This window comes from Oppia nitens, unplaced genomic scaffold (assembly GCF_028296485.1).
Source record: "Oppia nitens isolate AA-2021 unplaced genomic scaffold, nextdenovo-longstitch-racon4-pilon3 scaffold10_pilon_pilon_pilon, whole genome shotgun sequence".
Classification (NCBI taxonomy): domain Eukaryota; kingdom Metazoa; phylum Arthropoda; class Arachnida; order Sarcoptiformes; family Oppiidae; genus Oppia; species Oppia nitens.
In genome coordinates this window covers 2,249,604-2,321,692 of record NW_026533189.1, presented here as the reverse complement: position 1 = coordinate 2,321,692, position 72,089 = coordinate 2,249,604, and the positions used below count along the sequence as shown (strand labels likewise).

General features: G+C 21.8%; 4 protein-coding genes across 4 annotated transcripts in view; 1 reads left to right on the top strand and 3 right to left on the bottom strand.

The window, feature by feature from the left end:
* The first annotated feature begins 13,141 nt into the window (after positions 1-13,141).
* On the top strand, positions 13,142-23,218 carry LOC128965479 (leucine-rich repeat-containing protein 4C-like). The gene is made up of 3 exons (XM_054312189.1): positions 13,142-13,595; positions 15,299-15,757; positions 21,804-23,218. Exons 1-3 carry the CDS (start codon positions 13,163-13,165, stop codon positions 23,216-23,218), a joined length of 2,307 nt encoding a protein of 768 aa, XP_054168164.1. The 5' UTR covers positions 13,142-13,162.
* A 1,932-nt stretch (positions 23,219-25,150) lies between these two features.
* Positions 25,151-30,498, bottom strand: LOC128966257 (uncharacterized). Its single transcript, XM_054313109.1, has 7 exons — positions 30,128-30,498; positions 29,553-29,632; positions 29,152-29,334; positions 28,920-28,959; positions 28,423-28,805; positions 25,922-26,546; positions 25,151-25,821 (listed from the first exon to the last, which is right to left on the bottom strand). The coding sequence occupies exons 1-7, from the start codon at positions 30,261-30,263 to the stop codon at positions 25,529-25,531; spliced, it is 1,740 nt and encodes a 579-aa protein (XP_054169084.1). The 5' UTR covers positions 30,264-30,498; the 3' UTR covers positions 25,151-25,528.
* A 2,868-nt stretch (positions 30,499-33,366) lies between these two features.
* Positions 33,367-36,726, bottom strand: LOC128954125 (uncharacterized). The gene is made up of 2 exons (XM_054299726.1): positions 35,682-36,726; positions 33,367-34,029 (listed from the first exon to the last, which is right to left on the bottom strand). The coding sequence occupies exons 1-2, from the start codon at positions 36,716-36,718 to the stop codon at positions 33,621-33,623; spliced, it is 1,446 nt and encodes a 481-aa protein (XP_054155701.1). The 5' UTR covers positions 36,719-36,726; the 3' UTR covers positions 33,367-33,620.
* Positions 36,727-70,284: 33,558 nt separating this feature from the next.
* Positions 70,285-72,089, bottom strand: part of LOC128965469 (protein lifeguard 1-like) — a 5,459-nt gene continuing 3,654 nt past the window's right edge. The window contains exons 9-15 of the mRNA XM_054312177.1: positions 71,650-71,779; positions 71,289-71,559; positions 71,151-71,204; positions 70,967-71,057; positions 70,764-70,889; positions 70,549-70,686; positions 70,285-70,474 (exon numbers count right to left, since the gene is read on the bottom strand). Of these exons, the coding sequence (XP_054168152.1) occupies positions 70,322-70,474; positions 70,549-70,686; positions 70,764-70,889; positions 70,967-71,057; positions 71,151-71,204; positions 71,289-71,559; positions 71,650-71,779 (963 nt within the window). The 3' untranslated portion in view covers positions 70,285-70,321. The remainder of the gene's footprint in view (positions 70,475-70,548; positions 70,687-70,763; positions 70,890-70,966; positions 71,058-71,150; positions 71,205-71,288; positions 71,560-71,649; positions 71,780-72,089) is intronic.

The following is a 72,089-nucleotide window of genomic DNA, read 5'->3' as shown; positions in this document are numbered from 1 at the left end:
AATATAACAAATGATATCAATATTAATAGTCTAACAATATATGAGAATACTATAAAATATGTTTTGTGTATATACTGTATAAATAAAAACCATTGATTTATATTTACTGTATATTATTGTTCATATGATTTACAATTGCAAAATGTGTTAACTCAACAACAATAATAATAATATTGTACTTACAATTGCAATTCAATAATTTATACTATTGTTATTTACTTTGCAATAAACTAATAAGTAAAATGTTTTTTAGTATTAATAAAAGTAGCATGCTCATTATTTATAATATATCCTAATTTATTTTCTATACGCTATAGCTTATTTTTTAAATTTGTTTGTTTGTTTATTTGTTAGCTTTAATAAATAACTCAACATTGAGTTCAATTGTAACTTATGTTTGAATATAACATTTATTTAATATATATAATATTATATATAGTATTGTATATGACATATACTGTATTAATTTTAATATTTTAATCTAATATACAGATTATTTATACGCCTGGAATGACTCTATCCATACAGACATCAAAGCATAAAGTAATTATATTTTTTAAAAATATATAATTATAATACTTTATAATAGCAAACAAAACAAAAAAAAAGATTACTGAAAACAACTAATATAACTTATACATATAGTTATATTCACAAAAAAATAAATAATACTAAATGAAAAAATCTGTACCGCATATAGATAGATATATTATAAGATACTTATAAAATCATAACATTTATTTTTGAATTATCTCAATACAGAATATAATGTAGTTTTTTTTCTATATCTCAAAGAAACAATAAAATATATTTTTTTTTGTCTCCAAGAGAGAGAGAGAGAGAGAGAGAGAGAGAGAGAGAGATTTTATTTGACTCACATTTTTTGGCATATATCTTATGTTAAGTATAACAACAAAAAATTGTGTGCGAGAGAGAAAAAAGGTATATATTGTGTAAGTAAAATATAATGTGTTTCAAGTGTATGTGTGTAGCGGTATATATACTGTATTGTAGTTTATCTATAATATACAATATATATATATTATATGTGAAGTTCATACATATAGAAAAATGATTTATTGCCAGTCATATAAATGGCTCAATATATTTATATTCACTACTTATAGACAGTAGCATTATATACAGTTGCAAGTATAATACAGTACTTTATATAATGTTATAATATTTTTAACTGTATATAAATTTATATATATTCAAGTTTTTATACGAGATTTATTATTATTATTATTATTACTATTACTATTAAACTACTATACATTTATATTATAAATCTATTGCAGTATATATTCAATAGGCTTAACAGTATTATATTTGTTATTATACACGTGTTATATAGTGAATGACAAATCTTTAATTAGAAATACATTTCAGATGACATAATAAAAAATTTTACTTAAGATTTTTTTTATTGTATATATATATATATATCTAATACATATAAACTTAGATATTAGTTTTAGTAGTGTTAACATAAAAAGAAGGGTCACATTGACGGATAAAAAATACTAAATTTAAATTAATGTTTTTATATCTATTTTTAAAAAATTTTGTGGATTTTTTCTTCAAATAGCAAACACTCAATATTAAGATATATTAAATAATAGCTTATTTAGAGATATACATAGTTTCCATACTCTTTATAAATATGTATTACATTATACAGTATATACTATATTTATATCTTTTTTATTTTTTATATTTAGTTGAAATTTTTATAAATAAAAAAATTTAATAAAAAATTATTTAATTTAAAGATTTAAATTTTTCTATGAAAAAAATCTATTAAATTGTTTAGGAAAACCTTTGTACTTAATAAATGATAAACCAATTGACTCTCTTAAATGTGATTTATATATATATATAACTTAGTTTGTAGTCTATATATAATTTTTTATTGTTAAAAATTAAATTAAATTACACATGTTTTTACACATGAATTAATGTATGAAAAAAATGTGTACAACATTTAAGAAAAATTAAATAAATATTTCATTCAATAGTAAATTTATTTTTCGCACATAATTTATATCAAGCATTTATTAATATTAATTAAATTTATTATTTAATTTTATCTCAAACAATCTTTCTATTAAAATAAATTATATATTTAATAGAAATTTATTTAATCTAATACCGTATTTTACTTACAGTAATGTTATCGTTATTATTGACACACCTTATAATTATATAGTCAATCATATGTCACTGTTTACTTAAATCACATTAAAAAAAAGTTTTTATTTGAAGAAAAATAAATACTTTTTTTTAAAAAAGTTATTTAGTTTATATACAATATATATATATATAAATTATATATATAATTTTTTTCAACGTATATAAAAATATATTTGTGATAACAATATTGTTAATATTCTGGTCCACATTTGCGCTTCAATTACTTTTGGTGCACAGTGTCTAACTATATATATATATTATATATATACTGTATATTTATATAATAATACTTTTAAAAATTGAATTTGAAATACAGTTTCAACTTTTCCACTACAAAACGGAAACACGAATTGACATCTCCTTTGTGTCCAAAAAATGTTTTCATTTTTTTTTCTCTCTCTCTCGCTTTCACTCTCACTCTCACTCTCTTACTCTTTGCTCTCTTAACTGTCTGTTTGACTTAACACTGAAATCCAGAATATTCTGTATTTTAAAATGTATTTCACTTTTTCTAGAATTCTGTTTACTGATAGCGACAACATTTTGACACACAATGAATGGAAAGTATAAAAAAAAGTCATTGAGTGTTAAATATATATAAATATTCTTCAAAGTTATAAATATTAAAATATACAGTATTTGTATATTAAAAAAAATTTTAGATCTAACACATTGCATCAAATAATAATATTAATAATAATAGTGATATAACTATACTTGTGTGTGAGTGTATGTGTATATATGTGACCATATTTGCACAAAATATTTTTTAAAAATAAATTTTATCTAAAAAAGATAATAAAAAATAAATCAGACTTAAAATATAAATTATAAATATTTTTCGCAACTATACAAATGAAATAAAAAAATTTATTTTAAAGTCATATATAATATATACATTGTATATATATTATTAAATTTTTTAGTTTATACTAGTTTATAGTTAATCATTGCAGAGCACGCAAACATCTTTATATACTGTATTTTACTGAAAGTCAATATACAGACAAATATAAAAAAATTGAATATAAAAAAAGTTTATAAAATTAAATTAAAAAACTTTATCGCATATAAAAAACAAATCTTTTACATCAATTTAATTGAAATCTTTTATTTTTATGTCATTAGATAAGTGATTGGAAATCAAAAATTTATAAACATTTTTGATTAGCTTTTCTAGATTAAAATCCAAATTGAATTTATTTATATCTTATTTTAGTTATATATCTATACATTTTTATATATTCATTATACCTAACTAACTAATCTACTTATATGTATACAATTAAATATTTTATGCAAAGAATATTAAATAATATTTATATAATTAAATTTAGTAATGACAACATATTTATTAAAATCTATATAAAATGATATTCAACACTATATGATATAAAATTTAATATCAAATTCTCAAATATAGTTTAGGCTACAAAAATATCCAATAAATAATGATGTAATATATATATTTCCTTAAATAAGAAAAATATTTTTCAAAAATATAAATCATATTATTTAAACTATCATTTAATATCTATATATATAATATTATATCGGATAAAAATAAATTGCAGATATTATAGTTATTGGTCACTCTATATATATAATTATCTTATCTTTTTTTTTGAAAATAACAGGAAAACATAAAATACCGGACAATCATATCCCTCTCAAAAATTAAATTATACTGATAACCGTGTCATGTTTTATTAGTGTTTAATATATTAATCAAACACATTTATAGCAGTACTATATTACCATAAAATGAGACTGATATATATATATATATATACAAAAATACGGTATAAATTAAATATTATTTATACTATTAGTATGAAGTAATTTAATTCATAAAATTTATTTWAAAAAAAAATATTTTAAATAAATTAATAAATTGATTTGCATTTTGTATTCTACATATAGTAAATACTCCTCATACTTTATACTATTTAATTTATATATATTATAAAATAAAATTTAGTTAATTAAAATAAATAATAAAAAACAAAATTAAAATATTTTTATATTTATCAAAATAACTAACTATAAATTTAAAATGTTTTGTACATTACTGTATGTGTTATTTAATTCAATCATTGATTTAGAATCATTAGTATGTACACTGAGTTTCTAATATTATATTGAAGATAAAAATTTATTTATCATATAAATATACAAATAAAAGTTTAATGTTGACTTGAATTTAAATGTCACGATAAATATTTTAATGACATGTTATAGTTAAGTGCAAAATTAGAGTATAGATTTATATAAAGTATATACTGTATATTAATATAAAACAACTTTAATATATAGATATATTACATACCATATAAATTTTTATACATTATATACAGAGAGAGAGAGAGAGAGAGAGAGAGAGAGAGAGAGAGAGAGAGAGAGAGAGAGAGAGATAATATTATCAATATCACCGCCATTAACCCACACATACACACACACTAGTGCTAAGACTAAGTACTGATTATACATACAGTATATTGTTATATAAAACTAAATACACAGTCATTTGTGATAACACACACAACAACAATAATAACAGCAAAATAGCACAGAATATAAATAGTGGTCATATAATAAATGCTTAAAATCACTTAAATGTATAATGAAAATAGCAGTTTAAGTGTATGTGTAATATAACATAAATGGCCCAAAATTAATGACCGATAATATATGTAGACCTGCGTTATGTAATGCATTGAAACACATCATTATAATGTATTAATTTTGTTGGTGTTTGTTTGTTATAATATTTTATGTAATATTAAATTTAAATTATTGATTATTTTGTTTAGACACTAAATATAAATTAGTATATATCTAATTTTTTTTGTAATAATATTTACAGTATTTATTTATGTCATAGAAATAATGTTTCATGTTTAGTTAATTAAGTAAAAACATATTTTTCATGTTAATATTTTTAAAAATATTTTTGTTGTTACAAATTTTTTCAGGCTAATATAAAATTTTCATATCTAACAGTATTTACCAGTAAATAATTTTTGTTTGCAAAAAAAAGTATATACAAAAAATAAAAAATAAATTTGAAAATATATAAAATTAATAGATCCAATACAAGAGCAAAAAATTTAAGTACATATAAAACATTTTTATCATCCGCTGCTCATCTAATAAATATATCTAAAAAATATATATAAAAAAAAGATTCAAACGTAATAATAAAGAGGAAGAAAAAATAAGATAAAAATCCAATATTTTGTTGCAAAACTATATTGAAATCTGAACTCAATCTCAGATATCTATCAATCAATAGTAGTTTCTCTCTCTCTCTCTCTCTCTCTCTCTCTCTCTCTCTCTCTCTTTCTCTCTCTCTCTTCATATGAATTGCATTTGAGAAAAACAGAAATCAAAAAACATTGTCTTTAAAACTGCTTTCAATAGTGTTAAATGCGTTGAATTTGAAAAAATATAAAGATATATACAGTACTATACAATATAAACTCTTTATATTGTATACTATATCAACTGTATTGCATTATACTGTATACTATGTCTATAGACAATGCAATTCAAAAAACTATTGATTTACTCAGTTTATATTATATTACTTTTTATTGAGATAATAGACATCAAAATTTATTATATTTTTTTCAAAAAAAATTCAACAAACAGTATATTTTATAAATAATACATTGTTTTTTATTTATAGTAAATTTATTAATTTTTTTATCTTTAGTATCATATAATAAATTTAGTTGATAATTTTTTAAAATAAAAATCTAATCATACTATCAATATATATATATATAATTTATATATATGTTTAAAATTTATGTAAAGATTATATTAATAATAATAATAATACTGCTATTATGAATATTACCCCTACTATTATTATTATAAATGACTGTAATAAAATATCATTTCAGTGAGAGAGAGAGTGAGAAAGAGAGAGTGAGAAAGAGAGAGAGAGAGAGAGAGAGAGAGAGAGAGAGAGAGAGAGAGAGAGAGAGTGAGTGAGAAAGAGAAAGAGAGAGAGAGAGAGAGAGAGAGAGAGAGAGAGAGAGAGAGAGAGAGAGAAAAGTTGTTGACTATAAATATATTGATAAAAATGAAAATCCAATGATAACATACATACATAACATCATAACTGACACTATTATATGACTGAAACAAATGATAGATTTTTTTGGGTACTATATGTGCAAAACAACAAATTACATAAGTATTATATATGATAACAGCAATACTGTATATTTGTAAAGTACACTGTTTTTACTGAAATACAGATATGTTTTAATAATTATGCCATTATATACTGTATATATCATTATATTTATACAGTAAGTTTATTTTGCGCTGATATCCGAGCTGTATTAAATAGTACTGTATGATACAATTATACAAAATAATATAAGTATATTATACTATACATATATCATCCAATATTATACAATATAATACAATTATATATATAATACTAATATATAATATATGTATATAAATACAGAATATTCTCATATTATAGTGACAGGAAAAAACACAGACATTTATAAGTTATAACTATTGATATGAATAGTCGACTATTTATCATATTTATAGTCATATAAAACCTCTTGTATTATATCTCGTTTGTTGCCATTTAGCTTATGTATCATTTAAAATATATATTTATATTCAACGTGTGTTTGTGTGTGTATTTTTGTCAGTTATTTATTATCATTATATTAGTTAACGCAAGAATTGGCTATATTTATATATATTAACTAAAAGATTATTATTTTTTGTGATATTATTATTATTGTTGTTGTTGTTTATGGTGTTACTGTTTGTGTAATATAAGTCATAATATATAATATTTATCATTTATAATATATCAAAATAATTACCAAACTGTTTATAAAATTTTAATAATGTTTACAATTTATGTTTATTATTAATGATAAGTTGTTTAAAATGATATCAATAATAAATAGTAAAAATTAATAATTAAGTGAACTTGTAATTGAAAAATATTATTATTTTGTTTGTTATACAACAGTCATATAAATAAAGTAATATTTATTAGTTTTGCATTATATATACAGTATATATGAATATTTTATTAAAACAAATGTTTTATATAGAAATTTAATAATTTAATGCATTTGTTTCATTATTTTAAGTGTCTACTCATTAGAGATGGGCAACTAGAAAATTTCTAGAAAGTTTCTCAGCAATAAATTTCTATTGTAATACTGTACTAATGATACATAATATGCACCATTACAATGGGAATCTTTTTTATAAAATTAATATAAATATAGTTTTTATAAAATTTTATTTATAATTAAATTATATTTTTTAGTTTAATGTAATTGTAGATGAATTATTTTTTACTAATGAATATTAATTAAAATACTGATAATAAAATTTTGTTAATATTTATAGTTACAATGAATTGTTTCAAGATAACAATTATTATTATTATATAAAATTATATAATAAATAACAAAAAATTAATATCAGGATCACATAATTTTTTTAAGTAATTTTTCCAGAAATTTTTAAATTTTCTCTTTTTATTCCAACTCTACTTCTCATTTATATAGATATTATTATAATAAATAAATATAATTTATGAATTTATTGTATGATTTAGGTCTACAATAGATTCAAATTTGTTAACAAAAATTACTAAATGTTAATGTCATATACATATATATGAAATTATAAAAGTTTATAATAAAAACAATGTTTTTAAAATATTTAATCCGAAAGTTTTAAATTATGATAAATTGACTAAAACTAATGTCACTAAATAGGCTTTAATATTAATAGATAAGCCATGAATATAATGCATTTCTCATTAATGTTTTATTTTTATTATATCTATAAAAATATTTATCAAAATTTATAAACTCTTCAAAAATGTTCATTATATGCATATATATTGTACATTATATTTAACATTATATAAACATAAAGTATATTTTTATTAAAAATACTTTTTAGTGACATATAATATTAAATAATATAGTATATTATAAATATACTATTATTATTATTATATACTAACTTTTAACAAAAACAAAAAGTTTTATTCTAAATATACTAATTTTAATTAATTATTCACTGATTTTATTTTATATATTTTATATCAATATAAATAATAATATATTTGCTTCAGATTTAGTTTTTATTTATAAAATCATAAATCAATCAGAAATGAATCAAAAGTAATAAATTATTGCCAAATATATATATATATATAATATATTAATATAAAGCTAGAATATATTACATTTTACTAAATTATAAATTGTGTATATTTTAATATAGAAAACTTTTTATGTCAATTTTGATTAAAGAATTTATATATATTTTTTTTTAATTTAAAATACTATAAAAATATTCTCTAATATATTCTATACAAGTCTTGTATTAATGGATTTTTTCGATTTACAAAAATAAAAATAAAATAATAGTCAATACTTTAAAAAGTTGTGCAACAATAAATTAGACAATAAAATGAGAGGCAAACTGTTTAAAATAAAAATTGTTTTTTTTAAATAAAACAAAATAAAATACAGAATCAAAATATATAATGTAGAAAAATTTTGAATTTAAGTTTTTTTAGTCAAACTAAATTTTGTTTGTTTGTTATTGTTTTTGTTTATCTGTAGTTAAGTTTGAATAAAATTAAACAGATTTTCACACTAGAATATATATATATATATATATATATATATATATATATATATATATTTAAAAAGTTAAATGTGTTTTACAGACACAGAATTTTAACGACAATAAGAATATTCTGTAATTAAAATTTGTTGTATTTATGGAGTTTTAATTTTAGTATTTATTTTATATTATATATATAATAATAAAGTATTAAATTTAATCTAATTATATAAATATATATATTCTATACTATAGACGGTATTAATATATTTATATAATTATATATTTAATTATGAATATAATTATTGCTAATAATAGCTTTTCATAAAATTTTTTGTATTGATCAGTCTATATTGTATAATATACTAAACTAATATAATTATATAAAATATAATGAAACATTTATTTAATATTTTTGTCAGCAAGTGATGTATAAAATAGCATTATATTATAACAAAAAGTAATTATTTTTATGCTTATCGCTATTTATTAATTTTGTTATTGTGTAGATAAAAAATTTGAAAAAATAATACAATTAAAATCACATAAAATTTGTTATTTTATCGACAGATAGAGCAGAGAAAAAGCCATAAAAGATAGCAAAATTTGATCTCAAAATTAATTGATAACAATCTTTTCCTGTACTTTATTTCGTCTTTTATTTGCTATATTTTGTAAAACCATAAAAATTGTCAATAAAATAGTGTGTATATAAAAAAATAAAATCAAAATATAATGTTGTGTCCAAAAAAGCATATAACAGTAGACAGTAGTAGTAGTAGTTATTGTTGTAGTAGACATAGTAGATACTGTATATACACATACTGTATAAAAGTTATATAAAACTACTTTCTCTATCATATCAATAGCGATATATCAGTTGAATTGTGTTTCCAGTTGTGAACCAAAAATGAGTCTTTTGAGAGCCGTTTTTCAACTATTATGTGAACTTTAAAACCAAACCATACTATAGGGACTCACCAACAAAAACAAAACAAAAAAAAATGTTACTATTTTTCTCTATATATAATAGTATATACAGGTTTATAATACAGTATATGTATATATATATGAACCACTATATATATATAAAAAATGTTTTACACAATGCTATGTAACATTAATTTTCAAAAAATCTCATATATATAGTATATATATAAGATAGTACAGTTTTTGTTTCAACTAATAAAATAAATAAAAACACTTACTTTATAATAGCAAACAGTTAGACTGTGTTTTATTTTCATTTTGCTGTCTCTCTATTTTGTTGTGTTATTATTATTATTATTATTATTATTGAACATTACTTACAACAGTGAGTGACTGAGTTAGACACTAACAGTTCGTAACCCTTGACTTTTTTGGTCACTTATTATTAGCTAAAAAACACTAGAAATATAGAAGTTTATTAATATATAAGATTTTGTACAACAGTTTATTATTAGTATTATTAAAGTATTATAAGTATCAAAACTAACCAACTATTCATTATATAATCGCTTAATATAAAGTTATATATATAAATAAAAACAATATTAGTATAAGAAAAGACTACTCTATTGTTTTTAAATGTCTATAAAAAAGAGATTTTTACTATTATTTGATAAAATACATCAAACATAATATAATTTATTTATAAGACATACACACATATGACATCAGGGATCACAACAACAACAATAATATTAATAATATATCCATTGATACCATTGAGATATAATGGGTGTGTCGTATAGTATGTCAAATATATATAAGACATACAACCAATATGTGTATAAATATTGGAAATACAAATACAATTTTTTTTTATATATATAAGGCTTAACTATCTAAAAGTAAAACTCAAAAAAAGAAAAATAATAATAATAATAATAATATGATCTATTAATCAATAAATATCTAGTAAAAGCAATATATACTATATATATATAGTATAAAAAAATATCAGTTAGATATATAATTATATATATATATATAAAGTATATACTCTATATAAAACCAAAAAAATAGATACATTTTCAACAACAATAACAAAATTAATATAAAAATTTTGAAATAATTTTAGAAAGTTTTTGAAATAACAGTGGTATATACAGTTACAAATAGTAATAGACTGTAATTTTTTATTTATGTACAGTATTTGCTGTATATATGTATGTGTGTGTGAGAGTGCATTTCACTATACAGTATATATACTGTATTATGAGTATATGTGTGTTTGTGTGTGTGGTTTACCCCATCATGAAAGCTGAGTATCAAAAGAGTATTAATAAAATAATATTTGATAAAAAAATTTATGTCTTATAAAATCATGGCGTATTATGATATTATTTGATGCTATATAATATATATAATGATTTTTTTAAAGATTTTTTTCTTTTAATTTTTTTCTTCAATCTCTCTCTCTCTCTCTCTCTCTCTCTCTCTCTGAAGCATTGCTTACTATATTTAATTGTCTCACAAAAAATATCTATAATACGTGTTATATCGATATTGATTTGATTTTTTGGCTATTATTTTCAAAAGATTTATCTATATATTTACCAATATATATATATATATATATATACTTTATTATTATCGCTATTATTATTATACCAATATAAATTTTTATATCAATATCCACAACAACATTATATTTAATGAAATGTTAAAGATAGCGCACCGACCTCTCATTACTATATTAAAAGGAAAAGTTGTTTATTGAGGCGACATTCAAACTCCCTAACCATTGAAATTGTGAACAATCATTAAATATACGTTCAATTTTCAACATATCATACCATAGTATACCATAAAATAACAGTTACTTTAAAATTCTTTAACACTATAATAGTAGCCAAAGATTCTTGAATTAGTTTATTTTATCAATAATCACAAGTATTATATATATATTGAAAAAATTGCTTTTTTATATTATATAGAGTACAGTATATGTGCGTTTACTTAAAACTTATTATGATTTTTATGATGATTGCTATTATTATTAATAATACTATTATTAATACTGTACTTATTATTATTATTATTATTGCCACTCATTAGTCCCCTTATAGAGAAAAAATGTCAAACTCTCTTATATAGTTTAATGTCGTGTATTTGTATATGTCATGTATGGTATGTTATTGTCATACCAATGATCGACAATATATATCATATAACGAAATCAAAATCAAACTGAAATGGCATATCATATCAAATATTGTTTTATTATAAAACAACAAAATATTTTTCTACTCAATTTCGTTGAAGTATTTGTTTGATTATTATTATTATTATTATTATTATTATTATTATTATTATTATTATTATTATTATTATTATTATTATTATTATTATTATTATTATTATTATTATTATTATGTGATGTATTTTTATTCTTTGTTTTTTCATTTCTCTAGAAAACAACTAAAAGTTATCTCAAGATATAACCAAAAATACAAAAAAAAAATTAAATACAAAAAAATTATTAAAAGAAATAACAAGAATTTGGTCTTACATTTCATTTGTTTCTTCAAATCACTTCAATCATTGCCACAGAAAAAGAAAGAAAGAAATTGACATAAATCGGGTCATCACTTGGTATCTCTTCCTCTCTCTCTCTCTCTCTCTCTCTCTCTCTCTCTCTCTTGAAAAAAATCCAGAGCTCTGGTAGTTAGTGTTTTTTCTATATTACTATGTGCTTCAAATAGTCTATGTGTGTGTCCAACAAAAACAAAACAATTGGTCTTCACTAACAATCACTTGTGTATGTATGTGTGGATACGGCATCAGATCTCTGCAAACACAAGGCATATATATATATGTATATACCGTACAGAAAACACGGCACACGACATACATTTCCCAAGTGTTTCGCCGACAATAATAATAATAATACAGTAATAATAAGACAACAGTAACAGTGAAAACCCCATACAAATAAAGGACTCAACAATTACATCGTTCAGTGGATTCTCTGTAGATTATTCTGTGACTATATATATATATATATACTGTATATACAATATATATGTATAACTCTGTGACTATAATTAGAGAGACATCAGAATAAAAAAATTTCCAAAAAAAACAAAAATTATTTCTTTATATTTATTCATTTCATTCAATCAATCTATAAGTGCCGTAACAACCAAATTGTTTTTAAGTGAAAGTCAAAGTACCAGTTAGTTAGTTAGTCAGTGTGTATGTGAAAGTGTGTGTATGTATATAATATACAGTATATACAGTATATATATAAATTGAAATGTGAGAAGCACTGGGAAACCATCAATATATATAAAGTACTGCAGATATATATAAAGACATAACAAAAATGTGGCACAAAAGACGCAAACAGCATTTAGTGACAACTAAACTACCGGTGCTTAACAATCAAATCGATTGTCATCTAACTGCCCGACATTGGACAATCTCATCATCATTATTATTATTATTGACATCAATGATGACGGCCATCACTATAATAGGTGCCACCAGTAGTGGTACTGGTGGTGGTAGTAGTAGTAGCAGCAGTAGCAGTGGTAGTAGTGGGGGTCACTGTCCCGATCAATGTGAATGCAAATGGTCTAACGGCAAGGAGACTGTCAATTGTGATAAATCGCTGAATGGTATACCCGTTGGCATTCCCAGTACGACACAAGTATTAAACTTGACGGGCATCCATATAGCCGTACTGCCGGCCCAAGTGTTTCGCGAGCGTCGATTAATTAATGTACAGAAACTTTTTATGGCTAAATGTAAATTAGGTACGAAATATCAATTATCTATAATATCTCTATTTATTTATATCGTATAAAATATAAATTTCTATATAAAATATATTATATATAATTAGTGACATAATATAATTAATAAACTTTATTATTTATTATTAAAAATACTTTTTTTTATAGATAATATATATATTTATATACTACGGTATATAAGACAATATCTAATAAATAAACTGCTCTATAAACTATACACATATAAATAATTGAGTTATTAGATATTAAGCTAAGCAAGGTAGTACAGTATTAATCCATAATTATCAAATATATTTATTAATTAAATTTGATAGTTTTTAATTTTATTATACTTTATTACATGTTTTCAAAAATTAAATAAGTATAGATATTTGCAAATAATTAAATTGTTGTGTAAATTGAATTTATTATATATATAGTATACACTGTATTTACTATATATATATTATATAACATTTTTATCTGTTAACCAAACCAACCCTATGGCTATACCGACACTAATAAAACATATAATTTATCGTCACTTTAACTTTCGTCTCTCAATTAATTAGCGCACAAACTATAACTCCATTTCCCTTTTTGCACTCTTATTATATATATATATACTATATATACTCACTCTTACTGTTATACTTCACTTATATTTGACAAACAATTTTTATCATCAATTTTTTTTATATCGCAAAAGACCGACAATTGTGTTATATGTTTGCTCTCTCTCTCTTTCTCTCTCTCTCTCTCTCTCTCTCTCTCTCTCTCTCTTTCACTTACTCACTCTACTCCTATCCCCTATTATATCATAGTCTAAATAATATACACTATTTTTTTGCATTAAATTGTACATAAAATACAGTAAAATTTGATAATATGAGAAAAATAAGTGCAAAAAAATGTGTTATTATTATATAAAACACAAACCAAAAAAAATCTCAATACTCTTGTGTCAACTATTTAATAAAAATAATAATAAAAAAACTTTTCTGTTACAGAGTATTACTACTAATAATAATTTACATTAAATTAGTGTCTATAATATTATGTATATTTTTTTCTTTTTTGTTGACGATATTTATAAAATTTAATTAATTAACATCTAATTAGTAGCAGAAAGCAAAGAAACACCATTAAAAAAGATAGAGAAATAATTTGATTTTTTTTAGTTGTATAGAAAAAATGTGTTAAAATAACAGAGAATTGTCATTAATTTATTTATATATCCAACCAATTCTTTACATTTCTATTATTATTCAAATTAAATCAAGACTTTTCTTACTTTATTTTACTTAATTTACTTACAGAATATTCTTCTATTATGTATATTTTTTGAAATCAATATATATATATATATATATATATATACAATATATATAATAGAAAATAATATATATATATATATTCTACTAGTAATTTACTATATTGTATATTCTATATGTTTTAGTATTTATGTCACTAAAAAGATAATATAATTTAAAATTTTCTATTTTTTTTATATCATCTCTAATACCATCTATTATTTTGTTGTCAATTATTTTTAACTCTATTTTCTTTTCTTTTTTTTCACTTTTTCTAATACTTTTTTTTCACGACACAACTTTTGCCTCAAACTATATCATATGATTATGGACGACAACAACACGTCATCAAAAAAAAAAACCCAAAACAACTACAATTACTTTAACCACAACTATAACAACAAACCATAGGAGAGATATCTGATGAAGCATTTCTTCAGTTAACTAATTTAGTTGAACTGGATTTGTGTGACAACTCATTAGACACTATACCGACACTGAGTCTGCAAAAGTGCAAATCTATACGCAAACTATCACTTTGTATGAATGCCATACGTTTTGTACGGATAGACAGTTTTGCGAGCTTACAATCGCTAGTGTCGATAGACTTGTCTCAGTGCCAAATAGATACAGTCGAGTCCAATGCCTTCCACGATCTCCATGAGCTGCGATCGCTAAAACTGAACGCCAATCGACTGCACAGTCTATCCGGTTCGGCGTTGACCGGTCTGCAGGTGTTGCACGCCCTGGATCTACACCAAAACCCGTGGCACTGTGATTGTCAGCTGAGACACACTGTCCAGTGGCTACAGCACAATGGTATACCCCAATCGGTATGGCCTATATGTCAATCACCGCACCGACTACAAGGTATGTCCTCAAACACACACACACACACACATCACTTGTCAAAAACATATTACTATAAAAACTGTGTATTAATCCCTAAGTAAAATGTAGTTTTTTTATAATAATAATAATAATATTGTATATAAAATTACAGTATATAGAGTATTATTATTCAACAAAAACAACAACAAAATTGCAAACCAATATTTGATATATATTTATAAGCATATTCTGTGTAATATTATTTTGTTTGACAAAAATATGTCAGAAAAATATTTTTCTCTTTTATTTTTTTTCTCCTAATATTTGATAGTAGAATTTGGGTTTATTTTATTTTATTTTTAATTTTTTTGAATCTCAATTTTCTTATAAATATATTTATTTAATATACAAAAATATTTTCTATAGCATTATTAAAACATTATGCAAAATATTATGTGTCCAAACAGTAAACATTTTCTATAATATATAAATATATAATTTATAAATTTATATAATCTATTCTATATAAATATCAATATTATTAACATAAAAATATATCTTTTATAAAATAGAAAATATATTATATTTTTTAATATGAGTGCAAATATTTTTATTTAAAATGCTAGTTTCAGATACAATATATATATAATTTTAATATATTTGATTTTATAAGCAAAATATATGGTACTTATTTTAAATGCACACAAAACAAACAAACTTATAACACATTAAATATCGATTTTTATATCAATATATTTAAAATAAAAATAATAAATCCATTTCTTATAAATGTTGATATCATATAAAGTTTATAACATATATTTGTATTTTCATGAAATTTATTTCTAATATATACATAATATTTATTAAAAAAAAACTCAATAAAACAACAACAACTATAACTACAATATTAAACAAAAATATTAAAATTAATTATGACATATAAATTACAATGTGTACACCAATGTGTTAATTTATAATACAATATAAACAATAAATGACATTGGGTTAACATTAAGTATCATATCATAAAAATTATAATAAAGAAAATAAACTTAAAATCTTTTAAAAGAAAATTTTTTAGTTAACAAAAAAAGTGAGAGATTTTATTAATAYAAAATTATAAATGATATCACTGTTAGTGTTGCAATAAATTTTAGTTTTATATATATATCATACTATCATATCATAATTAAAAGTTGAAAACATTGTGTACTTAAAACAATTTTAAAGTTTGTCATACAAAACAACAAAAACAACAAAAAACTATTCAAAAGTGATTTAACAAACCAAGAGAAAGATAAAAGTTTTTTTTTTGTTTTAGTTTTTTTCAACTAAATAAAGAAAAAACAAATATGATTTGTATGTTTTTACCCGAAAATAAAATAATAGTATATCACATGAAAACTCTTTTCATACCGTAAAAAATGTCAGTAAAATTTTGCTTTTTTTATCTGAACACTGCTATTGTTTTTATTTTTAGATATAATATAGTTGTTATTATTACAGTTATATATGATATCATTTAATATAGAGAAAAACGCAATACATGGCTTAAGGTTGTAATACATGCCATGGATTTTATACTTTAATATATATATATTGTATATACGATATATATTGCATTTATTATATATATATATATTACATAACATATATAGAGTTTATGATATCAAATGTTGCATTAAATAAATGTCTGACCAATCGATGCAACTGTGGTTTAAATAGTGTTTAATCTTAGGATAACTTTATATATATATATATATATATTTATATAATTTAGACACTAATAGACGGTCAGAAAAATGGTGTTTATTGTTGTTTAATTGAATTAATAACATATCAGGGCTTATGAAAGACAATAGACAGGCGACTATAGATCCTACTAAACCCAAACAGCATTACTAATTAAATTAGACAACAATTGGTCAATCAATATAAACACATATATATATATACAGTATATCGTATATCAGTATATGTATGTCCAGCTATTTAACTCAGTGATCAACTATTTATATGTATGTATAGTATCTAAACCTCTTTATGCTATCAAATAAGTTTTACATCTTGTGATGAGCGGCTGACACACACCTACACACATAACACCAGTATTTCACTAATAAATGTATGGCTAATGCCATTCCCGGGAAAGACGACTGGCACTGACATAACCAGTCACTAACATATAATCAGATAAATAATTAATCAAAACCTTTTAGATGACTATCGGAGCGTTCAATTGGGCCACAAAAATGACAGCTCTTCTATCAAAAATACTTATAATACTAATAATAATAATAATAACAATATTATTATTAATAATAAATTATATCGCATAGAGGTTTACTCATACGTTAAGAAACTTATAACAGAATATTATTATAAAAATATAGTAAACAACAAAATTATCCATAATTTATTCACTTTTAGTATTATATACAGTATTAAAGTAATATGAATAATAAATAGTTGATTTTTAAAGTATATCTATATAATAAATATATGCAATATATTTAAACTAAATATTAAAGTCTATAACAATGGAAAAACTTATCAGTAATACATTTAATGTTTATCCCAAAATATAGTATTAAATATTTAAAAAAAATTATCAACAATATTTAATATTATAATAAATATATTGTAGTTTTATAATATTTTATTATATATTTAAAATTGTTATTTTTAAATATTGTGTAAAACACATTGTATTTTTTATCTATCAATGTTTTTAAGTATTTTTAAAATTTTGCTTAAAATATTTCTATAGATAATCGTATATCAATATATATTGGATTTAAAATTAAGTTAAACAAACAATAAACTATTATATGTTTTATGTATTTAATATTAATCCTTATTAAACAAAAATAAATATTATATATGATATATCAATAAAATACTTTAGATACAATGTATTACTAATTTTTATTTTTTAATATTTTTTATTTGCGTTATAATCAACAAAATGAATTATTATTAATTATAAATTAAATTTTCAATCATACACTGGTATTAAGATTTAAAATGTAAATAATCTTCAAACTATTAGTTATAATAAAATAAGAAATAATTTATGGATAAATTATATATATTTTTTGAAAACAACAAATATTTAAAATTCTATGCATTAAACTATTTATTATTACATTTAAATTGAGTTAGAAATTTAAATAGTATTATGCATTTATATTTTATATATATAACATAATTTTAGACAAATAATTGTACTATACGGTATATTAATACACATTTAAAAAATACACATACATATGCTATATTCCTATGATATACATATATTTAAATATATTATTTAAATTGCATATATAGCATAAATATACCAATATACTGAATTATATACTGTATAAATACCTGTTTATAAATTATATATATGATACTGTATCGCTTGGTAATATAAATWTATATATATATATAACTTATATGGTCATTAAATGCTTAATATGAAATGCCAGTGGTAAAAAATGTTTATATGGAAAAGTGGCATTAAATTATTTTTTCCAGAAAAAAAAATATTTTCACATTTTTCACAATATTTATTTACACTAAAATATAAAATAATATATATATATATATATATATATATATATATAGTATATACTGTATATTAGATATTATGGCACATTTTTATTACTATTTTGCATATAAAATATCAACTATTAATGGAATTACTATTAAGTAAATAATGCGCTAATGTTTTCACTACTCACTCACATTTTTATATATATATATATAAGTTATATTTTTTAATATTTTGCTGACTTTAGAATATATTATATCATAAAATATACTCAAAAATATAAATAATATATATAGAAAAACTACTTATATATATATATATATATATATTATATTTTAAAACTGATATATTTTTATATATTGCTTATAACTGAAATTCTGTTATTATATTAGTGACAAACTCGCAGAATATATATATACAGTATTTTTTTCATAGCATGAGTGGCTTATATTATAGATAATATAAAAAATTTATTGCACAATATGTATGTATAACTGAATATACAATTTTTGTTTTCTCCGAGAAAGATGATATCCAATAACTATATATATATAAAAAATAACTTACAGTATATTTAGTATGGGTTATACAACAAAAAAATGTAGGCATAATTTTTATTAGCAATAATTTTTGCTACGCTAGCATATTATGTCTACTCAACTATTTTCTATGACATTAAAATTTGATACTTCACTGAAACAACAATAACATTTTATATTGACTTTATATTGTTTTATATTAAAAATAAAGCAACTTATTATAAATATAGAGTATCATCAAAAATGCAAAAATTGTATATTTAAAACAATAGATGATTTTTTTGAATCAAATTTCTTAAATAATAATAATACACATTTTTACATACACTATTATTACTATTTTAAACTATATATATATATATATATATATATATATATAAATTTATGCTAAACTCGGCTATTAATTTTAATCATTTATAATGGTTTTGCTTTACATTTTACACAACAATAAAATATTTCTCTTTAATATCGTTTACAATTTAATGATAAAACTCTCGCACACATACACTGTATTATTATAATAATAATAATAAAATATCTATTATAATAATCATAATCATAATAATAGCATTAAAATTAATACCCGTGCTTAGTATATAGCATATGCTATCCATTTTTAAAAGACATATAAATTAAACTCTACCTCTATATAACTGTATATACAGTTTATTGTATATATTATATATGTATATATATGTATATATATAGTGTAATACTGTATTATAAATTTTTTATATACAGTATTACTATTCACTCCAATAGCTATTTAGTCGTAAAATATTTTTAAACATTATTTTACTGTTAGTGTTGTTTGTATTTTATTTTTTTTTATTAAATGATAGTTAACTCTTTGGCAATAAATTATCCGCTTTTACTCAATGTTTTCCCATTGCATTAAAATACACTCAAAGCAAAAACAATACATTTATACTGATCTATACAAATACAGTACAATAATTTGTGTTTATATTATATAACATTTACTCAAACAGCACTTAAATTGCTTTTCATCATTAAAAACATTTTTTTCACTATTATGTTACTATTGTTTTTATTTCAAAATGAGATATAAATATTAATTCTCTATTGTATTACTAAATCATTATTTTTTATTCAATTTTATATTATTTTTTGTTTCATCAAATACATTATTATATTATATAAAATGTTTTTTTATTAATATTTTTCTCTATAATTTTTAAKGAATAATAACGATAATGATAATAATAGTAATAGTAATAATAATAGCAATTCATAAGTGTTATATTATATGCTAATGTATATAATATTATAAATATCATAATTTCTATTTAATTAAATAAATTGTTGATTTTGTTGAACAAAATCTAATTTTATACTTAACTAAAAATAATAATAAAATATAAACATTAGAATTGATTTTGTTTATTGTATGCATTATTTACTACACTATATAAATATAAAAATACTTGAAAACAAAAAAAAAATAATGATTAAAATTCCAACAAAAAGTTTGAGTACAAAAACGTTTATCATAGATATTCACTGAAAATTTAATTTATTAGTACACAGATTTTTTTTTATTTTTTAAAAATAAAATCTTATGCTAAATAAATATATTGCATTCAGAATACAATTAAAACAATACAATACATTAAAAAAAATTATGTGTATAATAATAATAAAAAAAATTACTATAAATTTTGAATAATACATTTAGAAAATAATACACTTATATTTTTTATATATATATATTATATATTATTTATATACTAAATTACAATAAATACAATGAATATTCTTGAAGATAGTGAATAAATTATTTTTCCTTTTATTTTTCTTTACACATTTTATTATTATTATTATTTACAATTGTTTTTTTGGGTACCATATAAATTATTACATATAATATATAACACATATAGTATAATTATATTTAATTATAGATCAACTATTATTATTATAATAATATTATTATTTTTATTTTTTATTGTATCTCACATTCCCGTTTGCACTATAATTATAGGCCATTACTGGAATGCATTAAATATTGATGAGTTTTCGTGTGCACCGGTATTTCACACGCAAAAGACTAATTTTCATACAAATATCGGCCAAAATATAACCATCTATTGTACAGCCAGTGGCTATCCATTGCCAGGCATACACTGGAAGCTCGGTGTCGACTATAGCTCTGTCGACTATAGTTCCTCTACTACTACTACTACTACTACTACTACCGCCAGCACCAGCATTACAGCAAACAACCGTATGATGACACGAGAGCACCGTAACAACGCCAGCAAACAGCATACCAGTGACGATAGCCAACGATTTTTCATTGAAACGGTGGCCGTCAACGAAACATTTGTTTCGTCTTATATTACTATTAATGATCTCCGGGTATACGATACACAACAACTAATCTGTTTGGCCGCCAATAAGGGTGGTTCCGCTTACAAGAACTTTACAATAGCTGTCAGTTCGCAACCGTATACCAGTTCGTCGATGGCTTATAATATGAGTACATTTCACATTACATGCTACGCTACGGGTGCCATAATTGCTGTACTACTGGTGCTTATACTACTATTGATGCCATTTATCCGAACTAAAAGACGACGCTCTGTACGACATTCATCAACGGTGTCGCCGTCAAAGTTGGGCGCCATTGATATATTACAAAACATCAAGTGTTCCGATGAGGACATGGGGATGAAAACACTGTATACTAATAAGCCTGAAATTGCACTGATATCCGATATTATCAAAGATACCACTGACCTAAAGCCTTACCGATTTTCTGGTGGCATCGATCCACTGACAGCACCCGATGTAACTAATTTTGGGTGCCATTACTCCAACGCTCAAACAGTAACACTGTCAGCGCCTACGCCTAACCATTCATCAATGATCAGCACCAGTATGTCATTTGACACGTTCAGACATCATCATAATCACACTCCACAACCAATGCTAGCATTACTCGACTCCAATAGTGAACAAAAATATTTATATAATAACAGCTCTAATAGTGTACAACAACAGGCATACGGCAGTCGTTTTCATTATCAAAAGCTCAATACATTTAGTCCATTGGCGACCAAAACTCTGGCTAACGGAGCGCTGACAGACTGCCAGAAATTAGTCGTCCCTTTAAGTGCTAATAATAGTCGAGTGGATGTCATGAGTGGTGGGTCCTCCACAACAACGACGGCAATAACTACAGTTGCCATCACTGACATGCCATCCGCAGCACAGGAACACCAACAGCAACAGCAGTGTCTACTAAAGCCCTACTTAAGTCACTCTCAATCGCATTGTCTTGAATTAGACAAAGAGCTGGTGGGAGCTGTGGGAACGGTAGTAGTCGGTGGCGATGTAAACTCAGCGCAAAGTATACTTAATGCCAGTAATAATGTCTCAGTGACACAAGTCTAAAGTTGATAATAATGGGCACCCATTCATTTATAAACCCTAACAGTGCTAATGGTTGGGTTATATATATACCGTATATATACCACTACCCCCACTGGCTTACTCCTCATCCCTTTCTTAACACAAACACACATAAAGAAAGAGAGAGACTATCTTTCAGTCCAATACTCTGCTAATTCTTTATCGATTCTATAGTGACATTCAATCGACTTTTTGCAGAATATTCTTTGAAAGAGAGTATAAACAACACACAAATCAGATGCCAATGACCTTTCCCTTAGCTCTCAACTGACTACTTATAATGTGTGTGTATTTTGTTTACCTCCCGTTCCCCTCATTTGATGATCCATTGATATTAATTATCACAAACTACAGTACTGTCTTATTGTCTTTGTCTGAGTGATCTAAAAGTGATTAAATTGTATAGAAATAAGGATTTTGTCTCTATTTTGTCCACACATTTCATGAGAAAAGATAATAATAATAATAATAATAAAAGAGTCTAACTATTGTTCAATACATTTGTTATATAATATATATATATACAGTATATCAGATAATTATCGTATTATTATTATTATTATTTCGTTATTATTATATTGATATATCATAATAAACTACTGAGAAAATGTATTTTCTATTTGATAATATACTGTATATCAATGTAAATATAAATATATTTAAATTATATATATTTATTATTAGATGTAATGCGATTTAATAAGTAATGTTTTAGTAATTTGCACGACTAAATAATATCTATTGTATTGTTAGACTAAAAAAATCTATGTATTTATTATTAGATTTATATCAATATATTGTAAATAATTATATAATGTTTTATTAGTTATGAAAATAATAATAAAATAAAAATTTTAAAAATATATTTTTGTAAATTATTTCTAATGAATATACTTAAGATAAAAAAAAGTAATTAGTATTAAAATTTTCTAAACTTTAAAATATTCAAGTATTAACAAATGCTTTATAGTATACTACTGTATCTACTATATATATAATATTAATATACATATATTTATACATAAATTTTATAATTATAATAAAATACTATAATTATAATACTGTAGTATACTGTATATTATATATATATATATTATATTACTATATCTGTAAAGTTAATTAAACCAGTATTAGTAGAAATAATGTTTAGCCATATGATATAAAAATATTGAGCAAAAATTTTTAATTAAATTTTATAATAAAATATGTTTGTCTGTGTGTTTTGCTTTTCATTATTAAAAATTTCACTATTCATTCGTTTTTAAATAAATCATATACAATGCATAAGATAAAGAGATAATACAAAAACATAATATACTGTATGTATATTGCCGTATATATTGTATATATATATATATGTATATATATTTACTTATACATAAATTTTAAAATATTAAAATATTATTCTCAATATATTTTTCATAAAAAAAATTATAAATAATGCTTATTATTAAATACAAGTTTTTCTCATAAATGCAAACATGAATTGTTTGAAACAGTACTGTATAATAAAAATACATTACAAAATAAAGTACAAACTTTTTTTTTGAATCTGTGGTTAAAATTTCAAGGGATTATTCATTAAAAATGAATAATTTGTATTTCATATAACAAATGACATTTGCATTAATCTTTTTCTACATTTGGCATATCATATGTTTAATACAATATGTTATTTAACTTATATATTATATATATAAATACTGTTTATATACTGTATATTAATATGTTGTACGAGTTTTTATTTTGTTGTTGAAACAGAGCTTTATTTAGTTCAAACATATATATATTACATACAAATATATTTATTATGTATTCTGTATTATAACATATTATAATTTATATGTATTTTAGTAGAGTTTTGTTAATATTATGATTTATCTGCAGAAGTAATAGTCAATTATCGATTTATATATATATATATATATATATATAGATGTATATCAAAATCTAAATGAAATAAATATTTTATAAGATATTCACTAAACAAAAATAAAAAAAGGAAAAATAGTTATCGGAAGAGCATTATATAGATTATAGATTATACTGTATATAACAAGTCGTGTTTGTCGTCAATAAAAATAAAAATAATAAATAAGAAAAAAAGTATTTGATTTATATATCATTAGTAAAATAGAAAAAACAAAATACAAAACAAAAAAAACTTAATTTCATTTTAAGATTAAATTATCGGAAAAGTATTACTTATGGCTGAAAATTAGTTGCAATTGTTTTTATTCAAACAAACAAACAAAAATGTTTGTCCTATTATTGAAGTTTTTTTTRACGACATTATAGTAGACTTATCGGTAATTGATTCAACTCTTTCTGTATGGCATCAGTAACGGGACCGCCGATAGCATTGGCCAGCGATAGTTTGAATGCATTTGACACGACATTCATAATGAGCTCCAGTATGAAGTCCCAACTGCCCAAACCATTGACATCGATCCATAAGTGCTTAATCTTATCGATACGAAATGAGCTGATTGTCGGTTTGGCGCCTCTATGGAGACCCTGTTTTAGTTGAAGATAGCATGAAATGCCCGATATTGTCAGCGATGACGATCCCGACGGTCCGCCACCTGTTTGAAGTAAAACAAAGTGTTATATTGATTGTCGCATAATAAGCTACTAGAGCTACGCTAAATATATATTATATCAAAATATAATATTAGATATTACCCAACACAGATGTTTTCCAATTGTAACCACCCGTCAAATTGGTAAATCCCATACTGGCCTCAAATACTACTTCGTTGTTACTATAAGTGGTAATAATATCACCCGTACGAACCAAACTGGACAATCCGTTTAGATAGCCATCGTATACTTTCAATTCGCCCTTCAACTTAAACAGCATAAGATCATAACTAAACTTATCGGTCAACGGTGGCAACGGTAGCGGATCGACACCCGTATCGTTCAATGTATGGACAGCCCGTTGCAGTAGACTATCGAAAATATTGGTCGAGTTTTTATGGACAAAACCGAGAGGCAAGTGTGCCAACTGAGAGTTAATCATTTTTTTGACATGAGCTGACAGTTCGTCCATCATGTTATGCTTGATGTTTGTGAATATTAAATCGGATATCTGATTAACCAATGAGTTACCGATACCACCCATCACACCGCCGCCCATTAGATTTTCCATATCTAGTTCAATGGCATCGCTATAGACATCCATCACAATGTCCTTAATCCTAATGGTGCCATCAGCTACCGGTTCCAGTGATCCATAGGCGTTGAATTCAATGTTCGACACATTCATCCAGAATCTTCCGTCACCATAGAGAGGCACAAATGCCATCTGAGATATTCAATGGATACAAAATAAAAAAATTAATTAGTCAACCAAAAAAAATGTAATTAAATTTTTTTTATTGTCACTAAAGTAAAAGTTAAACTATTAAAGTAAAACTATTTTTATGTTAAGTAAAAGTTTGTTGTTGTTGGTATTGATTATATTCAATTGACATCAATGGTCATCAATAGGCTATGGGTGACCATTGCTGTCAATTGAATATAATCAACAAAAACAACAAACTAAATAAAAAATTTATTATCTAGTCTTATGATAACATTACTAAAACATTAAATTTCATTATTTATTTTGTTTTCAAATAATTTAAAATTTGAAAAGTTTCAGTGTTTCACAAACAAACATTTTATTGTATATGATATTTACTCAAACCTAATATATATATATATATATATACTGTGTATATAAAGTATAGAAAATGTACAAACAATAAAAACAAAATTTTTAAAAATTGGTTTTCATTTACACATCTTATTTAATACTATAGTAATAAAGAAAACTAAAACAAAATAATATATATTGATATATATATATATATATATATATTGAAATAAAACAAACTAAACTTAACTATAAAAATAAATATATAGTATATATATATATATATATATATAAATAAAAATCGATTTGAACTCTTTTTACTTGAGTCTATTGAATTGTATCAAATTGAATGATATTTTTATCTATTTGTATGAATTGTATTTTATATACAGTGTATATATAAATTTGGCCACCAATTTATGTCAATACAATTTAATTTAAAAATATAGAGTGTATTATATACTGTATAAATAAAAATTATTCACACAATATATATATACAGTATATATACAGTATACTACTACTACTACTACTACTTGTATAAAATAATAATGTTGAATAAAATTAATATATACGATAACTTGAAATATTTGAAAATATTTTGAAAATTTTATAACTTTTATTTCTATAATTATAATTTATAAGTTGATGAAAACTTAATAAATATAATTAAATATGCAATAAATAAATTTTAAAAAACTATAACAACTGTATAACTTGTACTGTATGTATGTATAAAATATTTTTTATTTATGAATACCAACTTAAAAAATATATATTCATTTTAAATTAAAATAATTTTTTCATTATTTTTCATATATAAAACAATGATTATCTTAATTTAAAAATTATAGTTGAGTTATGTTTCATTCAAAACAAATATTTCAATATAAGATATTTGTTTTTAAAAAATCTATATTTTAAATTATGTAATATATATTTAAAATAAAAATTCAATTTTATTTTATTCTTAAATGTCTTTAAACTGAAAAACATTAATATAACTTTTAAATATAAAAATCAATTTCAAAATCATTAGTGTAAATGTGATGTCGGGTTTTTAGTTATTAAAACAAAACAAAAAATATAGTATTATATAACTTAAAACAACCAGTAAAATTTGATTAAAATTATAATTTTTCAAACATAAAAATAAAATTTATTTAAATATATACTGTTTAAATTGTAACTTTAATTCATGAATGAATTAGTTTTTTTATATTAAATTGAAATTCAACAATATTTTAGATCAAAATTACCAGAAATATAAAAATCTGTTTTTTAAATAGAAATCTTAAGTAAAACATAACCATTAAATGAAATGAAATTATCAATCAATGAATAATATGGTATCCTATGAAATGGGGTCAACATATATATATATATATCTTACACTCCTATCTCTCTCTCTCTCTTTCTTTCTTTCTTTCTCTCTCTCTCTCTCTCTCTCTCTCTCTCTATCTCTATCTATCTCTCTCTCCACCCAAGTATTAATAAAATAATACAAATGATATAATAATATTAGTTATAAAGACATAAAAACCTTGCCGTCGATGTCATAAACTCCTTGAAGACTAATGATAGGCAAATCCATTTGAACTGTAAGCTGAATGTGACCCAAATTAAAAGATATATTTGATATCTTTAACTGTTTGAATCCATGAATAGACATATTTTTTAGGTTGAGTTCAGTATAGGTACCCCATCCGCCCTCTTCACTGAAATTAAGGTTTTTCATAGGCATCGGATCCGGCAAAAACTCATTGACAATCATTGCCGGATTCAGATTACCGGACGGATCTTCTGCTCGTTTCAGTATATTTTCGGCCCTTTCGAGAAACTCCTCTATTCTTATATTCTGTTCCTTGCTATCCATGTCCAGGAGGTTTAACAACTCAATTAGCTCATCCTTGTTTGCTTTAGTATCTACCGGTGCGTATAATTATTAAAACTTATAAACAATTCATATCATTATATATATATATATTCTGTATATATATATATATATAAATTATATAACATATATTCAAAATTGTTTACCAAAAACGCTGAGCCGAAAATTGGTTGTAGTGTTGGCTAACTTTTTTTTGTTTGTTTGTTTGTTTGTTTAGTTATAGAGTACATGTATTAAAAAAAAGATATTTAATTATTTATAAAATTTTAGTAATGATTACAATTAGAATTTTATTTTATTTTTCTTCCTCTATACTAAACTGTGTATATAATCTAATTATTTATTTTCAAAAAAAACTAATTTTTCTAATAAGTTTACCAATATTTTGGTCTCTTTATCTGCCAGTTGGCACTGGTAGGCTCCGGCATCGCTTTTGCTGACGTTTGCTATCACCAGAAACCAATGATTGTGTTTGAATACAGGCTTAAATCGGTCATCATTGGTATACTTGATGTGCTCCTGGGTTAGTATATGTCTATCTTTGTGTCGGATCCAAGTTACCTAAATGACAGAACATTTTTTTGTTGAAAAAATTTAAATATAGTATTTTTTTTAAAAATGCAATTTTAAAATTAACAGTTAGAATTAATTAATTAATTTTTATAAAAATTTATCCACCAAAACATTTATGCGGAACTAATAATTTTTAATTAAATTAAAACTCATTGTGAATAAATTAAAATAATAGAAATATTTTTAATTAAATTAAAATTAATTACAAGATTACTGTCGACATCGTTGGCACTGATGGGACATTTCAAATGTGTCGACTCGCCCGCAGTCACCGTTAGATTTATGCCTTTTGGGAAAAATGCATAAATATAAGTATATATATATATATATAGTATATTGAGACACGAAGTGTCAACAAATTTACATATAATTTTTGTTTTGTTATAAATGGTTACATAAAATTGCTATTTATTTATATATATAAATATATGTTTGTTTGTAAATAGTTAGTAAGCTCTAACATTAACAACATTTATATATTTATATAAATTTAAATATATTATAAAAGCTTCTATAATAGAGTATATAAAGTAAAGTTATATATTGAATATACAGTATATAAGCCTGTATTCATTAGTCGTTAATTTAATTAAAACAAAAATATATTTTTATCTAAAAAAAACAAAACAAAAGTTAAACTTAATTTTGCACTTAATTAATATGAGACACAATGATAGTCATGTAGTGTACAAAAACACAACTAATTATTAGTTAACGAAAATTAAGACAACATTTTTCTCAGTGTACGCTAACAAACAAAAATCAAAAAATCAAGTCATACTTATATCACTGCCGATATAGGCATTGACTACTACTGGTGACAGTTGTATACTACTAATGAATAGTATGGCAAACAATAGTAGACACGATATGTTAGTAAACTTTCCAATAAACCGACTAATAATCAATTCATTCATTTTTTTCTCTCTCTTTCTTTTTAATAACAGAAATACACACTTAAAATATCGGTATAGATGTCAACCGAGAGTTGAAAAACTATTGACTGTATGTTATCCACAGAAGCACTACTGTATTTTTAATCTACCAGTCCTTTCAATCTACCAGTACTATCCCACTATCACTTCTACCATAGATTGTATATATTTAATCACTGAATCACTACTACACTGCTAAATGTTAAATATTTATTTAACAAATTAGATGCAAACATCAAGTGGTTGGCAATAATTTATACGGTATATACAGTATATGAATATTATTGATATTTATTGCAATGACCAGCAAATGTAACGACAAATGAAAATATTTTTTTATTTAATATGATGTTATTTTGATGAAAATTAATGATTACTACATTATATTTATAAATTATATAATGTATCATATCTTGCATTTCATATCTAATGTGTAGATATAAATGATACCAATTTTATGAACACTAAATGTGTATATTTGTTGTGTGAAATATTTATTTTATTTTTTTTGTTAAAATCACAAAACATAGGATGTTTGAAGTAATCATCCAAACATATCGTCTAAATTCAAGGACTAAAAATTCAAAAATTATTAAGAAATATGAAAAACTATATATTAATTGTGATAACATTTTGTCGAGTAGAGTGACCAGTGCTACAAATGTTTATCAAATTATAGTTTTTGAACAAAAAGTAAATAAAATTTAGAAAAATATAATTATTATTTAATAAAATAATAGGTAATAAAGTAATATTAATTGAAAAAATTATAAAATCGTAATCAATATAATCTAATTTGTGTTAAATAATCGAAAATTTATATAAACAAATATTATAAACATTAAAAATTCAAAATCAAATTTTGTTGTTTATTTTATAAACATGGCATTTGTTTTATTTAATTTTTAATTTTTACGAAATTATTACTTAATAAACAAATATCCAGAAAATAAATAATTTTTAAAATTAAAATATTTTATAAATTTATATAATTTACTGTARTTTAATACTCTTAGAAAAAAATTTTACTGTTCAGTCTATTTAATTGAATAATTAAATTTTTATAGTAAAACTGTTATCAGATTATTGGCTCAATGTCATCATCAATAGGTTTGTCAACTAATGAAAAAATATAGCAAAATATTTATTTTTTTAATCTTAATTTTGTTGATCTTAATTGAAACTTTCAATTTTCTATTTTTTTATTTACCAAATTATTTGTTGAATCATAAAATTTAATTTATTTTATTAAGTCCTATAAAAAATATAACAACATTTTTGTTAAATAACAAAATAGAAATATTTAAAAAAAACTTGGTGATATTACTAATATTTTTAATTTGAGATTTAAAAAAAAATATTTTACTTACAATAATACTATATATGATATTATTACAAATATATAGTTAGTTTAACTTTAAATATATATCTATAATTATTTCTATAATAATAATACGTCGGAAACATAGATATCAATTAATTTACTTTATGTTTGTCCTAAACTTCTAGTATTTCAATTTGTTTATTAGATTTTAATTTATATCTATTAATATAATATAAATTTTACAGTATATACAGTAACAGTCAATGTAGCGACACATAGATTCTGCTAAATAAACTTATATTACTATATAATTGAATCTATGATATAATAAAAGTTATTACTGTATGTTAATCAACATTATCAAAATAATTAATAAAGTTAAATTTTGTCGTTTAAATTTCAATAAAAATAATAATAAATCTAACAAAATTAGTTATATGTATTATATATTTGAACTATTTTTTAACTTTGAATTATTATTAAAATATAAATGTAAAATAATTAATAATTATAAATTACATTTTAATGTAAAAATATTTTATTATCATTTTCACAAATAAACATATTGTAAATTACAATTTTTAACATATAATTCAAACTTATTACAATTAGTAAAAGTAATTATACCAATAATTTATTATTTTGTGTCTGTATATTATGTATAAAACACTTTATATACTGTTATAAATATTAATTTAATGATATAAACAACAAATTAATGACTATATTAAGACATAAAAAACAAGTTAATTAGTTATGAATTTTTATAATAAATAAAAATAAATAATTACAATGGTACCCTGTTAATAATGCACATTACATGGACGTAAAAATGTAATTAAATTAAAATGTTACATTATTTTTTTAATATAATAATAATATCACAATGAATATCACAAACATAAATTTTTTTAATAAAATAATTATAGTAAAGAATATTTACAAAAAAATAATTARTTAAATATATAAAGTCACTGTAACTACAATTTTTTTAAATTTATTAACTGTTATTAAAAATCATATTAAACATAAATATTAATTTATAAATTATTTATATAACGGAATGTTAATATATATTATTGTAATTATAAATATTATATTTGATAAATAATTAACAAATACTAAAATACCGTATATTATATACAACAACAATAAGAATAATATTTTTATATAAAACAAATTTTTACTAATAATTAAAATTATTATTGATTTATAATAATTGTAGTTTAATTTTTTTAGATAGTTATTTTTGCCTAATTATTAACGGATTCGTTGTTTTTAAATTAACTTATTTTAGGCAAATAATTACAAAAATGTAGTGTAAGTCATAATAATTTTAATAATAGCTTATTTTAGCTATTTTTAAATAGTATTCTTATTATTTAACATTCATTTATATWTTTTTTAAATATATAATTTGTTTTAATTGTCTAATAAAAATAGACGAATATATTTTACATTATGATAATCATAATATTAATAATCATATTAGTATAAGTTATATTTAGCAAAACATATAATAAAAATAATTGTTTGGTCACATCAAAAATTGAGATAATAATAGATTAAAAAAATTATTGATATGAATTATTACAATATTATATTAGTATACCTGTAGATTACTATCATCTAATGTTATGTTATGTTATGTTATATATATATATATATTATTACTATTATTAATTGATAATTACCCAGCAACTTGACAAATAAACTTTAATATTTAATTTTTTCCACATAGAGTTTACTGTAGAAACCGRCATAACAATTGAATAACACTTTTAATCATATAGTAATAAAGTATATATATATACAGCACATAATATAATTTCATACACACATACATTATATAGACACACAATTGAAATATGATTAGACATATTATACCTGTCCAACCCAGAGCCCCAACATATAATCTAATACGAGTCTCTCGGTTCTCATAAACTGTTTATGTTAATGATTGTTGAATGTATGTCGGTTTTGTATATGTACGTAAAATGGTAAGTCTAGTCTATCTACATGAGCATGGAATTGTCTGTATGATTAGGTGTGGGTGATTTGGGCAAAATATTGCTGGGATCGGGAGATATATTGTGTTTTTTTCTCTGGTGCTGTAGTAGACTGGTCTTCCAGACGGTGATAAAATCGCAGCCATCGTAATCGCATTTGTATTTTTTGTCGCCCGTATGCTTAAACATATGTCGGCGCAAATCGCGCAAAAAGTGTGGCGTATAGCCACAGTCGGGCCACGGGCACCGGTATCGGCCATAGCCGGTAAATTTTTGTCGCCTCAGTGTTTCCAATGCCTGCAAACTGATTCGTCCGCCGGCACCGGTATTCATACGCAATATGTTTAGATCACTATCGGTCACCCGTAGTATACGCGAGTCATTTTTGGCCGGCCGTCCTCTACCCGCTCTTTGTCTATAATAGGTTTCAAAAAATTAATGAAATATTAAAATTAAATATTGAATAAAGTAATAATAATTGTTCAATAACTTTTTGCAATAAATCTTTTTTTTTTTTTAATGATAATACATTTTTTTATGATAATGTGATAACATTGAAATAATTTCTAGTGTATTATTTGTGAAATACATATTATTAACAATTATTGCCTGATATATATACACTTAATACTGATTAATTATTTCATATTAATGATAAAATATCTACAGTTCCTATTTTTTTAACCAGTATAAGCCAATGTAATTATAAATGACTAGAAAAAAATACAATAAAATATTAATACTATTATCATATTATTTTTTGTTGCAAACAATTGTTATAAACTTATGGTTGTGACAATTTAATCTGATAAGCCGTATATTATACTAAAAAACTAAAATTATAAAATATTTTTATTATTATATAGAAAAATAGTTGTATAACATAGTAAATGTATATAGTAAATTATATTTAATTACTCTAAGTGTTTTACTCAATGCAATCACTTAGATATTTATCAAAAAACAGTTAATATCAGTTAAATACTGTACAGTATTTCATTCATATGACTTAAATTACCCTTGATAATAAATTTTATTTTATTTTTTTTAAATAGAAAATAATTACCTTTCTCAACAATTTATAAGTTCATAATAACTAGTAATTAATAAAAGGACAGTATTTCCAAGTACAATTATTTTTTTTTAAAAATAATAATAATTTAATGATAAAACTTAACCCCCAGCGTTGCTATTATAAAATACATTTGCAATACTATGATATATAATTAATAATAAATAATGTAAATGTTATTATTAATATAAATTTTTATAATTATAAATCAAAATTATATACATAAAAATAGTTGTACAATGTAACAAGATAAATTTAACCTTGATTTGTTTCAAATTAATCTTGCTCAGTTTTTTTTGTATTATAAATTTAATTGATATTATTTAGTTAATATCATATATAGTAAGTAGTATAAAGTGTATCTAGTGCATCTAGTATGTACTGCACTTTTTTCAATAAATGTACTTGTTGCTAATTGTTAACACTACTAATTACTAATATTAAAAATAACCAAATTGTTACAAACATACGGGTGATTATTAGTGCATTGAGTATGTTCTTAACCTCAAAGAACAGTTTGCTTTTTTATGCACAGGTAGTTTAATTTATTAAAAAGTAATGTGATTTTGATAACATTATTAGTGTGAATGAGTCAGAGAGAGAGAGAGAGAGAGAGAGAGAGAGAGAGAGAGAGAGAGAGAGAGAGAGAGAGAGAMAGAGAGAGAGAGAAAGAGAGAAAGAGAGAAAGAGAGAGAGAGAGAGAGAGAGAGAGAGAGCACAAAGTAATATAACATAATATGATTGCAATAAATGTGAAATAATTTTTTACTAGTTTTATCTAAAATTATTTATAATTAATAATCTACTATTTTATGTATGATTAAAAAATGTTCCACAATATATAATAATGATAATATTATTATTAATATGATAATGATAAAAATAATTAGTTTTAATACACGTTTCTAAAATTAAACTTAATAACTTTAAAAAATTTATAATAAAATATAGATAAATTAATTTAAGGTCAGTCATCTATTGAAAGGTTTACTTACATTGTAAAGGTTGGGGTCAAATGTGTGAGCAAATGCTGATCGAGACTAGACTTCAAATTAAAGCTTAGGTCACAATTTGAACACCTATTAGGCAAGTGCTGTGACGAGCCATTGATTGGACCGATTGTAGAGCCATTGGATGCGGTAAACAATACGTTTGAATTATTGTTATTTTGGGTATTAGTGGCCGACTCTCGAGCTGAGGTCATTGTGTTGGTCGCCATTATCGGTAGCGGCAATTGTGTCCCCGCCGCCGCCGCCGGCGATACTTGTTGTGCTCTAAGCGAACTCTTAGGTAATGTTAGATTTTGAGGCAAATCATTGTTTATTGACGGCCGACGACCAGTGGCCACATTGGCAACAGATGAAGCAGTTATTGTGGCTTTTGGTCTGAAATGAGATTCCGATTTATGGGTCGAATTGTAGTCGTTGTGAAAGACTAGATTCGGTACGCGAGTGATGGCCACTGTTTGATGTTCGGCATTATAATCGTTAGACTCGTAGCCGGAACTGTGGGGCGATTCGCTCATCAGTGACGACGACTCCTTATCATCAGTTGACTGTCTTCTGTAGTTCACTGAAAATGGCGATCCTTTTGACGTCTGACTGTTGTTGTTGGTGGTGTCGTTGGACAGGTCGATGACAAGCGGATGTTCCGAATGTAACGGCGATACCGACGACGATGGTATCGACTCAGATGTCCGGTCGTCGATATTGACGGCCGGTTCCAGATTTTGTTGAAACATTTGAAGCCGACTGAGAAACTGATTGGTTTCTTTGATAGACTCGCCGAGCAATTGTCTGAAATCTACATTCAAGTGCTCATTACAGTTACAACTTTTGTTGATCATAATCCTTCTGAGTAATGTATACCCTGTTTGGGTACTTTTGGCTATACTTTCCAAAATAAAATTCAATTTATTTGTTTCGGTCAGCTCTCGGACCAGTTTTTCATTTTCCGTCTCCAACCGTATGACATACTGTTGTAATTCACTCAATGTTAACGAATAAAACCAATTGTTTAGCTCCTCATTCATGACTAATTGATTTTCATTAGGGCTATAATAGCACCAGTAGTTTATTATTRTATATATATTTTATTTAATATATAAATAAATAAATGAAAACCACACAAAACTTGTGTGTAAAATGATTTTAATGGAAATAAATTTGCTTTTTATAACCTAATATTTCTCAAAAGATTATTTATTATTAGGTATTTGTGTTGAATATAGCGATAACGATAAGAAACTCTTTATTTTTATAACTATTTCAAAAAAAAACTTTATTTCACTCTCTCTGTGAGTAGTGAAATAAAAAAATGATTATTGATATCTTTAATACTGTAGCTCAGGTATGTATGACTGTATGGCAAACCAATAAATGTCTTTAAAAAAAAGTACTACTGTTCCCCCACAGTCTCTTAATATACAATGTTCTAAACAGGCATATAGTTAGCAGTTTTTTTAATATTAGTATTAATATTATTATTAATATTACAGAGATTAAAACCCTGCAGTTTGTAGATTATTTTTTTCACTTATATATTAATATATATATATATATATATATGCAAACAATAGTCAATATATATATAAATAATCAGATAACTATTGATTTGAACAAATTTGAGTTCATTGTGTTATTGCAGTCACAAATTCAATCTGTAAAATAATTTTATTACAAAAAATTAATAATAATAATAATAATATTTTTATAACATACACAGTTTACAACACATTTAGTCACTATAAATGTCTAAAAAAATTATGGATAGTTAGCACTGTTTAGGTATAGGACTTCAAAATAGATACTTTTTTTGAAAATAATATATTTTTAAAAGTGATTATAAAATTGTTTTGAATTATGTATGTTATATATATTTATAGGTAATTGATATATAATTATTATCATATTAATAAAAATATAATGATTTTAAATTTAAAATGATTAATTAAAATATGATTATAAATATGATATATAATAATTATATAAAATAATATTAAATATATTAATAGTAATGACAATGTAATAAAAACTATTATAATTTTTATTCAATTAATTTATAAGTGCAATATTTTAATAGTAAGCTATTAATAACTGTATTAAAAATAATAAAACGATACAACTATGAAATTGATTATATATATATAATATTAATATAATATAATACTTTAATAAATAAAACTATGAATTTTATAATTATAAATAATAAGATAAAACTGTTATATTATAAGTAGTCTAAAATAGTAGAGTRAGTAATACATATAAATTTGCTATAATAAATTAATTAATTTTAATAAGATACAAATAAATAATATTTTTTTATTTTTAAAATAAATATTTATTAAAAAATATATTCATAATATAATCCAATAATTTTATAATAGATTTTTACTAATTTCAAGATAACTTCCATAAAATTTTTGAAGTCTTTTAAACTAATATTTATGACTAATAATACAATTAATTATTATTATCTATTATTTTTGTTCACAATCTCTAACTATAAATATATATTATTAAATTAGATAATTCAAATCAATTACTTAGTATCAATTTGATACATTATTTACTAAAATATATGCCACCCACATACACATTATTATTAATTGAATTCATTTAATTTGAATTACAATAATTATATAATTTATAAGACTAATTGAATTGTATATAATTACACTAAAAAATCATAAATATTTACTTACAATTTAATACGTTTTCTAATTTTATATCACTTTTGTATTGATATAAATCGATAAATTGGTGGAATGTTTAGTAAAAAATAATACCATCAAATACACTATAGAGAAAAAAAATAATTATAATATTAATATTTTATAGTAACAAATAATAAAAAAATATACAAAAAATTGTAAATCTAAATAAAAAGATAAATAGATAAAAAGATAAAGTAATAATAATAATAATAATAATCTAATTAATGTTCTAATAAAAACCTTTACATAACCTAGTTACTTTAATAGTATTCATTTTTTATATTTAAAATAGTGCTGATTTATGTAATATTTTTTATAATAAAAATAAGATTTCAATTTTTCATTTTCATTTAGCATAAAATAATAATATTAATATTTAAAATATGTTTAGATATAACTATTATATAATTAATTTTTTTTAATAGTTGTGATTAAAAAAAATATATTTAATAATATGAAACTTCCATATGATTTTTGAAATAATCTAATGAAATGTTACTTTACTTAACACAATATATAAATTATACTTTATATATTACAATTTTATTATAACATACAATCAAATAATAATATTCATATTTTTTATGCCAAAGTGTTAGAATAAAATTATATAAAAATAATTATTGAAAATGTTTAGTAATATCTATTATGTTTCTGCTTAGTTGGTTAGCCGCTTAGCTACAAGTGTTTTTGATGCTATAATTATTTGCTTATTATTGTCTATTTGGGTGGAGTTTGTGTCTCTAAAAACTTTTTTTTTGACAATTTGTACGCATTTTTTAGACTAATTTATTCACTATTTCTATATATATACTGAATAGTAAATATAGAATATTCTATAAAAAAAATTATAACTTATTGTATGGAATATTATAAAAATAATGCATTATATTTATATGTATTTCTAAATAAAAACTATTAGATTTTTATATATATATTTTGCAGTCTTTCTATTTATTTAAATGTTTATTAAAATATTAGTGAGAAATGACAAATTAATATATGTTATAAATAAATTTGATGAAAATGTAAAAAATAAACGTATTTAACTGAAATTTTGTTGTAAAAAAATTAATTTGACATAAATAAATGTTTTATTCTCAGTAATAACATTATAAACCACATTAACATTCAATCAAATTGTTTTTTCTCAAAAAAGATAAAAAATAATTATTTAAACTTCATAGTAATGTTGGATAAATAAGCATTTATTTGCAAATAAACAGATTATTATTAAAATTCAAAATTATTTTTTTAAATATTAAAATAACATTTTTTTTGCAGATTTGCTGACATTTCTATATTTATTATATATATATGCAGTAGAGGGAGGAACCGAAACGGTTCGGTTTCATAAAACCGAATGAAACCGGAACCGAAACGGTTTTATCACGGTTTTGGTTTTTGTGTTTCGGTTTCGGTTTCGGTTTCGGTTTCGGTTTCGGTTTCGGTTCGGTTCGGTTCCTGTTTTTCAGGTCCGGTTTGGTTGCGGTTCTTGTTTTTAGCTTTCGGTTTTAAAACGGTTCCGGTTTTAGAAACGGTTTCGGCTTTAAAAACGGTTTTAGATTTAAAACGGTTTTAATTAAAAACCGATTTGAGTTTAAATTAATAGCACAAATAAAATTATCTTTAGAAATACTGTTGTTAATATTATTAAATATTTTTATTTAACTATTATTACTTTATATTAATATTATAATTGCATTTAAAAAATAATTATTTATAACTTTTAATTATTTATTAACTAAAATTTTTCTATTTTAATTAATTATTAATTTAGTTATAAAATTATATTTATAAGTTTATATATTATAATAAATATAATAACTATAACTTATACTAATTTAATTATAACTGTATTTTATAACAATAAATAAAAATATAAAAATCAATTTTTTAAATTTTAAGCCCACTTTTTACCCCCTTAATATTATTAACGTTATTTATGTAAGATTACGGTTCGGTTCCGGTTTCATTCGGTTCCTGATTTTTAGTAACGGTTCGGTTGCGGTTTAGGATTTTTAGATTTTTCGGTTTCGGTTCGGTTCGGTTCTTGACTTTGAGATACGGTTCGGTTGCGGTTCCTAAAAAACTCTTCGGTTCCCCCCTCTAATATGCAGTATATAGCTTTTTAATTTTAATTATTATCCAATCAAGCATGATAAATATTTTTTTAAAAAATTTTAATAACCTATAAATTATATTTAGTAAAATCTAAATAAAATGAGACACACATGTGAGTTGTCATTTTAGACTAGTCTGTCTACTGTAGTCTACTGTATATTATAGAGTCTATAATATAGACTCTATAATAATTTAGTCATAATATTATATTTAAACATTTACAATATAATAGCATCGAGCAATTTTTTTATTTAAAAAAACTTTGTTACCAGTTTTGTTACCAAAAATATTTATATACAATATTATTATTATTGCTATTGCTATTATCATTTGATAAAAAACAAAATATTAAAATATTAAATCTAAAAGCTCTTAAAAATTTACTATATTTTATAATATACGATAGTATAATACTGTATATGATATATGATATATACTGTATATATAATGATAATGTTAACTTACAATATAAATATTTATCATATTTATTTAATGGATATATATATAGTATATACTGTATATTTATTTATTGTTTTATTACAGTATCAGATTAAGTTTGTAGCAGAAAATCATTATAAAAAATAAATAAAATAAATAATAATTTCAATTCAATTCAATATCACTTAAATAAGCTTTCATAAAGTAAACTTAGTAAATTTTTAAGTTAAATTATTTGGTTTCAATGACCAATAAACTTGATAAAACTTTCAACAACAAAATAATTGACATACAATTTGCAACACTTTATTTGTGCAATATTAAATAAACTAGTTAACAAATGTTATAAAAATAGCTAAAAAAAATTAATTAATTAATAATTTAGTATAGTATTTTATTAATTAAAAAAATGTATTGTTCAATTAAATTGAATTAGTTAGTATAATTACTGTACACAAAATAAAAATTCAATCTATAATCTTTTATTAATAACATTATTAATCCTATAATACTAATGTTGACCATTGGATAATCAATTGGGAACAGTTAGTCGTAATCTTCAATTTAATAGCATACCTGTGTTTGTGTGCTAACTTACATTTAGGTCAAACCGTTTGGTTGGACGGATAGCGATATTATTGCTAACAATCGTAACAGTTATTGAAAATAGTTTGATTACAAATACATTGCTTGTGTTATATTAGTGCTGTAATACTGTATTATTGATGTATTATTGTACATCAAAATTTACAGTTAATACTAATTTATACATTTACAGTACCGTATATACAAAGTTTATAATACTATTGTAGAAATAGATAGCTACAATAGCATCCAAAAAACATTGATCTTGCTAAAATTTCTATTTATCAAATACAATATGCAATTTTATTTATTTATAACTGTTTAATAAAAACAAATAATTATTGTAAACAAGATAATTATATATTTTTTTAATTTATAAATAAATATTTTTCAACCAATATTGATGACAATGCAAATGTTCAACACGTGTATGTGTTTGTGTGTAATATATTTTTATAAATTATATTATCAACAATTATATAATATTCTAAAAAATTTATATATTATGTCCTCTATTGACATAAATTATTATAAAATTATAATATTATAATATATATATATATATACTTATATATATACATACTTATATATATACATACTTATATATATACATACTTATATATATACATACTTATATATATATATACTTAAAACTTACTTAAATATAAAAACATAGAAAAATATTAAATTACTTAATGTAAAAAAATATTTTTTAAATCAAATTATATTAATTATGATTAATAAAATTGAAATATAAAAATCAAATATATAAAATTATAAATAAGTATAAGCTAAAAAATACTTAATTTAAAAAACGATTATTATTTAAACTATGCAAATTAACAAAAACACATTAAAAATACCAATATATATTTATATATATTATTTACTCTATAGTTTATATTTTTGCAGAATTTTAAATTTTATTTAACATATAGTAATATTCATAAAAATAAAAAAGTTTTTGTTATAACAAAAATAATATAAATATTAATACTGTATTATAACTTTGCTAAATAAACTAATAAATCTTGAAATATAAGTTTTGACTAATATTAATGTTATTCATTTAAAACCAGCTGAGAATGCTAAGATAGCATTGTCAAAAACAAACTTTGATAACATAAATTACTTCGTATAAATAAAATACCCAACATATATATTATTAAAAATAAAAAGATTGTATAATTTAATATTTTTTAAATATTTTTTTATAATTTTTAGTTCATATGAGTCATATTATAATTAAATATCTATTAATGATATTTCCATTGTTTTGTGTTATATTCATTAATACCAATAATATTCATTACGATTAATCATTATTTTATATAACTAATATTATACATTTTTGTACATTTTAAAAAATCAGTTCATATTTATAAAAATTAATTTTATTGATCATTTTAACCATGATAATTACAAAATAAATAAATACTAGTACAAACAATCCTATACTAAATTTCTATGTTTTATTATGAATCCAATCTAAAATTTAAAATTGTATTTTTTTCTCTTTGACCGCCATTTTGTTCATGTTTCTGATGAGATAGGTCATTTTTGTTGCTCATCACTTATACATTATTTTTGATGTTCTAACCGAATCTGAAATCAGAATCACACAGACATATACAATGACATATAGATTCCAGAAAACAAACTTTTCAAAGTTTGTTTGTATATTGAGAATGAAAGTCATTATGATATAGACACTAATGTTAATTATTATATATTTTATTCAATAATATTTTAATGTTATAAATTCAAGTGAAAATATGGCAAAAATATACTATATATAAAAAAATTCAAAAAAGATATTCAAAAATAATAATAATAATTAATAAGTAAAATGATATTATATATACTGTATATATATATATATTACATTATATACAAATATACCTTATGTCATGCAATGAGTGCATATATGTGTATATATTTATGTTTAAATTATATTTAAATTTATATTATATTTGGTATAGTGACCAAAAACTATAAATAATATTTTATTGACATTTAACACATAAACTTCTTATATTAAGCTAATCTTAAATTTTAAAATATATTCCATAAGTATTAGTTAATTATAATAGTAAATCATAATTAACAACTTTTAGATATAAATAGTTTTGCATTTAATTGTTATATTCTATATATTGTATAATTTATGTATGCTAATTTATAAAATTTTTATATAAATATAAAAACCTTAAAAATAAATAAAAAATCAAAATTTTTTATAACAGATATATTTAATACGGTATATATGCATGTAATGTAAAGAAGTCAATTAATTTAAAACATAATTTCTATTAATTTTATGTATGTATATAAATGTTAATTATTATAAATTTTAGTAAACAATATTAATATTATTATTTATTTTTATCAATTATTTTGACAATTAATACAATAAAACTTGGTGTTAATTATTAACAATTTAATTAATTTGATAAATGGAAATATAAGATCTATATAATATAATGTATGTAATATAAATTGCAATAATATGATTTAATTATCTCTAATTAATTATATATAGACATAAAATTATATACAGTATTTTTAATAATAATTAAATAATAAAAATATTATATCGAACTAATTTATTCAAAATTATTTATATTAAAATAAAGTCTATCAAAAAAAAGTAAAAAAAAACTTAAATGAGTATTGATTATTTTTTGTCTGTTATATCAAGAAAYTCAGTCACCATATACTGTATTGAGTACAATATATATATAAATTTTATATATAGTAGAATATATAGTAAAAAAGGTCTACACGTGGAGTGGGAGGTCTCTAAGCCAGTGTCAGTCAGGAATGATGGTATGGTTAGGTTAGACACGCATACCATATACACTATTGACTGATTTAAACATCAATTGGCGCTATATTTCTACTAACATAACGTTTGATTACTGTTTATTTATTATTATTTAGCAGTTTTGGTATATTTTTTTGAAATAAAATATTAATTACAAATCAAAATTATCAAATATTTTAGACACAATATTTTTTTTGAAAAATTGTTAAAAATATATCAAATAATAAATCAGATAACAAAATTTAATATTTTTCTATTTAATTATAATCTAATATAATCTAAGTTTTTTAATTAATATTTATATATAATGTATATCAAAGACAGTTTGCTAAAGTAATTAATTAATATTTTGTTTATTTAGTAAAACAAATAAAAAAAATTAAACATATAAATAACTTATTGTAATTTTCTAATTTAATTAATTAGTAGTATAGTTTTTATAAAAAAATTGAAGACTCAAGATAATAAAAAAATAAGTTTTATTTCATATACACTGATCTATAAATAAATAGCATATTATATTTAATTTAATTGAATAAAAAATCAATAAATAAATCAAGTCTCATCATAAAGCTTAATATTTTTTTTTAAATAAAAATTATTTAATTTTTATTTATATTATTTTAACATAAAAATATAGAATATATAACAGAATATATAACAGAACATTTAATAATAAATAATTAAATTATATTTAAAAAATATATTTAGTTTCAAAGAAAACAAAATTTAATTAATTAATTTGTTTGTGAATTTCAATCTTATAACTTATAAAATATGGAAAATATTATATTACAATCAAAATTAGTCAGTATTAATATCATTTAATTTAGCATTAATTTCTACAAAAAAAATATTTTTAACATTTAAGCTAAATTATTTAAATTAGTTTTATAAATATAACCACTGTATATTATAATAAACATATTATATAATGTTTTAAAAACTTATATGCATTTTATTAATCAGTAAAAAAAGTAATTGTATTTATAGATAAATAAATTATATTTAAAACATTTATTAATCTATAAAAGCTAATGCAATATTATAATTTATATCTTTACTATTTATTAACTATGCTTATAATATAAATTATCAAATATACTGTTCATATTATATAAAATTAACTTGCTTAAAAATATTAGATAATAATCTATTAATTAATTAATCACTATCATTATTACATTGATTAATTATACTATTAGTCAAGTCATCAAGTTTTAATAATTAATCTTGTTGAAATAAAATTTTATACAAGATTTATTAATAGAAATTATTTCACATAAAAAATGTTTTTGAAATATTTTTTTAAGTACAGCATTAAAAAACATTGAAAACTTAAATATAAAATATTGTTTTTTTAAATAAATAGAGTATATTAAGTACAATAGATTCTCTAGATTTTTTAAAACTATATGTAAATGTTTTTAATGCAAAAATAATATTTAAATACAATAACATATTTTAAAATACATATTAATATGTAATTATATCATTTTTTAAAAAACAGTTATACAAATATTAACATAGAAATTAAAAATTTGATTTTTTTTTGTTGTAAAACTTGCAAAAAGCGAAACTATAGTGTAATAATAAGTTAGCATATTTTGATTAATAAATTATTTTTTCAGCTTGCTCAATGTTGTATATTTGTTAAAAACATATCATATGCATATTTAAACTTTAGCAATATACTTAATTAACTTAAAAACTATTAATTTGCTATAATTATTAAATATAAAATAAATTACTTTAAAACAGTTTTTTTCTTAGCTGTTTTGATAATAATAAGTAAACAAATTAAAAAATTAATTAGAATATAATTTTAACATTTAATATAAAATATAACTAAAATATAATTATTATTTTACTATTTTTTTGCAGAAAAAAAAATCAAATTAACCATTTTAAGTTTTTTAAACACCTAAAATACACATGATTAATAATAATACTAAAATGATAAGGAATTTTTGTATAAGTTAAACATAACTTAATTGTGTCCATGCATTTACTGTAGATATAAATTATTTTTGTTTATTATATATATTTATAATTAAATTTATGTGTTTTTATGTACTCAACTTATTTATATATTATATACTGTTTGTACAGTTTATGTGTGTGTGTCTGAGCGCACATTTGTCATAAATCTTAATTTATAATTTGCATATACATTATAATTTAAATTTAAATAAACAAATAATAATAATAATAATAATAATAATAATAATAATAATAATAATAATAATAATAATAATAATAATAATAATAATAATAATAATAATAATAATAATAGATAAGTTTACAATATTAAAATCAATAATAATTATATTTAAACAAAAATAAAATAATAACAACAAAAACTTACAAGTTTTCATACAATTAGAAAATTATGTCCAAAACATTACTAATTCTGATACTAAATAAAGCAATTTTGTTGAATTCCAGTACATAAACATTTATATTTATACATATAATATATATATATATAACACACACAGATCCCGGTGCTCTCTAAGCTATTATACTTTATATAACACATAAGCTATGGAAAGATAGATTTTTTTTGTAAGTATGACTTGATTTAAGCGCCGCATAAGTCAATTGGATTTGAAGTCTATGTGCGCAAAGTCGGGTGTCGTTTAATGTTATGACTGTATGAAAGTAAAAAACAGAGAACTGGTAGTCGACTCGTGTAGTGTTGACATCAGGCATGCAATGCACGCCTTCCACACGTTTGTAGCATTGCTTCTAATATATTATATAATGTTATTATGAATTTTTAAAATACTATTTGACTTTTTGACCAATTTATATATAGCGAGAGAAATTATACATCAAATACACACTGACACACACACACACACACACACACACACACACACACACATACATACACATACACATACACATACACATACACATACACATACACATACACATACACATACACATACACATACATATAGACAGGTACACACTTAAAGAGTCAACTCTAGATTTGTCAGACTCGAGGAAATATAAACCCTCGACTCTTGTTATTCATATACTGAATGGTATATATTTTTTTTCTCTCTCTCTCTCTCTTTCTCTCTCTCTCTCTTTCTCTCTCTCTCTCTCTTTCTCTCTCTCTCTTTCTCTCTCTCTTTCTCTCTCTTTCTGTCTAAATATAATAATATATACTGTTTATAAAAGTCAATCAATTAATTGATCCATTAGTTTAGTTATTTGTTTACAACAAAAATAATAATGAATGAAATAAAAATAATAAATAGTATCTACAATAAATAAATAAAATATATTTGAAATATTGGTAAATAAAAGTAGATTATGAAATGTTTTTAAAAAATATGTTTTTGTGATTTTATTTTTTATTATTAACTAAAATCATTATTTATTACATAAATATATTTGTATATAAATACTTTAGTTTGATTATTGAAGTCATATCATGATTATTAGTTATATAAACGTTGAATCATAACAATTGAAATTACGTCAATGACCATCACTACAATCACTACCATGGTCATTTATTTATTATTATAATTATAAATTCATTAGATATTATAAGTTTAAATGAGTTGTTACACTTGTCTAAAAGCAAATTGCGTTAACTAAACATTCAGTAAAACATTAAAAAAAATCAAAGTCATAGATTAGACGTAAGTAAAGGATAAAACAAAATCTAATCAAATATTAATTGAGTCATATTGTGACCAATATTTTGTTAACAGATTTAGTTTTATTTATTTTTTTGATAATTCAATTTTCTATTTAATAAATTTTTATTACTTGTACCTTGAAACATTTTGAATGACTGATTTTTAATATATATAAATTATTATATATTATAGTTTATAATATAATAGTATAACTCTAGTAATGTAAGTCTAGTATAAATAAAACGATATTACTGTATATAATTTAGATGAATAATGTATTAAAAAAATTTTGATTTAACTTTATTTGACTTATTTATAAAAATATATAAATTATAAAATATATAGTATATATATAATATAATAAGTGGAAAAAACTAAATGAAAAAATATTTCTTATAATTTATTTAAAAAAGGTTTTTTTTTTAAAATATATCAAATTTTCATCAATTTTTACATGTACATTTATATATAAAAGAAATATATTTTTTAAAATAAACAAGCAACAAAAATAAAATTAGAAATTGATTTCTAATAAAAAATAAATCTTTTTTTAATAGATTTTATATAACAACAAATATTTATACAGTATATTGACTTATATTCGTATATACTATGAAACACTTTATAACTTTTATCTCAATACACAGTATTGAACTAAAAAAATTATTTTTCTTTATTATTTTATTTATAAAGTTTTTTTATTTTAATGAATTTTAACCTTAATGAATTAATAATGAATTAAACGAGTGTACTATACATTTATTTATTATAATACTAATTGCAGATTTACTAGAAAAACTATTAAAATTAATTTACTAGCAGGGTACTATCTTGAATTAATGTTTTTGATTTATAAAATTAAATATGTATAATTATTATTTAACAAATTTTAATTTGAATAATAGTATATTAGATAAAACACAAATAATTTTTATACGTTATAATTTATGACTACAGTAATTTATCACTTTTATTATTATAATAAATTATTATTAATAATTAATCAATATAAATTAGTCAATAAAAATATGTTACTGAGACAGGATTACTAGGAGATTAAGAGATTAAATGATAAAATTTTGTTAATCAATATTATGATAGTAGTCTACAATATATATATATACCGGTATATTCTTTGTATATTATTTTGGATTTCAATATAAAACTTATTATTTTTTGCTAATATTGTTTAAACAAAAATATTTTATCTCTAATAAATGTATACATTCTAATAAAATGTGCCAGTGTGTTTTTTTTGCAAAATAAATAAATTACAGTACATAAACAGGCATATTATATCAGGGATATTTTGAATTATGTAAATTAACTAGTTTTATAACATGGGTTAGTTGATAATAAATTGACCATGATCATTATCATGATCAGCACCTGTCGGAGTATAAAATTTTCAGAAAATTTTGTTTCTGAATCCTAAATGTGACTATCATTTAGATTGAAATTATATTTGTTTAGTCTTTTTTTTGTAGTTTGAGCTAATGTTAGGAGAGATTCACATATTACATTTGCACTCGGAGGAGGGGGGTCTGCTAAAGCGAACTTAGGTACATATTACATGAACATAGGGTAGGGGTCTAGATATCTTTAAAAAAAAGTGCCAACATAATATGTGAATCATCTCTTATATTAAATAAATACACTTAATATTTAGTATTTTTAATATTTAATATACAATATTAGATTATAAAATTATTATGATTATCATCGATATAATATAATAATAAATTTATAAATAGTAAAATTATTTTCATTTAATTGTTGTCTATTTAATGTACAATATTAAATTGTGTAAAATAAATTTATGATAATGACTTTTCACTATTTCTGATTTATATATATATAGTTTAATATTTTTTCTTATCGTTTAGTATTATTGTATTTTTTTTACTATAAACTTAGTAAGCAAAATTATTATAAATGATAATATAATATTAATATGACATTTTTATAGTCAATTAGCTATTTTATTTTTATAGGTTTTGTTTTTTTTTCATTTAATTTAATACTGTAAATAATTATGGAAAAATATTTTATACTTGTAATTGTAAAAATGATTTAATATTTAATTTGCAACTATCTAAATTATTAAATGATTATAATTAAAAATATTTATAAAATTGTTAAAATAATTTGAATATAAAAATTACTTAATAAAAATGTAAAAATTTATTATTAAGTTCTAATAAATTCATTTTTATATAATATTATTTTTTTTAATAAAAAATATCAATAAGTCTATAATAATAATTATCTATCAAAAATATATTAATATAATCTGATACATTTTAATTATATAACAATTATCTAATAAAAACTAAAAATATTGAAATAATTGATTCACTAAATATAGTCAATATTGTTATTAGTAAAATACAAATAAATTTTATTTAAAGTTAGATTTGATATTCAATTGTTTGAGCAAATATTAAATATTCAAATAATACAGTATATGTTTTTTATTTAAAAAATTTAAGTTAAGAAATATTAATAAAATTTAATTAATGTACGGTTTTTTATTATAAATAAATAAAATAATTCAGAATTAAAATCAAATATTTATTAATTTATTAAATTTTATGAGTTTAATATATGTTAATATTTTATTTTAATTAGGTTTAAAAATACATTATACAACAAATTATTATATACTAAATATTATGTATAATTGTTGTTACAATAGTAAATTTATTATAATAATAATAATAATAAAAAAATAATGTTTATGTGATTATGAAATTTCCAGGTTTTATATATATTTATATAAATTATATATTATTATTTAGTTTATATTTTATATATAATTGTTAATACAAATTATACTGTAGTTAAATGTTATGTGTATTTAAATGATTATGTAATTACATTAAATTTTGTGTTTTTTGTTGTGTATAAATATTTTTGTTTATTTGAATAAATGTTTGCATTTTATTCTCATTTCAATTCAAATTTGATGATACATATCAACAATCAAATTATATTTATAATAAAAATAATATGTGTGAAAATTATTATAATAATAATGTTTATTTTGTTATCAAATAAATTACATAAAAATTAGAATATATTATTTTTAAAATTCAAGTTATACAAAATAATAATATTAATATTAACTTTTAAAATTTTATATTCACAAAATAAAAACTTGTAGACTATAAGCTTACAAAAGTTACAATAAAATAATGATATATTTGCTAAAATATTTTCCTTATAATAATAATAATATTAATTTGTTTGGCATTGATGTGTGTTTGTTTGTATATAACTATACTAATACACAATATACTATATTACCTAATAGTAAGCGACACCATGGCCTGAACTATAGGCATCACCAATGGTTTGATATGTGGCCGGTGCCGACAGCACTGGTTGATAGTGAGGTACAGATTTAGTGTGATATACAGTAGTTACAGCTGGTTGTGGTGCTGCTTGATATACATGGGCCGGTGCCTGGGCGGGCACATAGACGGGGGTTGGTGGTGGTTGTGCATGATAGGCAGGAGCCGAAGCGTGATAAGTTGGTGCCGATGCGTGATAAGTTGGTGCCGAAGCCTGATAAATTGGTGCCGCTTGATAGGTAGGTGCTGTTTGATAGATTGGCACTGCTTTGGTATGTGAGGAGTGAGCGTAGTCTTTCTTGCCGTACGTGTCCAACAAGTGTCCGTATTTGCCGTAATCATTGTTATCCTGTGCCGCGTGAGCCGCATATTTATTGTGACCGTACTTGTCGTAGGCATTGACTTTGTCTACACCGGAGTGATCGTGAGCGCCGTAATGTGACTTATGGTCCGAGTGGGCGCCTCCGTTCTTATGGGACGACAACTCCTTGTCGTAGGCCTACAGTGATTATAGTTGTTGTAATAGATATAGTAAGTGAGTCAAACAATACAATAGAGTATATAATATGTAGGTTATTGTGCGGTTTTATATGTGTGTGAGTATGTGTGTGTGTGTGTGTGTGTGTGTGTGTGTATGTGTGTGTCTGTTGTAATTGATATATTACATAATGTTTTTCATAGCCATAGCCACGATTTCTCTCATAGACTCCCTGTCCGTATTCATGTCCCTGACTGCCACTCTTGGCTCCGTAATGGTCAGAGTCGTGATAGTCTGAGTACTTGTTCAGACCTTCAGTATATATATATATATATAACAAATTAGTTAATCATAAACATTATGAAAAATATATTTAAATAGTATTAAATATAAAATCAATTCTTTTCTTACATTATAACAACAACATAAAAAAATAGCAATAAAATTATTTGAAAGAAATAATTTTCAATAATAATCAATATTGTAAACTCATTAAATAAATATATATATATATGATTTGAAAAATACACGACAAAATTATTATGACATACCATGAGATCCATATCCATTATCTCCATAATAGTCTTTATAGCCTAAATTCATTGGACAACAGTGTATTAAAACTTTAGATAATAAACAAATAATAGTTTTTTTGAGATAAAATTATTTATAAAAATATAAGATAAAAATGTTTTTTAATTTTGAAATTCCGGGTAATTTTTATTTCTATTAAATTAATTATTGTTTTATTTCTGGTTGTTATCAAATAAAAAGTTTTATTATTTATTCTTGTTTTGTGTAAACTTATGTAATATTTTTTCTTAATCTTACTTTTGTTTAAATTTTATACAATATATAGTACAACATTTTATTTATTGTCTAATTAATATATAGAAAAAGATTTTTATAAAACACAAATTAAATTTATTTAAGATAAATATAATTTCATTCATTAACTAAAGTGATATTTTTAAATTTTATAAATAATAAGAGAAACATAAATAAGTTATTAAATATGCAAAATAAGATTAAAGTTAAATAGTAAACAAATAAAACTATTTATCAGATTTGCTTACAAATAATTATAGCAAAACATTTATATAATTACTTAAATCATCTTATTTTTTAAAAAAATCTAATTAATTCTAAAAATCAAGTTATTTTTAATTATTAAACAAATACTTTTTTAAAAAATTATGATATTTTTATTTTAATTGTATTTTAAGAGCTAGATATTTAATAATTATTAACTAAAATTAAATAAAAAAAATTATTTTACTAACACTTTTATAACATTAATATAATATATTTATATTTAAAATTTTTTGTTTTTATAGTATTTGTGTTATAAACGATTATAGTAATCGCAATATTCTTATAAATAAATTTATTTATAATATTCTGGAATATTCATAACGTTATGTAATCATCATTATATAATTATTTTACTAAATTTTTGAAAGTCATAAATTTATTATATTATAATATAATTAATTATTTATTATAAACACATTATATAACATAATATCTATTTTAATTTTAAACAGAATATACTGTATAATCAACAACAAAAAAATGTATAATACCTTTGTTTTGATGTCCATAACTGCCGTAATCCTCGGCTTTCTTACCATAAGCAGCTAATCCATGATCATCATAGATAGCTACCGGTGCGTAACCAGTCTCAGCCGTTTCCAATTCAATTTCATTTAATTGACTTTTGCTTTTCAATAGAGCCGACCCTTCTATACGGCCGTAAACTACAAACACTACTAACAATATCTAAGACACAGTTAAAAAAATACATTAGACGTTAGTACAGATATATATTTATACATTATATAATTGATTCACAGATTGTATTCAATATTTTAAAATTTTGAATATAATAAAAGTGTTGTTAAATTTTATAATAATAAAAATTGTTATTATTATTATTATTATTATTATTATTAGTTTTCATTTACAAATATTAGTTTATAATTAAATAAAAATTTAGTTTTTTCTTACCGAAAGGCACTTCATGTTTTAAAATACAAATATATTTTTTAAATTAAAAAAATAATATAACAAATATTTGATAAAATAAAAAATATATATAATTTATTTTATGTTGTGTTGCTGAAGACAAATCTACATCTAAATGATATGATTGAGGGGTAAAACTTTTTTATATATACAGTGATGGGACCCAACCCTTCACTTACTTTCTCTTTTATAATATGTTTATAAGTGTTTATTAAGAGAGTGTCGTTAATGAATAAGTAAGCACTGGTAGAGTATATGAATGGTCTAAACAATTCTCAATTCACAATACACTCTCACTATCTTTCATACATATAATTTGTTGAACTCTCTCTCTCTCTCTCTCTCTCTCTCTCTCTCTCTCTCTCTCTCTCTCTCTCTCTCTCTCTCTCTCACTTACTCACTCACTCACTCACTTTCTCGCCAAGTAATGGACTAATAATGGGGTGACCTTTCAAGTCGGTAACCGCCTTTGTATGAGAGAAAGAGAGAGAGAGAGAGAGAGAGAGAGAGAGAAAAAATTAATGTATTTTCTCTGAGTCTTACATAACTGGGAATTGTGTGTCTGTTTAGAGAATAATAATAATAATAATAATAATAATAATAATAATAATAATAACTGTATATTTCATAAAATTGACAATCGAAATAAAAGCCAAATTAATGTTTTAAAAATTAATATTATATAAACAAAACAAAAGTAATTTTACAAATAAAATAATGTATTAAAATATTTATTAGTTATTATTATTATTATTATATATCTTCATATGTCAACAACAGTTGGCTATAATATTCACGATTTGTATAAAAAAAATTTTTGTAAAGCAATTTATATATACAATATAATCCAATTTAAGATTATTTTTATAGATATACTAGGAGTGTAGGAAGGGTCTAGTTCATAAGATCTAAACTCATTTGACCCAAACTTATATGACCCAAATCATTTGACCCAAGCTTACTTGACCCAACTCATTTGACCCAAACTCATTTGACCCAACTCATTTGACCCAAACTTATTTGACCCAAATCACTTGACCCAAATCACTTGACCCAACTCATTTGACCCAACTCATTTGACCCAAATCACTTTACCCAAATCATTTGACCCAAACTTATTTAACCCAAATATTTATTATATTATTTTTCATAATATATAATTATATATAAATAATACAAACTTAATAATTGGGAATATTTCTGGCTTTTTTATTTAAAAAAATAAATATTATTAAGTTCTAAATTATTTTATAGATTAAATAGATTATTATTTTATTTATATAATTAATTAAATAAAATTATTAAGTTGTATATTATTTATATATAATCATAGTTTGAAAAAATAAAATAATAAATATTTGGGTCAAATAAGTTTGGGTTAAATGATTTAGATCAAGTGATTTGGGTCAAATGAGTTGGGTCAAATGATTTGTGTCAAGTGATTTGGGTCAAGTGATTTGGGTCAAATAAGTTTGGGTCAAATGATTTGGGTCATATAAGTTTGGGTCAAATGATTTGGGTCATATAAGTTTGGGTCAAGTGATTTGGGTAAAATAAGTTTGGGTCAAATGAGTTTAGATCTTATGAGTGCGACCGGTGTAGGAAAGCCTAATCACGATTCATAAAAACAACAAACAAATCAAATCATACAATGATTAATACAAATGATATCAATATTATTAAATAATTTGAGAAAAAAATATTTTTTTAAAGATAATATTTGTACAAAATTTTGTTACAAATTTTCCGTATTTTATATTAAAAATTACTAATAGTATTTAAACATGTAATATAGTAATTATAATACAATAAACAAATTGTTTGCTCTTAGATTGTATACACAATACAATAGGGATTTATTTTAATAAATATATATAAAGACATTAATGGTTATTGATATAAATGTTTGATTGTTTTTATAAAAAAAATATTGTTTTAATTAAGTAATTTTAATCATAACCATAATAATAAGTTATAAGATAAAAAATTAATATTTAATAATATAATTTATAAGTTTTATTTTGTTGTAAACTTTGGATTAATATTTGTACAAAAATATATCGACTATAAAGAGAGAGAAGAGAAAGAAAGAAATAAAGAGTGAGTGAGTGAGTGAGTGAGTGAGTGAGTGAGTGAGTGAGTGAGTGAGTGAGTGAGTGAGTGAGTGAGTGAGTGAGTGAGTGAGTGAGTGAGTGAGTGAATGAGTGAATAAGGAATAAGTGAGTGTATGTGTGTGTCTGTCTGTGTGTGTGTGTGTGTGAGAGAGAGAGAGAGAGAGAGAGAGAGAGAGAGAGAGAGAGAGAGAGAGAGAGAGAGAGATAGTGGACATGAAATGAGGTTAAATGAAAGCACAGGTATGTCTAACTTATGGCCTATTGTTTAGTACTAAAACAGTTGATGTAATCTTTTTTAGTTAAAACCTCAACTAATCTTATGCTTTATATTAATTGTCTTATATTTTAAAAACTTATATTATATGCCCTCAAGACATACAATAATATTATATATACTGTATATACTGTACTGTATTTTTATTTTGGATGACTTACATGACAGTATGCATACAGTAGGACTGACTAACCAACTAACTAACCATAAGAAGTTTGAGTATAATATTTAAAATAAAAACACTAATTAATGACCAGATTTATGCTTTTGTTGCACACATGATGTTTGTGTGTATTTCTTACAAATGATAAACATATTTCGTAATATATATACATATTTTTTTTAAATTTGCATTTGTATACACTATTAAATATATTTATATAGTTTTGAACAAATTTAAAACTAACATAATTTACTAAATAATTAATAAATAAAATGATGATTGTTTAGACAGCATTTTTTATCAAATAAATTATTAAATTATTTTGTTTATCAAATCTGATATTGTTTTTTCTTTTATTTTTAAAATTAATTAGTTATAAAAAACTTCTTTTTTCCCTAAATTATGAATTTAATTTTTAACAATATTTTTGTATTTTATTAAGTATATAATATATATTTGTGGTTTTGTAAAATAGTAAAATTAATAAACAGATTAGATCTCTGAAAAAAATTATTTTTATTTTGATTATTATTAATTAGTTAATTATTAAAAGTTTTCGTGCAAATAAATTAATAACATTTGTATTAAAATTAAATAATTATATTTTTTTAAAAATTATTACATAATCTATTGTATATGTTCAATTTAAATAATTAAATTATTATATGATTTATATCTTAGATGTTATATTTTATTTTTTAGAAAGAATTGAGTTTTATTTTAATTTTTATTGTTTAAAATTAAGTTTTTTTTATATAAAATATAAATATAATATTATATATCTACTAAATTTATTTTTTAATCTTTTCAGATTATATTTAATTATAAGATACTAATTTTGTTATTAGTTTTTTATTTTTAAATATTTACTGCAAATTATTTTGTCAAAAAATATATAACATGCATATATTAAAATACATTTGTAGATTATTAATATAATTTATATTATTTGTTTAAAATAATTTTAATGTTTTCATTAGATTTATATTTGAATTTTTATAGCAAAACTAATTATTTATTATTAAATATGTATATTAAATAAACAAAATTAAAATATTATAAATATTTATTTATTATATTTAATGTCGTTTTTATTAAATAACAATAAAATAATTTTCATATTTATAAAGTAGCGTAACATATGTTATAAATGAATTATCAAATATTATAATAATGTAAAATTCACATTAAAAACAATTTAATAATAATGACATAAAAAATAAAAAATTTAAACGCTTTGAATATATTAGACAATATATAAATATGCAAAATTATTAATTACAATATTTAAATTAATTTTTTAAATTATAAATTAAACTTTAATAAATCTTATAATGCTAATGAGTTAGACTTTATTATTTTAAATAAAGAAAAATTAATTTTATAATTTTTATAAAGTAAGTGTAAATAATCATTTAATTAATAATTGTTTTTTGACTATGTTGAAATTTTATTTTTATTTTTTTAAATAAAACAGTAATAACCATATGTTAGATTGATATTAGTTTTAATAGTATACATTGATATATTAATATAAATATATTAATATTTAATTTAATACGTTATTAATATTTAGAGTATATAATTATTACGTAAACTTTACATACAAAAAAAAAAGTTAAATTACTTTTATTTAAATTCAATTTAATTTTGTGATACAATTGTACGATTGGCTAATATTCAGAATATTTGTGTAAAAATTCTCATATAAATATAATAAATTTTATTTTAAACAATACAATAAGATTTTTATTATGTTAATCAGTAAATTAAATCAACTAATATTCAAACAATAGTCTAAATTTTATTTAAATTATAATTGAATAGCAATTGGACCTCACCTTCGAATATTATATAACTTTATCATCATTAATTAAAATACATAACAATAAATAAAAATATATTTTAAGTAATATGAATAATTTAAAAAACTTCAATTATCTTATATCATAAATGTAATACTATTAATTTATATTATTTGAATCTAAATATTTTTGTATTTTTTATCATTTAAAATAATACTGTAATATAAATAAATAACATTGAAAGCTAAAAATAATTGAATTTATTACAACATAAACTTATAAAATAATATAAAAAATTATGTCTATTGTTATATAATAGTACAAAAATTATTTTATAGTTAAATAATTGATGTATATTTGAAGGTTTAGATTTATTTGTTATAATTTTTAATATAAACAAATATAAGTAGTATTAATTTTATAATTGAATCAATTTTATATATCATATAAATAATGTCTATATTTTACTTAAAGTCATTTAATTTAATATACAATAAGAATTTACAATAATAAAGTATAATAAAATATAATAATATGTTTTAATTTTCTTGATTGTAAATATCAAAACATTGTTTGAGACAATACAATAATAAACTATGACAATGTATATTTTTCAAAAAAATAAAAATATTATCAAGGTTAAAATGACTATTTCACAAGTTATTGTTTTAATAGTCTGGTCACTTTTATTATATAGAAAAAATATATGTATATATATGTTTGTGTATGTACAGTATGTATATGTTTGTGTATGTATGTATGTATGTGTGTGTGTGTGTGTGTGTGTGTGTGTGTGTGTGTGTATGTGTGTGTATGTGTGTGTGTGTGTGTGTGTGTGTGTGTGTGTGTGTGTGTGTGTGTGTGTATTTGCATGTCTGTATGAATGTCTATAATATGACACTCGTTATATCGGTCACCACAAACCATACAATAAACATATAATTAAATTGTTGTTGTCTTTGTTATTAACAATAATTATTCAAATTATTTGCTACACTCATAGAAATCTTGAATATATATATATATTAGTTAGACGAGTGTTTTTGAATATTAAAATTGTAGATTTCAATTGACATTCAATGGTTTATTATTGTTATTATACTTTATATTCACTTGTTTTTTCACATATATTATTTAATATTCATTGTTTTCATGCTATAATATAACAATTATTATCATAATCATTATTAGTATTATTTTTATTAAATATTTACAATTTAGACATTTTCTACTTAAAGTTATTACTGTATACTAAAATAAATTTTAATATAAACTTGTTTTTTTTATTATTATCTGATAAAAATATCTAATATTTATTATATTAAATAATTATTAGAAATATATTTAAGAAATATATTATGCAATAAAATACAGATTGATTGTTTATAATGTAATTTAGTTTAAATTAAGCATTATTTTAATATAAAATAAAAATTAATCATTTATATTAGACTAGTAAAAACATAAATACATATATTAATTGTTGTTGTTTTATTGTGTTTATATAAAGTAGATATTTCATCAACTATAATAAATGAAAAAAATTATTACATTTTTTTAGATTCATAAAATTGATTGCAATAAACAATAATAATATTAATATTAATAACAATATCTATGATATATTAACTATTTAAAAACTAATTTATATAATAATGTATAGTTTACTGTATACTGTATTAACAACACAATCTCTTTTTAAGTAAAAATGTATTATTTATAATCTTAATAATATTTGCATAATAAAAGTTATTATACAATGTTTTTTATATAATTGTATTATATATAATGTTTATTAATGTAAAATAAAATAAATTATTTTTGTTTTTAATTTGAATTATTGTATATTATTAATTTATAGTATAAATTTTATAGACTTTAATTTATAAAATCTTGCTTGATATATTAAAAATTAAATATATTAACTATTTTATCAAATAAATTTTATCAAGTTACTATTTGTAGACTTTTAAATTTACATAAATCTATAATTTAATTTTATAATAATTTATATTTACTATATTAACAATTGTCTGATAAATTATTAATAATTATAATAATTAATTTTAAAGATTAAAGTTTTTTAATACATGTATATTAACATAATAGATGGCAATACTATTGTATTATTGTTTTAATTTAAATTTAATAATGATTTTAAAATTTTACAGTTTAAATAAATACAGTATATTGAATATAATATTAACTGTATTTTATATTAAAAATAATATTATATTAAAATACAGTTAATATTAGTATAAAAACTATTACTTAAAAAGTAATTTTATAATACAATAATTTAATGTTTTTTAAATTATGACATTATTAGTAGTAGTATACTGTAAGTGTTGCTTATTATTTGTTTATATATTATTATATTTTTATAAAAAATAAAATAAAATCACTATTTAATTAAAAATTATTGTATTTTTTATTTTTTTTAAATAAATAAATAATACAGTATATAATAGCTTATATAATAGAAAACAAGGTTATCAATAAATTATAATTGGGGTGGATTTTTCAATTTAAATAACCTATTGTTGCGATTTGTAAAAAATAATATTTATTTATATAAATGATAGACATAAATAAATTGGTTGACCAATAATAATAATAATGATAATAATAATATAAATTAATTAACATACATATAATGCTGGCCTTGACCAACCCCTATAATGTGGACATATAATTGAATTGAATTCAAATAGTTACTTAATATTTTTTATATATCTTATATAATTTATATATATATATATTATTTATTAATATTTAATATTTTTAATAAATAAATATATATATATATAATTTTTTTAGTTTTCTATTAGCTAAAGATAAATAATTTAGATAATAACAATTTTAAAAATAACAATAAACTATCTTTATTTTTAAACAAATAACTATTAAAAGAAAACAATACTAACAATAGACTGTGTGTGAAAAAGTTTGAAATAAGTTTTATTTTGTGTGTAATCAACTTAAGGCTATTAAACTGATATATAATATCAATGTTTAATGTGTGTTATATTTATTTATAATAAAAAAAGTTTATTAATATAATTGTTCAGAACATACATTAAAATAAGTAATACAGTTAAATGATATAAACATACATATAGTGTATAAAGTAATTATAATTACACTTTTACTCTAATTTTTCTCATACGAGTAAAAATATATCCCACTTATTATACGATGCAATGATATGATATTATTATTATTATTACTATTACTAAGTTGTTATTATTAATCAAGCATTTAATGTTTTAAAAAACTGTTTCCCACTTTATTTTCTATACTATATCAGACATTACTCTACATAAGTGTAAAATAACTTTCACTTAAGCCAAATATATATGCAATACAATAGTTTAAACAGTTATCTAATGTTTTTTAAATAACAGGTTTTTGTTTAAAAAAATATAATTTAAAACTATTGATTCCGATTGTTATTTTTCGACAAAAACGACAGTTAATTTTGAAAATATTTATCTCAATTGCTATGATTATATGTCTATGAAAATTGTTGTTTTTTATATGCAATATGTGTGTGTGTAATTTCTAAATTACTATAATAATAAATTAATTTAATTATGTGACAATAATTATAAAATTATGTCTATTTTATTTTATATATATATTTATTTTTCTATAAATAAATATTAACCTTTGTGTTCAAAATTATTGATTTGTGTTAATAAAATAAAAACATAGTTTTTTCTAATCAATTTCTAATTGTTTTAATGATATAAATTTTCACTAAATTATAACAGTATATTAATTTTAAAATAAAATTACATTGTATTATGTTTTGTCAAATTATATCTATAATTTATTATCTATAATTGTTATCTAGTTTTTTTATCCAGTGCATACAAATTTCAAATAAATTATAGCAAACTTTATTTAACATATTTTTTTGAAAACAACAAATGTTTTTGTATTATGATGAATGAATATAAAAATTAAAAATATAATATATAATTACATTTTACAGTATATTGTATTGTATATATAAGATACATGTGCTTAGAATACCGGGAGTAATTCAAACTCATTTACTTGTAATTTACATCAAATTTTGTGCCCAACCTAATCGTGATATATATTAATAAATAAATTGAAAACTTTTTGTTGTTGTAGTAGTTGTTTGTTAGTTAGTTTGCAAACTATAACAATGTTTACCTATTGTTCTCGTTTACGACAAAAAGTGATAGTATTTTCTTAAACGAAAAAAAGTATTATTTATTTTCAGAAAAAAACTATTATTTTTAAACTATTGATATATATTTTCGTTTTAATTATAACAAATGTAAATTAATTTTTATTTATTTTTTTTGTATGTAACTATATTTTCTTACTTGTAAAATATTTGTATTGCTTTTTAATTATTTCTATTGTTAAATATATTCAAAATATATATATAGTAATTTAAAACACGTTGTGTTCACAATTTAAACATAATTTCTAATTTATGCAATTTTTGAGAGAGCTTTTTTTAAAAAAAACATAATATAATACTAATAATAATAATAATAACATGCAATTAGTTATGCAAACCAAGTGTTTCGTCAAAGTGTTGCCAATTTTATTCATTAGTCAACTAATTATTCAGTGTATCGGTGCTAACGTTAGGGTAAAAATCTATGATCACAGAGCATATCACGATCCCATCCATTGGTACGGCAAAGGTGTGTATATAATATTTTTATATTTTAATTTTAAAAAATTATCTGTTTTGACAATTATATCTTATATTTATATTTATATTTCTATATATATATATTACTGTAAAATCAGGTCCATGGAAGTACTTTGGTCACGGATATGGCATAGATTATGGCTATAATAATGACGGCACCAGAAATCATGAGAAAGGTATGTTTGAATACAAATTTAAAAAATAAAATAAAATTTTATTTAAATATTTAAATATTTTGTTTCTCGCTATCGGAAAGGCTATGGATATGTCAAAGCATTTGGTCGCGAGTTTTGCAAAGATGGCAACAAATGTCGTCCATCGGACCCAAACTTTTGGAAGTCGACAAGTCTGACGGCCAACGGTCTATCAGCCGAACCGTATTTTGGTCGACCGCCGGCCGATGTTATGGTGTCCCGTATAGATGATAATGACAATGTACCGGAGCCGCAGTTGCAATCGCCAAACGATGAGCACCAGTATCACACACCAACACCGACAAACATTTATACACCAACGTTGGCCAGACAGACACAACCAGTACCGCTAGTAGTGCCACAAACACCGGTACCCGATATTAGATATATGAACGGCGGCGATGACCCCAATACTATCTATTGGAGAAACTATTTGGGCGACCGAAACGTTTACACCGATTATATTAACAAAATGTATCGACAAATGTAATTAAAATTATGATTACATAAAAGCAATTAATATTAATAATAATAATAATAATTTGTTATTTGTGAACTAAATTAATTTTTTAATTGTTTTGTTTTCTGTATACAAATTGCTAGAAAAAAAACTTTTAAATTGAAATATACCTGTATATGATATTCAGATAAAATATGTAAATCAATATATCATATTATATTACAATGAAAACAAACAAAAAAAGCAAAACTGTAATAATTAATGCAATAATGTATAGCCAAACTTTAAAATATTTTTTACTACTTAATACAGTAGATTATTTTTAATTGAAAAAAAAATTAATTATAAATTTTGTATTTGATATATATATATTATAATTAATTTAAAGTAAAAAAACATAATAATTATCTATATAAACTAAATAAAAACAATTAAATAAAATTATATTATAGAAAATTGTTATAATTTAAATTTTACTAATTGCAAGATATTTAAAGGTTAGGTATGTATGGGTCAGTGGCTGTATGCTTGTCATCATAACTACTGTTATTTTTTCATTATGACAATCTTGGTCAGTGGTGGTCATTAAATATTAGGTTAGTTTAAATTTTTTTTAAAAAACGTGTCATATTGTATGTGTGTCTTAATAAATATTATTATTTTTTATTTTAACTAAACTTATATCAGAAACTAAACAAATAATTTTTGTTAATAAAATAATTTTTTTAAAAATAAATAAATAAAATTACATATTTTATACAAAACAATTAGTTAATGTTGTGATTTCGGTAATGAAAGTGAATGTTTGCCTATCGGTCCATAAAAATAAGGTCGTTATAGACAACAGTTTGTAAATTTTTATTATGAATTTTATGAATAATTTGTTAGTGTTTAACATTTTTGCCATTATTATTATTATTGTTCATAAAGTTTACATAAAATATTTTAATAATTATTGCATTTATTAATTTCAAACAAAGAAAAATGTTTAATTTTTCAATGAATAAAAATAAAAACTTTTTTTGTATTATATTTTCATTGACTAAAATTATAATTTTATATTTTAAAGTAAATATAGTTTATATTTATATATTTTTAAAAAAGACGTTAAATTATTTATTAATTTTATTGTACTATATTTATTAATACTGTATATTAAATATTTTGATTGCTTTACTTATTTAAATAATAAGTATTAAGTAATATTTCTATATTTAGATATTATACAAGCTAAATGTCAATTTAAAATACACATAATAATTTTAATTAAATTATAAATTTTAAAAGTTATAATCAAAGTTTCCAAAATTTTATCTCATACTGTATGATAAAATTTAAAGGTTTTGAAACTTATAATTACTGTATTGAATAATAGTAAACTATTATGAGATATTGTTAATTTAATATTTTTGAGTAATGGCGTTTAAAATGCTTAAATTTTTAACTTAATTAGTAAATTATAACTATAAATAATAGTATATTTATTATTATCAATATATTAATAGTAGTATAATGAAAAATTAATCAATATTTAAAAAAGGAAACACATAATTAGTGAATACATTTATTATATTTTTAAATTACATTATATACGGTAATATAAAAAAATAAAATACATATAAAACTAATGGTTTTTAAATGTATGTCTAAAAAAATAATTCTAATATAAATAGCTTTAAATAACAAGTTTAAATATTAAGTTTTTAATGTTTCAATTAAAATAATATTAGTAAATCAATACTATATTTAGTGGATAATGTAAAATATAAACATAAAATTAACAAATCTATGAAAATCACAAAATGACTATTTCCTTATAATATTTTTTTTATATATATTTATTAAGAAAATTGTTGTAAAGGTCACTGATATACTAATCCATTAATAATTTGCATATTAGACATTAATTTTCAACATTTTAAATACATATTTAAAGTGCATATTATTAATGCATTAAAAAAAAGTTTTTTTTTCAATACAACAATAGGTTATACGGAATTGATTTCATAGAGTGTAAAACACAAGGATTTTTATTTATAGTAAATTTATTGATAAATAAAAAAATAATTTTTATTAATAGTATCGCATGACTGTTAACAACAATACAAAAAAATACAAAGATAAAAGATAACAAATTCAAATAAAAATTAAATTAAATTATTATCTCATTAATCGGTTAGAAATGATATTAAAAGTTTAACTATATTATAATAAGTGAAATATTTTTATTTAATTTTAATAAAAAAATAACTTAATGCTGCATTTACAATATTAATATTAGTACAGTATAAGTTAGATTAAAAACAAAATAATTATTAATTAATATTTAGCAGTAATTATTAAAATCGTATTTATTTAATTATAACAAATAAAATATTTTATTATAAAAAAGTAAACTATTATGATAACAGAGTTTTAAAAAATTTTATATTTTAATTATTATATATGTTACATACTGTTATATAGATATAAATTAATATACAAATAATATATACTAAATTAGTTATAAAAGTCATATTATTATTATTATTGTATTCAATGCTTTTTTTTTGTTTGACACTCGCTTTCTTAACCCAATTATATGAGTCAGTCAAGCGATTATTTTTGTTGCCGTTTTATTTTACACTAGAAAACAAAAGTTAAATAATAATATTATTAATATTTTTAATAACAATAAAAAATTTTACATTTAATATACAATTACTGTATTACAGTATATTGTAATAAAATAATAGGCGATAATAATAATAATACTAATAAATGCTTTTAATAATAAACTTGAAGGACTCGTGCGGTCTGTTTAGATGACAAATGCTTAGCTCAAAGAGCAGCTCAGTTACCATACAATATAAGACAAAAGTTTTACTCATATATCACTTTTTTCCATCAGTTTGTATTTTTTTATAAAACGACAGGTAGTTTTAATATTTTACGGGACAGTTATAACAGGTAAGGGAGGAGCGTTACCCCCGCCGCTTGTGTGCGATATACTGTAGTATATAATAACTAATAGAGATATATATATGTGCCATAAGTTTTTGAGGTCTCGATTCCTATCCATCCAATTTTGCAAACAAAATATATATATAAATTATCACAATTTTAGATCTATTTAAAACAATAAATTGTGTTCAAAAAAAATTATTTTTTATTAATACAAAAGCTATTATTTATTATTATTATCGTATGACAGGAGGACTTTCACTGTTTGCTTTTACAGAAGCTTTTCCACCACTGGATATGGCATTCAGTAATAAAATTTTAATCTTTTAATAAGTTTAATATTTCGTTAATGTTGTTGTTGTTGTTGATGTGATTTTTTTAAACAAAATTATATCTCAAAGTACTATTTAAATTATCATGAGGGTAAGTATTTTATTTATATAAGTATATATATATATTGATTATTTTTAAATTATAAATATTAATTTATCTAATTTATATTGTATATAATCAATTTCACAGATAAACATAGTTAAGTGCATAGCATTGGTATCTATTGTACTGTCATCGGTAATAGCGGTGACGACATCAGCAAAATTTGGTGAACGAATAGCCAAAAATGATGACAAATCCACTACCGGTGCCACCAATTCGTCATCGGTTGGAATGTTGGAAGTGTTTCGGCCGAGTAATACACAGACAATCGCTACTAAAGTTCAGCCAAATCACAACCAACTGACCATTTCTAGGGGTGAATCCAAATCGAGTGTTGATTATAATGATAACGACAAAAGTGATAACAAAAATAATAATAACAAGAATAACATTAACAATGACAGTAACAACAATCATAAAGTCCAACATTATACAAATGCCCGACGTATAGGATACCAGTTTAGTAATTTTTTTAATAACGGGCCGACCAGTGACCATCACATTCAAATGACTAACAATAATAGTATTCCTACTGTTGCTGAACAAGCAAACAATGGTAACCAGAAATCTGTTGCTCCGACACCACAGCATACACAACATCGACCGCCGACACCGCAAGAAATACAGGAACAATTGCGTCGACACTTTCCCAATGCACCCGATTTCTCGTCATTTGACTTGGCCTTTAACATACCGGACATGTCGAGCAGTGACCATATAAATGTCCGACCGCTGCCTCCGCCACCACCTCCGGCACCACAACAGTCATATCATCCGCAAGGTTTTGAGCCATTCCAACACTCGCAGATGAGCTATGACACCAACGATGGTTTCGGTAACGACTTTTACGAGTCCAGTGGTGCCGATCGGGACGATCTCGATTCGGATTTTGCTTTCAATATACCCAATGAACAGCCGAGACCACAGCCAAACACACAGCCTATAGTCAAACAGGTTTTTAGTTAACTATTTTATATAAATATCTAAATTATTATACATTTTTATTGTTATCTAATATATGTCATAAAAAAAGGATCCGAGAATTGACTATAAAAAAGAGTTGATGGGTAACGAAAATACAAAGGGGACGCCGTGGGGCACTAAAATGTCGTATACCTATCGGGATCCCAAAGATCCCAATAATTTCATGCAAGTAAGCGAAGTCCGTATGACAATGAACCGTGAAATGGATCCCCAGGAGGCACAATCACAGATCAGACAGTTTTTGGTGGCCGCACGCAATGGACAGTATGGCCAAGTACAGGCCGTACCCGTTCAAGGAGAGCATCACATTGAACACAGACATCCTAATCATGATTATGAGGCGCATGAATCCCGTTTCATGGAACCAGTCGAGCCTCGGGAACCAATTTTCCCGAAATTTTTGAATTAAAATTGTTTTCAAAAAACTAATCTTAAACTTAACTATATGTTAGTGTTTGTTAAATAATATACTATTAAGAGCTTAAAAATAGATTAAAATCTTTTGTCTTATATATCTATAGTATTTAAGTAGATTTTTTCCAATTTATCACATATTATTAATTTATTAAATATTTGTTTACAAAAAAATGATATATAGCCTAATACCCTGTTTTCATAAAGCAATCTCTCAAAGTATTTTCAAAATTTCTTAATAAAAACACTACTTATACTTGACTTTTAAAGTTAACAAAAACACAAAACTTTGAGAGAAAGTAGACTTCAAATACTTAATAAAAACCATACTTACAAAGTATGAGGTAAAGCACATGCGTTACACATATATTGTATTTATTATATTATTTGCAATTTTTGTATTAATATTTTATGTCAATATAAATATCAAAATCTAAATGATTAATAAATATTAATAATTATAAAAGTAATGCTAAGTATAACTTAATGAAAACGATTTTATACTTTACTTTGAGAGAAATACTTGCAGAAAATGCTTTATAAAAACAAGGTATAATAGTACTAATGTGTTAATCAATGTCAATTATTGTCAAATATTGTCAGTTATTTTAAAGTAATTTTAATTATTTTAATATATATTTATATATTAATAGTACACAAATTATTTTATGCACTTTTTGTGATATTATTTTTTATGAGATATCAAACATATTTATTGACTTTTATTAAAAAATAATACATTTTAGAATACAAATAAATCTATTAATTTAATTAAAAAATAATCAATACATATAAATTCACAAAAAAATAACCAATAATTTTAAACCTTGAATTTATTGCACTATTTGTATAAATTTTAATTATTTTAGATAAAATAGTTGTTTTTAAAATATAAACCTTTATTACTTATATTTTACTGTATATTATTAGTTGTAATGTGTCGTCAAATTTAAAATAATAAATTTTTGTCAAATCTAGTGTTTTAATATAAATTTTATAATAAATATCACATAAGTTCAAAACATAAAACATTTTTATTTTTAAAAAATGTCAAATTTTACTGAAAGAGAGTATCAAAGCGAGGAAATACCTCAAAACATAGTGATAGTGAACGCACCGGACATCGTCTTAATGGCCATCAGTTTGATATCTATATGCGGGTGCATAGCATCGCTACTATTCATTGTTTATCTGAAATCGCAACAAAACGGTCAACAAATTCATTGCCAACAACCTCTTCAACAAACACTAGACCTGACATCCACTGATGCAAACAAAGTCATTACCGTTACGCCCAGCGAAGACATACCCGTTAATAATGATAAGTATGAACGACAACGACTATGTACTCCGCCCCGACCTCCCAGTCCCGATAGGATGGTCGAGATTATGGCGCCGATAGATGAGAACATCAGTGTACCGGTCAGTGGTAGCGGTGCTCATCTATTGCGGCCACCAGTCTATGCCGTCCAGTTTTGTCACAAATCTATGTATCAATCGTTTGGACGTTTCCTACCAGACGTCCAGTAATTTTATTTAAAAAATTGTTTCAATTTTATTTTTTTATAAATATAGGTATAATTTTGTTTTTTAATATAATTATAAAACTTCACAACAATAAATTAAGCACACATATTTTATATATATAATAATAATATTAATAATCAATGTGATAGATACTCAATAATTTAAATATTAAATTTAAGTTTTGTATAATAAATACAATATTACATTAAACGTTATAAAATAAATTAGTATATTTGGTAAATAACAAGATAGACAGTATATTTATGGCATTAAAAAACTAAATGTAATTTAATTAAATTAGTCTAATGTATAATAAACTACAGTATATACTGTATTAAGCTTATAAACTGATTACAGTACGTATGGCCACATTTATTATATTAATTGAATATAAAAGACAATTAGCCTTTACCCCCACCACCAACCAGTCGGAGGATCAACAAAAATATATTAACAATATCGAGATAAAGCAATAGTGAACCCAATATATACTCTTCAGCCGATAGTTCATACTTTTTGCCGCCCAAAATCATTTGGGTGTCATAGGCCAGGAACTGGTAGTTAATCAATCATATCATAAACATTAGTGTTATATTAAAAATAATAACTAAATTCATGTTTAACATACCAACATAAATACAACGGTTCCGATACCGGCGTACAAAATCAACAATATCTTTGTGCGCATAATTAACATTAGGATAGCCATAATAATTAGGCCCAGAGAAGCTATAGATAGCACCCACCATAAGCGTGTAAAATCAAACTATTTGGTGCGTAAATTTTTTTTATTTACAATAAATTTATTATTTAAATAAATATCATGAAATAGTTTGCCTATACCTTAGTGTAACACGAAAATAGTGAGACAGCCGTACAGCACACGGCGGTAATGCCGGCGGCGGTCAACACACTGAATAGGTCATGAAAGGCGCTGATCATAGCAACCATTATACTCAACGAAATTGTCTTCATATAGATATATAATATTAAATAATTATAACTAAACAATAAGCCATTTAAATTGATAAATTTTAATCGCTCACAAATAGAAACAGTAGTATAAAATTGGTTGGATATGTGCGTCGGGGTCCGGGACAGCATATTAGTGTAATGTAGAGCACAAAGAAAAAACAACTGTCATATGGATAGATATTAATTAAATTTTGATCCACTTTATATAAATATTAATAAAATGTGTAATAATTAATTATAAAGTATAGCACATACTAAGCAAAGATATAAATCCACAAATTGTGTTGAACCCAATGTTTGATCGATGGTCTGTAAAACAATAGTTATTATATCCAAACATACCGTATATTATTATAAATATTTAATTGAGATAAATCACTATAATTAACATACGTTAATACAACAATAGCTGTCAATCCAAATGTTATAAACAACTGTAAGCTTAGTATTGAATAAACTTTTTGGACAAACATTCGCCGAATATTCTTATCGGTAAAACCGGCCCAATGGTTGACATCGGTTTCATTGGTTGTAACCTCAATATTATATGAACCACCCATTGGATCGCCACCAGCGGGGTATTGTTGTGCGGATTGGGTGTATACAGGGGGAGCCTGTGGTGGTTGGGTATAATTAAAACCCGGCGCCGGGGGTACCGCTTGACCTGAAATTGAATTGTAATTAATCAATTTATTTGATGGCAAATATCAAAAATACATAAAAATGTGTACATATATGAATTTGAATAACTAACCGGTATATCCATATGGTTCAACTAATGGCTGTGTTTGAAATGGTTGTCCAGATAATGGTACAAACAATGGTGGCTCCGCTGGCGCTTTCATGTACTGCTGGTTTTCAGTCATTTTTGTGCGAAATATACACTAATATTAATAGCAATCAATAAAAAAAAATATTATGTGACAATTTGTTTTTTAATAATTATTATTATTACACTATTACTAATTTCAATCTTACAATTTAACACAACATATTAAATATCATTTTTTTTATTGTAAAATGCAATTTGTTAATAGTTGAGTATTAAAGTATTGTAGATATAGTTATTTTTGAAATGTTTAAATTACGATAACATATCGACTTAAATAAATATTGCAATATTACTATTATATATTTAATACATGATGAATCATAACTATAGATTAAATAGACTAAAATGTAACAATATATATA

What these genes read in the sequence shown, in the direction of transcription:
- LOC128965479 (XM_054312189.1), top strand. Translation starts at nt 13,163, where the DNA reads ATGTGGCACAAAAGACGCAAACAGCATTTAGTGACAACTAAACTACCG. An exon ending in TATGGCTAAATGTAAATTAG is followed by an intron (nt 13,596 to 15,298) that starts GTACGAAATATC and finishes AACAAACCATAG; the next exon opens with GAGAGATATCTGATGAAGCA. An exon ending in ATCACCGCACCGACTACAAG is followed by an intron (nt 15,758 to 21,803) that starts GTATGTCCTCAA and finishes CTATAATTATAG; the next exon opens with GCCATTACTGGAATGCATTA.
- LOC128966257 (XM_054313109.1), bottom strand. Translation starts at nt 30,263, where the DNA reads ATGAATGAATTGATTATTAGTCGGTTTATTGGAAAGTTTACTAACATA. An exon ending in CTATATCGGCAGTGATATAA is followed by an intron (nt 29,633 to 30,127) that starts GTATGACTTGAT and finishes TTTTCCCAAAAG; the next exon opens with GCATAAATCTAACGGTGACT. An exon ending in TTTTCGGCTCAGCGTTTTTG is followed by an intron (nt 28,806 to 28,919) that starts GTAAACAATTTT and finishes ACGCACCGGTAG; the next exon opens with ATACTAAAGCAAACAAGGAT.
- LOC128954125 (XM_054299726.1), bottom strand. Translation starts at nt 36,718, where the DNA reads ATGAATGAGGAGCTAAACAATTGGTTTTATTCGTTAACATTGAGTGAA. An exon ending in TTGACCCCAACCTTTACAAT is followed by an intron (nt 34,030 to 35,681) that starts GTAAGTAAACCT and finishes AACCTATTATAG; the next exon opens with ACAAAGAGCGGGTAGAGGAC.